This window comes from Filicampus tigris, chromosome 8 (genome assembly GCF_054856515.1).
Source record: "Filicampus tigris isolate MCC_2025a chromosome 8, RoL_Ftig_1.0, whole genome shotgun sequence".
NCBI classification, from domain to species: domain Eukaryota; kingdom Metazoa; phylum Chordata; class Actinopteri; order Syngnathiformes; family Syngnathidae; genus Filicampus; species Filicampus tigris.
This window is the reverse complement of record NC_141224.1, coordinates 21,053,081-21,125,169: the sequence shown is the minus strand read 5'-3', so window position 1 is coordinate 21,125,169 and position 72,089 is coordinate 21,053,081. Positions and strand designations below refer to the sequence as shown.

Sequence of the window (72,089 nt, the reverse complement as noted above, 5' to 3'; positions counted from 1 at the left end):
CTTCATGAGAATAAAAAAAATGTTTTATAGGACAGGTCACCTTTAACCAACCTGTCCAAATTTGTTACATTGATTGGACTTTCAGGGCCTCACTCCAACAGATTGTGCACACTGTTGCAAACAGTTGTAAAAGTGTGTACAGAGTAAAAATGTGCTGTATTTACACTTTTCCATTTATCGCTAATCACCATCATCAACTGCTCTATAGTTGGCGCATTTGTCAAAACCTTTTACGCAAATTGCCAAACTTAGCGACTTCCCTTCAAAAGTTATTTTTTTCATTTTTTTTTCATTGCAAGAACACCCATTACACAAATCAGCTTTAGGTGAATTGATTATGCTCATTTCACCCTAAGTGTGAAACCATCACATGACAGGAGCATATACATGGAGAGAATGTTCTCCTTTTTGCTGTTGTGTGGCAGGCACTCATCTGACACAATGTCACTTTCAGTCACAGTGCTCCATTACAAAAAAAATAAACACTACAACTCTGATGCAAGAGTGAACTTAACACGTTCGCTTTGGTTGTTTAACAATTAAACATGAACATAACATTCTTAATAAAAGAAAAAAAAGAACAGGTACACTTAACTGTAACACTTTGCACTCCCAGAACTGGTTGCGGCAGAGCAGTTCTTATTGAGTGGGCGTAGCTTACTTTGATTCACTCTATTCAGAGTTGGTAAACACAAAATAAATCAACTCTGTCAAATAACTCCAACACAGACTTCCATTTAAAAACACTTTGGGGATTGAAATCAGCTCTGAAACATTTAATACCGCTATAGTTATGCTTTACACCGAAATAATGGTGCTGCCAAAATCTCAGAGATTTGAACGAGGAAGACGTGGGTGGGACTTTTCAGAGCTAAATTGACACAGCGTCTCTTAACTACAGATAATTTCCGTCTGTTGTTATAATCGCTCTGAGAGACAAAATCATCTTTGACACTGCATATGTAATACTGTGGAATTTACTGTGTACAATAACAAAAATCGAAACACACCAGAAAATCAAAAATCACAAAAACAAATAGCTAAAACAAACAAAAAAGGTTATTACAGCAAATCCAAAAACACAAACCAAAAAAAAAACAGACAAAAGAAAATTAAACACAAACAAACAAAAACTTTTATAAAAATGTGTTTACACATTACAAAATATGAAGCACAGCAATATTTTCCTACTGTAAGTGGTTGGTAGATGGCTGGAGGGCAGGGGGACTCATGGCTGATTGGTTGTGAGAGACAACTTGGACACACGCAATGGTACGTCATGTTTTTTGGTTTTTTTTTTAAATAAACATTTTACGCAGTGTTCGTCTTTGAGCAGGACGTTATTTAGTTAGTGAGATGTGCCATTTGATGGAGCTGCAAGGAATAAGACAAATGTTCAGTTATCGGGCCATGTGGCAAGTTCTTCAACAGAAACACCAGTTATGTGTAAAACGTGATGTTGTAATGAGGCTGTTGAAGCAACTAAATCCAAAAGGGAGGCACTGAGAACACGCAGGAGGTTTGTTAGACGCACATCTCACCTCAAATAGCAAAGAATTGGGCCAATAGTGACACACTTGGGACCTTGCGCGAGTCACCCCTCTCCCACTATATATATAAGTTGACCACTTACATTCGAATCAGCAGTTATACGGCACAATTGGGATGTGTAGTGGTTTAGCTAGCTATGCCTGGACCCCAAAAATGCATCTTCCTTCTGGATAGTCTATTGGTGTGAAACCTTTAGAGTGCCTTATTGTCGGCTGTGAGTGCGTGTGCATCATGCAGGCAAAGGAAGAATAGTGAGGAGGGTGGATTTTTTTTGTTTTGTTTTTTAAGTCTGATTTAATAGGCACTGTGTAGACCGGGGCTTCAGGCTAATTGGTCGCTTTATTTTGGCCATGAGTGCACGCATGTAATACAGAAGAGGCAGAAGAGTGAGGGGGTAAAAAAGTCTGACATGACAGCCACGGAATGTGGACAGGGGTTTGTGATGATGTGGCTACTTTAGTGCACCTTATTAGATGGGTTTCCATTACCCTCAGAAATGCACAAAATACAAAATGCACAATAGGAAACTGGTAATGGCAGCACAGAATTTTCGAAAAAAATCTCAAACATTGCAAAACATTTTTTGCGTACTCATGAGGCCCCACCCATTTACATCTCAACGGTTTCACACCATGTCACGAGTCTCGTTTTAGAACTGTCATGGAAACCCAGCTAGTGTCGTGGCATGGAAAAGCACCACGGCGACTCGGTGGGATATGTTCCAGCCACTAGTGGCTTGAAGTGGATTTATTTTTAACACTCAAAGATGTAGTTGTGTAGGTTTAAGAAAAATGCAAGATGAAGTAGCATTCTTTATTCCAGGTTGTAGCTGTGGTATTTGATTGACAGTTGTCAGATGAGCATGGTGTGTTTTCAGCACGTTCAACCACAGAATTTGAGAGGGGAGAGAGTGCTTTGACCTCATGATTTTGAAGCCTCATTTATTTGCTTTTTTTTAATATCATTTTCACTTGGCAGAGTTTTTTGCAACACTTTTCTCTGTGAGGTTTAAAATGTTGAAGGTATTTATTTTCACTTTACAAGGACTTTAAGGTTTACATTAATGGTATCCTGTTCTTCCAGTTATATGGGTATCTGTTTGACGGCACAAATGAGAGTCAAAAGCACAAAGAAGATTTTACCGTATAATCTAGTAATCTGTTGTGCAGTTAGGATTTTACTCTGAATACCTCTGGATCCCAAATGTTGTACAGAATCTATTTGAAGTTGCATGTTTACTACGTATCATAGTGCACAATGCACAAGTATGCGTTGAACTAAATCGACTCTTGGGAGGAAACATCATTAACAAATATGTTTATTGACCGGAGTGCATTGAAGACTCAATGGACGGAATACAAAAGGGGTAGTTAAAGGGGCAGGACACACAAAAACCCACTGGGAGTATACAGCCCCTGCTGATCAATGACCTCATCAAGAGTCAGACTCGCTTTCAAAGGCGGCAAGACCAAAGCGCAATGGGGCCTTTGCGGCCCCACAGATAACAAACCAACACCAGACACCCAATAAAGAGACTTCCACTTCATTTAAAAGCAATTAATATTCTTGGCTGGCTGGCATGATCGCTTTGGTGTGGCAGGTCTGTACACGCCCCCTGCACTGTAATGGAGCTGACTGGTTAACTTTTGAGTCTGTGGCCAGTGTTGGCTGCCTGGGTGAGAGCGCCGATGCGCAGTGGGACGCAGTGTTTAGATCATAGTGAATGGGCCTGTCTCACAGCCCAGTGCACCCCAAAAGAACCTCCTCTTCTCCATCTTTCTCAATACATGTCTTGTTCTCTCTGTCTATCTGTCCGCTTATTCTTCTCCACATTTTCTCCCAGCGTCTATCTTGGGTTTTGTTTCCTTTTTCCTCCTGCCTTTCTTTCTTTCTTTTTTTAGCTTCTCATCTTCAGTCAATATCAATCAGCCTTCAATAAGAGCAAGGGTTTAAATAGTCAGCCTTTGTAGTGTTTGGTAATGATTGTCCCCTCAGAATTAAAAAAATATATATGTTGTGTCTGAAAGCACATTCACTCTCTCCAACATCCAGAACGCTACTAAGTGGGGTAAATAGATCTTGTAATCATTTACAGTATATACTGTGGTAATAAAAAGACCTCACACCCATGTAATTTTCCAGTTCATGATTTTTTTCTTCCCCATTTTTTACATGAACCAAGAAATTCAATTAAAAAATGAACTGAAAATATTTTAAAGTTTAAACAATAATAATTCACTTGCTTATCACTGGGGATGTGGCTGTATACCAAACTGACAAATCATACACTATAAATCAAACTCATAAATAGTAACAAGACAAACCTGCCATCTTTTAAAGCCCAGGTGTCAAACTCAAGATCCGGGGGCCAGATCCGGCCTGCCACATCGTTTTATGTGGCCCGCAAAAGCAAAGAAATAGCAAATCACTGCTGTTTTAAAGTGATGCTGATTAATCATAAATAGAGTTAAGTTGTTCCAGTAGAATATGCTGGCATCCGTCGGGAGAAGGTCACAAAATCATTTCCAAGGCATTGATACAGCATGCATGCAGTGAAGACAATCATCAGTATGGCACAATTGTGCCATTACTGACAACTGCAACCTTAATTTCCAATATTGATCCCAGACTTGATTACAATTGAAAGTTTGTGGGGTAATCTGAAGACGACTTGGCACAGAATACGTCATGCCTCACTTGGGAGCGCTTTTACAAGCAAGAGTGGGCAAATATTGTCAAGTCAAGAAGTGCCACACTGAAAGACACCAACTTAAACAGTCTGAGGGCTGCAATAAAAGTATTAGTGTAGTATTATTGTGTGGAGATTTATATATCCATTGTATTGCGTGAACCCACATAAGTACATAAATACAAATTATTCTTCTCTGTTCTTCAAGTCATAGATTCATCCATCCATCCATTATCTATACCGCTCATCCTCACAAGGGTCGCGGAGAGTGCTGGAGCCTATCCCAGCTGCCTTCGGGCAGTAGGCGGGGGACACCCTGAATTGGTTGCCAGCCAATCGCAGGGCACACAGAGACAAACATCCGCGCCCACACTCACACCTAGTGGCAATTTAGAGAGTCCAATCAACTTACCATGCATGTCTTTGGAATGTGGGAGGAAACCGGAGTACCCGGAGAAAACCCACGCAGGCACGGGGAGAACATGCAAACTCCACACAGGGAGGCCGGAGCCGGGATCGAACCCACGACCTCTGAACTGTGAGGCGGACGTGCTAACCAGTCGGCCACCGTACCGCCCCAAGTCATAGATTGATAAATATTATTTCTTTTGTTTTTATGGCTCATAAATTCTGCTTTTTGTGAAAACTGTAACCAGGCCCTATGAAACAAGAGACAATGTTAAAAATATGACGTGGTGTAATAAAAATATTTACTCCTAAATGTGTTGATTTTTATATATGACTCTTAGATTGGAGAGACTACCCGCTGGCCTTGGAAGTCTTCTGAAAATGTCCTGAAAAAGCTGGACGAAGTGGCTTGGGAGAGAGAAGTCAATGATTCTCTGCTTTGGACTGCTGTCTGTGTGACCTGACTTGGGTGGATGGATGGATGGATGGATGGATGGATGTTTGATGGATGGATGGATGGATGGATGGATGGATGGATGATGGATGGATGGATGGATGGATCCATCTAATGCAAAAATATCTCACGTAAAATACCTTGTTAAACATTGACAAAATAATGAATACTCTTGCCCTTACAATAAAACTCTCACAATTCTTCAAGCTTCTTTAACTTTCAATCAAGGTGCATTATGTGACGGTAAATGGTCTATTTACCTTTGGAGCGCAAGTGGAATGAAGCATGTCATCTATACAACTGTTTATACTTTTAAGAGAGAAGTACTAGATGTACTAAATTGATCAAGTGTGTATTATATTTGTATTCATATATCTTAATGCTTCCATTTAAACAAGATAAACTGTGTACAATAGTGAGCAAGTGTTTGTCCTTGGGGATAGCTGAGAGAGGATGGCCATCAGAGACCTTGTTCAGCAAGCTGAATGATAATGACAAGTGCATTAGTAGTCATTCGCCTTGTTGTTTAATAGGCTGAAGGTAACTGGGAAATCAATGGGGCACAGCATACACAACTTTTGCAACTGCTCCAGCTCAATGATAAAAATCTCGTCCAAGAGTAGAACTTGTTGATCTTAAGTATTATCATAATTTTCCCAGCAAGATAACATATGCAAGAGAATGAATCAAAATGTCTCAGAAAAGATATTCTTCAGCAATGTCAACAAGGTGGAAAATTGACCAGCTAAATGTTTCTCTCATTTAGGGTTCAATAATAGCTTGTCGCTGCCTGTGGGCCTCAATTAAATCCAACTTCTCGAATGGCAATTAGTCAATGACAGCAACTAGAGCTGACACTTTCACAGTCCTGTACCATAAAGACCACAACATCTTCCATCTAAATGATGAAGAAATACTGTAGGATTCTTATGTGACTTGTACATTTGGAAAGCAGCTCTTTTATATTGTGCACCCACATGTGCCGGCTGCATTAGTTACAGGCATACTCCAAAGACACCTACATATTGCTGCTGCATCAAACTACTATTAGTGTGGTTGTAGTTTTGAGTGGTTTAGAAATGGATCACATTGACAGGTATTACAAATGTTTAGTCACTCTACAGCTAAATGAGGTAAACAAATCATTATTGTTATTAGTCATATATTTATCACAAAAACTTTCAGATTCATGTCTATTCTTAAATTAATAGTGTTAAGTTAATAGTAAATTAACCCAGTGTCACGTGAAATTTTTGACACGGTTATTGTCTCTATTGGATTATATTGCATTGTTTCCCTATTTGTTGTCGGCAGTGACTGCAGAACATGAACCAAAGTACAGTACAGTACAGTACAGTACAATAAAACAGACAATGAAAATTACTTTTAATATAGATGCTTTATAACTACAGAACCATTATCATTATAACGTTGACTGATTATATATTTTTCAATTTTTTTAAAGTTTAATTTACATTTTTTTGTGTTCCACTCTTAAAGAGGTAGTCAAACCAAACATTTTTTTGAAAGAATATGTTCTATGCAGGCCCACTAGTTGAAACAAGGCATTCTGATTAATTTTGCATTTTTGGAATATGAGTTAATCAGCAAAATTCATCTGTTTTAAGCCATCTCAGCGGGCGGCCATTTTGTCACTTCTGTTGACTGAATAGGGCCTGCACAGAAAATATTCTGGAAAAAAATATGTTTGGGTTGACTTCCTCTTTAAGTATTAAAATCCATGCTGTTTGTCATCTCGTTGGTGTCGAACTCTAAATAAACTGTTGTCTTTTCATTGTGGATAAGGTTCCGTGTTGAACATATGAGCCTCTTCTCATTGACAGTATGGATGGTTCAAATGGCTACTGTTTATTTTCTAGATGCGCCTTTGCCTCTAATAGCCGCAATGTTAAAATAGCCCATTTCACCATCTATCTGTCTGCTAATGTTTCGATCTGAATTGTAGATATTTGTAAGCTGTACATGAATGGACTCGTGAACACTCAGAGCTGACTGCTTTGTGTGAGGGACCTGAACAATAGGTATTATGTTTTCACAAACCTGGGCAAATGAAAATTCATTCCTCATTATTCATGACATCAAACAGACAGGGCTGGGCCCAGAGCGGGCTCATTTGCAGCTGAATGTGTGGAGGCTGCGGAGACAGTGGCCTGTTTAGCATGTGTATGTGTTGCAGAGGTGGTGGAGGGATGGAGGAGGAGTGGGTACCAGTGGGCCACAGCTGGTGTGTCACAGTCCCAACCTTCTACCTGCTGCTATCACAACTGACACACTGAGGCCAAATCAGGGACTAATCCCGCTGAAGTTGTGGTCCACCCATCAACTGCTTCTGCTCGCTTATCAATCTGAGCCCAACTTGTCATCTTGTTTTCTCCTGCCGCTGCCTGACTCCTGCTCTTGTGCCAACTAATCCTCTGTGGAAAAAAAGAACATTCAGGGCACTGCAAAAACAACATGAATTCTCTGATCTTTGAAGTAGAAGAGTGAGGGTTCCAAAGGCAGTAAATGTTAGACGATGCATTGATTCGCATGCACAGCTGTCTATTTTCCTAGCTACGTTTGTCCTTCTCTTTGCCTCCCTCCAGTTAGTTGTGCATGCATGTCAACTTTCATCACTTTGTCCTCATGGTGCCTTCTGTGCTTTTTCACGTATGCAAGTATTTCATTCCCTCTGTGCAACTTTGGGAAACCAGCAGTGTGTTTACTCTACCTGGTTTACCTGCTCCAGGAGAACAGGCTGCCAGCAGTGGCAACATCAGTCCTCGTTACTCTGTCAGGCGGCTTTTATGTTTGGCGGATGTCATGTCATTGGTTCCAAATCTCTCAAGAATTGTCTGACCAGTTGTGCGTGATGACTCTACCTGTGTTTATGTCCAGAAATACCTGCAGCAGAGTAGTCACTCAGCATCAGTGGCCTGGTAAAGAGATAGGCATCTCCTGACTCTCTGTCAGAGATGCTTCATCACACAGTGGCATGGCCAGATGTGTGCAACCTTGAAATGCACTCTTGTGTGCTTGTTTGTTTTTATATATATATATATATATATATATATATATATATATATATATATATATATATATATATATATATATATATATATATATATATATATATTAGTGCTGTCAAGCGATTAATTTTTTTAAACTAAATCATCGCAATATTTTCCATAATTTATTAATCACATTTTTTCAATTGCAATTTTCGATGAAGATAACAGATATCATCACTTGTGTAAAATCTTGAAATTAATGTGGAAAAAAAAAACTGTATTTCGATTCAAAGAATGTTCCAATAGCTTTCTTTGATCTTTGAATATGATTATTATCCTGTAAAATACAACTGTTGAACAATACGCCAAAGACGTACAACTAATATGGTGGAATTTGGCTTTGGAAAATGCTTCAATTACTTTGGATTTCTCCAATGAGCCGTCAAGCAACTTTTTATAGTAAAACTACATAAAAGTCTGTCTTTGTCTGTCTTCGTGCCAGTCACTTTCCTCTAAGTTTGTCTGCAAAGTGAGCAGAGGTCAGCTACCACAGGAAGTAAATCAAACTAAGTTTTTTTTACGCTTTATAACATTTCAATTAATCTCCAAGGTTAGCACTTTAACTTTAACCGCCCTAAATTAACTTTTACAGCCCAAACAAATATGTATATATATATATATATATATATATATATATATATATATATATATATATATATATATATATATATATATATATATATATATATATATATATATATATATACATGTAGGCTCATATCCTGTAAAGCTGTAAGCACTTAAATTTTGCAACACGAATTTCTTTGAATTTCATTTCAACTTCCTGAAATGCAAATTTGCTTCCTGTTTGAGACCTCGATTGAAATTCAAGAATTTAATTTGAATTTAGGAATAATTCTCAATTCAATTCAGAATTTCATACAGCCCTGATGCCTAACCTTATCCATGGGTTCAAGGAATAACCCGGAAGACAAAGATACCACCAATTCAGGGTGTGCCCCGCCTACTGCCCAAAGACTGCTGGGATAGGCTCCAGCACTCCCCGCGACCCTTGTGAGGAAGAGCGGTATAGATAATGGATGGATGGACAAAGATACCTCGCTTGAACCTAAATGGTACAATTACCATCATCATATTTCACTTACCAGCCAATGCACAATACTCTAACATCATTGATGTGCTGGAAAATTATCCCAGCTGACTTTCTGTAAAAGGCAAAATAATCCCTGAACTGGTCGCAAATCAATTAAGGAAACAACGTATAGGGACAGGTCCCTGATAGTGTAGTGGTACACACGCCTGAGTTGTGTGCGGGCAGCGTGGGATCAATTCCCGCTCAGTGACAGTGTCTATGTGTGCCCTGCGACTGGCTGGCGACCAGTTCGGGGTGTAGTCTGCCTTCGCCCATTGATGGCTGGGATAGGCTCCAGCAACTCCCCGCGACCCTATATAGGATAAGCGGTTTGGAAGATGACATGACATGATGACGTATAGGGACAAGTAACTGTTCGTAGTCACATTCACAACGTCACCGAGTATAAGAACTGAACCCATGTTGTCTGAAGGCAAGTAAAGCCAGTCAACCACGACAATATCAGTAACTTAATCAAAACATGTATTCAGTAAAGAGAAAATACTCTGACTAACTGCAGATCGTTGACTGAGGAAAGAGCTTCAGAAGGTTTTAGAGCATGGTCCCTCCTTTGCATTAATTCTTTCTGCAAATATATTTTTACCTTGTTCTCAGAGTTCTCCACGTTAGATTGGACTGGACCCGAATACAATAGATTAACATTAACATGAACTTTCTTTGATCTCTCTTTTATTTTTAGGTCCCCTTTTACCAGTGTGTTCAATTAATTTGCATCCATCATTAGTGGAATCATTCCAAATGTTTGGTATTTGGCGTAAATTTTTATCCAATGCTGGACTTTAATTGCAGGGCAAGACTGACATGTTCCCAAGCTACAATTCGTTCTCTTCAATAATGTGTCCTTGAGCAAAGTGACTCTTTTTAGCTGTTTGTCTGCCTTAACCTTCCTTTGGACAAGTGGTCACAAAAGATAGTAAACTTGTTGCACTACAAGATATGCAGTTTCCTGTAGTGATTTTCATGAAGTCTCTGGTTGAACAATCTGGTATTGCAGTTAAGGTTGAGTGTTTGTTTGTATTGTGGAGGGAGAACAGATTAGTACAGTGGACACACACATACTCGAAGTTGCGAACCTGCGGAATATATATATATATATATATATATATATATATACATCTACCCATTATCTATACCGCTTATCCTCACAAGGGTCGCGGGTGTGCTATAGCCTATCCCAGCTGTCTTCGGGCAGTAGGCGGGGGACACCCTGAATTGGTTGCCAGCCAATCGCAGGGCACATAGAGACAAACAAACATCCGCACTCACAATCACACCTAGGGGCAATTTTGAGTGTCCAATCAACCTACCATGCATGTTTTTGGAATGTGGGAGGAAACTGGAGAAAACCCACGCAGGCACGTGGAGAACATGCAAACGCCACACAGGGAGGCCGGGGCCGGGATCAAACCCACTACCTCTGAACTGTGAGGCGGACGTGCTAACCAGTCAACAATATATATATATTGTATGGACTTTATGTACACAATCCTTCATTATAGTAAATAGTAAAGTGTAGGTGTTGCTTTTTATCAACATGAAAAGCCTACCCAGGTCAATCAGATAATTGAAATTGTAAAAACTTTGAAACTGGTTAATATGATGGTAGAACAGCACTTCATTTCCCAGAAGACCTTGCTTTATCAAAACCTTTAATATGGCTGCCCAAACATTTTTGACATTTTGTTTGGAGCACACTGGTGAAATACACTCTCTCATTCTCACGGATATGTGAAGAGAATGAGTTACTCTGAATTGGATTGAATTCAATTTCACTTCCTGTACTTCAAATTCAATTCAACATCTTGTGGGGTAAATTCAAATTCATCCATTGAATTGAATTCAATTCAGAATTTTGCACAGCCCTGTTTGCCATGGAATATCTAAAGTCCATGCACTCACAGTGATGAGTTCACCTACACTGATTTTATACCAACTTTGACCTGAAATTAATTTTCATTCTAGAAGTCGTTCTTTTTTTGCTCCAACAACATGACGAAGATGTATAAAAATGCCGTTTTACTTTGATTTCACTGCTTCATTTGACATATTTGTGCGGTCTTGTCTCAATTAAGGAGGTTAAGCTTGGGGTCAACAAATCGCCTCCAACCTGGTTGCGATCTCATTTGCTCTCACCTCTTCACTAGATGATATTTTTATTAAGGGTTAGTTTAAGTGACGCTATGAGAAAGAAAACAACGGCATTATTTAGCTTTTCTGATATGGGTATATAGTGCAAGCTGGTTATGCTACCTGCTATGCAAGTATCGTGGGGGGTTTAAATCATGCTCAAGCTCAGGCGGTCAATGATGCCAGTGTCACAGTGCCTTCATCATGACATCATCGTCATAACTCTGCATCCTTGTCAGACTTATATCACATCACTTTATATCACATTATGCACGCCTGCATTGTTGAGATAAGGCAGGAGAAACTGCTTCTGTACCCCAATAAGATGGTTTTTGGTGTGTGAATTTGTTATGATTTGTTGAAGTCAGACAACAACAGTCACAAAGGGCCATCACTGGAGTGGACTCGAAAGATGCAGCTGTCTGTTTTGTAATAGCGCTATTGGCAACAGCAATGATTGGTCAAACAGAATATTATTATTCATGCTAAACTGACATTACATTAAGGTAAGGTAAGATTTTCATCTGTCGCTTGTGTTTTTATAAGCGTTTTTATAGCGTGTCTGATGACTGACCAATATTTATATCATTCCAAAATTCTGGTCAAATGCCCAAAGGTATGGATTAAAATAATTACACCATCTTATGTTCTTAATCAGTCCAATCAGAACATGGGCTTTATATATATATATATATATATATATACATATATATATATATATATATATATATATATATATATATAGTTTTTTGTTTTTTTTTAAGTTTCCCTCTCATCTGTTGCTTTTGCTTGTCTCGTGCTATTACCATGGCAATGCTACTAGAACGAAGACTACCTGTCGATTGCCTTGGAAATGAAGGTCACACCTTTGTGTCGTTTAAGAATGCTGTGCACCTGCATTGGCAAGTGCATGCACAGCACAATTGCAAGATGCTGTCTTTATTTGTGGGGAGGTCAAAGAAGGCAGATGGCCAACCAGTGGAAATGAAAGCAGCAGTAAACAAAATCGTGGCTTATTTTCCTTTTTTTTTTTTTTTAACTTGTTGTGTTATGCAAAATCAGCAATTTAAAGCATCAAAGAAATACATAAAAATATCAATCGCTTAATGCAACTAATCAACAGAATGATAGTAACAACTTCTATATGAGTAGTAGTAGTACTAGTTGTAGTAGCAGTATCACTACATTATTATTATTATTATTGTTATTATTATTATTATTATTATTATTATTATTATTATTATTATTATTATTATTGTTGTTGTTGTTGTTACGTTTAAACAGTCTAAATATAATCTAATTCTAATTTACAGGGAATTACGGTTGATATGCAGTTCAGAAAGGAATTGTTTTGATGCATAAATGGTGTAATCAATTATGTAATTATTTAAATGTACAAGGTCTAAATTGCTCATATGAAGTCGTATCATTGAAAAACACATACACTTTTTCGGATTTATTTAAAAAAGACAAACACATTTAGATCATGGGTAAAATATTGTCATCATCGACAATATTGACGTATAAACACGCTTGGACAACACCGCAATGTGAAATATCATATTTTACACATCTTTACATATAGATCAGTACATTTTTTTTCTCTCAGAAATAATTCCATAAATAAACACAGCTGTTTGCTTCTTTAAGAACAGTGTTCCTCGGCAAGAAAGTGCAAATTTAAGTAGTTTCTTTATTTAAAGAGGCGCAAGGAAATGGTTGTAAATGAAGTAAAGGAAATAGATTTAATTGTCATAATAATAACCAGGCAGCGGCTTGGTTGCAATTAAATGTTTTCCTTAAAGTGCAGTTGAGAGCGCTAGGGAAGTGTTTACTGGGAACAGCCGGCCTAGACGTTCATTTTACCGGTCACTGGTACACCAAGTAAACATAAATTGGCATTTCCCAGTTTTGCGCCAGTATGTTGGAATGAGTATTTTTACTGTATAAAAGCACCCCCCCCCCCCCGTCCAAAAAATGAAATAAAGTAACAAATAAATAAACAGACCTGCTTTCATCACTGTAGAAAAAGTTGTAAGTACAACAAGACAGGCTAAATCGTGACACTTAGCCTACTTACATTTAGAACATTTTGTAAAATTTAGAAAGCAGACAGAGTGCGTCAAACAATGAAACGACCTTGTCATTTTGCATTTGAACACATTTTCAATTCGATCTAGTTTCATCCAGCGTCTATAACATCACGTGATTATTGTACAGTCTTATGGGATATATTATCACGAAAGAAAACCTTCGGAAAAGAGCAATAAAAATGTCGATAAAATGTCATTAAACTGGCTGGCATGGTCCGAAGGGAGGGGTTATAAATAAAATCGTGAGAGGGGAAACGGGATTCAAAGCCAAGTTTAATAATGTTGATGTTTTTTTGTTTTGCCTATGTCTCAGTCGTTATTCTTGCTGGATTCGGGCTCACTTTGGTCATCGGTGAAGCAGACGTCCACGTCGCTGTCATTGTCGCTCTTCAACTCGGCGTCGTCGAACAGGCCCGCCTTGTCGTCCAGCTTCTTCACGCTTTGGCCGGGATGTCTGGACTTGACGTGCCTCTCCAAATCCCTCCTCCGGACCAGAACCTTGCCGCAGAAGTCGCACCTGTAGGGCGTGTTTCCCTCCGCGTGGAGCCGAATATGCTTGTTAAGGTTGCTTGGGTCCCCAAAGGGCCTGAAGCACACTTTGCACTTGAGCGGCTTGTAGCCGGTGTGAGTCCTCATGTGGATTTTTAGCCCGTATTTCCTGGAGTACAGTTTACCGCAGTACAGACATAAGTGACCTTTTTTCGGTTTGCCGGAGCTGGCGTTGCTGTTGCTGCCCGCGGGCAAGGGGTCCAGTCTGGTGCGATTCTTCTCGTTAGCGATTTCGGACAACTGTTGCGTGTGCATAGCTATCTCCCGGTCAATGTTGGTGATCGCACCCATGTCTTGGCTGAGGGAGGGCGCACCAAAGTAGGGCATGGACTCCGGGTACTTGAGGAGATTACTGAAATGGAATTTAAGAGGGTAATACGGCGAACTGTACAAAAGCTCCCCGTTGTAAACGGTGAAGGGCATCAGGGGGATGTTACAGTCTCCACCGTAAGTCTTGACGCCGTCGAAGTTGGGCAGAGAGAACCTTTCGAAGTGGAGTCCCGGGTGCATGTGCGGGTAACGGGACGGGGACAGCCCGGCGTGGACTCGACTCTCGACGTGTTTGAAAGCCGACGTTTCCTCAATATGAGGGAGAAGTGGGAAGCCTCTGATGGCGTTGGCGCACGGTACCATACTGGTAGAGTCAACCAACCCTGCAGGGGCGCACTTGGCCGCGGGATTCCCGCTCCCGTTTAGCGTCTCGCCCACCACGTTTCGCATCGGTTTCATGTTCCCGATGGCTTTGCCGAATCCCAAAGCGCCCAGCTTGGAGCTGGCGTCCTCTCTATGCGCGTCACCGACCGGGAGCTTAGCGACGCCTGTTGGCTTGAATGCGGAGCGGACACCCGGGTGGAAGCCCATGGAAGTCAGCATCGAGGATGCTGAGCCGAGGCCCAGCATATGTCCTTGGTTCCGGGATGAAGTGACGCTCATGTCCAGGGCTCTGTCCTGCTCTTCGGAGCTGCTTTTCTTCACCAGACCGGCCTTGCCCAGAAAAGGTGAGGTCAGTGACCTCCTGCTGGAGTCGGAGATGGACGAGATGTTCTGTGAGCTCCTGGGGGAGGAAGACGTGTTGGGGATGTCGCCGGACTTTGGAGACCTGCTGAAGGTCTCCGTGCCTCTGGCTTGCTCGCTGTTTACGAACCCGCGCCCGTTGCTCAGGGCGCAGTGGAAGTGGACGTGGGATTTGAGTGTGTTGGGATATTTGAAGATTCTCCAGCAGTACCAACAGATGTAACGCTCTTCACCTGCACAAAAGACATAAATAAATAAACGCATAAAAATAAAATAAATAAACAGCTAAAAGTAAAGATGCGATGTAGCAAATCGTTAAAAAAAAAAAACGCCTGCTAATGTTCATGTCATTAATTTCAACACTCACATGCCACTTGAACATTTAAGAACCAGTGCTGAATGCGCAATATTTGCACATTGTATCCAAATAAATGTGTTTTGAACAAATAGCAATTGTTAATGTATTATGAAATATGAACCTATAAATAATACACTTTATATACACTGTATTTACAAATGTAACTCAACGTCTAAATTACCACAACAACAATAATGATAATAATAATAATAATAATAATAATAATAATAATAATAATATCAAAGACATTCATTTGCTCTTAATGATTATTATTGTGTTTGCTGCAGAACTGATTGCAGAAGTTATTCGAAAATGTTGGTCATCTTATTTAGCTGCACTTAATGTTCAAAATATTACAAACATCTCTGAATGCACTGCAATGAAGTTCAACAATATTGAAATGTACACTTATTAAAAAACATAATGACGATTTAATAAGTCTGACAGTGCCATCTTGAATGGCTCGATATGATCTGTGTAAATTCACTCCCAAATTAATCTCCACCTAGTGCCAGAAAAAAAGCATTTATTGTGGGACTAAAAAAAATAGTCGTTAGCAAAAATTTAAGGACATTTTCCCTTGAAAAGAACTTCAAACAAATCGGGCCTCTTGTCCATGATCCGGTTGCGGGAGATGCAAAGGGTGACAGCCAGGGCGAGTCATCTTTTTAATGACTCCCAGGCGAGTATTCAGAAGTTGATATAGATGTAATGATTTTGTAATCCTCACCCGGGCCATTGTTAATGGCCCCCATCAAAAGAGCAAACGCCCAGCCCAATCTGGCGATGCATTGAAGGTTCTACTTTTCCTCTCTGGGCTCTTTCCCGTGGAAGTGACAGCAGCTGTGGCTTGAAATCGCAAGTCTGTAGAAACAATGAGGCCGGCCCATCTGTTGACGCCTAATAATGGGAGCCAGCGTATGTCCACGAGCGAATACACGCGCTGTGCTGGGCCCGAGAATCGGGGCAATATACTCCCCACATAAAAGTTAGCATTCATTAGCTCACAATACCTTAACGCACCCACCTAATTTACCGTGAAGCACTTGTTTTTTGAATTTATTTGCTTTTGAATAAATGAATATTAAAGACACCGTGACATTCGTTAACCCCCAACTGAATCAGCAGCCTTTTCCTTTTTTTGGTGCTGCAGAGATTCGCCAATTTGTGTTTGTAATCATGTTTCTTAATTCCAAAATTTCAAACATGGCAATTAGAGTGACCTTAAACAGTGTTGATCAGATGTTTTATTATTTGGCGATAAAAGGACTAAAAATAATAACCCCTTGTCTATTGAAGGGATTTATTTTCAAACTATGTGTTCTTGATAATCTTTTGATTCATTTTTAAAGGGATTAACTCCAAATGAGCTGGTGTTTTGTTGAGATTACAAGGATTTAGAATAATCCTTTAATACCAAAACCACCATCACAAAAGGAGAGAGAAGGGCAGGATGTATTTTCGTAGACATTAAATTAGAAACAATTAATTCGAATCGTTAAAATAGCCTAGAGTTCTGGTTTATTTTATAATGGATTTCATTTTCCAGGAGCAATACGGTTCTGTTTTGCTTTTTTTAAAGGTTATCTTATTTTTTTAATAAATCTAAAATTGTGCACACAGATTCCAAATGTCTAGTAAATACCATGCAAGCATGCAAAACGAAATAACTTTCTTTAGATAAACATTAATATCAATATTTTAAAAAGGCTTCCTGAGGAAAATTGAGAAAAATATTTAGTTGATTATCATCCCATCGATCGGCTAACTTTAACTCATTCACGCCCAAAGACATATGTCTTTTCACAGTCTAGCTATTCAAAGCCCTATATATATATATATATATATATATATATATATATATATATATATATATATATATATATATATATTTTTTTTTTTTTTTTTTTTTTTTTTTCAAACGCTAGGGTAAAAGAGGGTCTGAAAATGTCTGGTACTGAATGAGTTAACAATGCACTGATGGGCCCTCTAATGTCGATGACTTTACTAACTGACCTTTAATTTGTTTGACATTTTAACAGATTTAGCCTAAAGTGTGATGATAATTTGCTTCTCTCGGTTACGAGTTATCCCCTTTTTTTTGTATTACACATTCCAAACTTGAGAGGAGATTCAGCAGGAGTTTTTCTTACCTTTCTCGTCGTGCGTGGGGGTGGCCGTCGTGGGCATGTCGTACCACTGGGCCAAAGCGTTAGAATACCAAACACTGAGCTCTTCTCCTGCAGGAATTTCTCTAATCACGCGGTAAAATATCTTAGGAAAAAATAAAACAGGAATGGACAAAGTTGAACGAAAAGCCCAAATTAACGACAGTGATTAATGATCAAGAAAACACACGTGGAGTGAATATTTACCTGTCCGCCAGGTAGGTCAGACACAGCCTCTAGATTTTGTTCTTGATTGTTTCTGGCGGCTCGGATGTATCCGATCCAGTCCGACACGGGACAGCCGGACTCATCCACACACTCTTCCCGCACCAAGCGGATCTGATAAGAACAGAAAAAATATATAAATATATAAATTACAGACGTTCATTCTGTTTATTCCGGGCTCATTTTTGTCTGCTTTTATATTCATACCTTATTTATATTCCTGTCAATATCATAATTTATAAGTGTGTGATATATGGCACCTAGAGGTGCTGCGCTCACGCATGACCAAAACATGCTTAATGCGTCTTTATCCGCTCTGCTGATAATTTCCTAAAGTGAATGACATACAGGCCTAATTGAGTTGATATGGGAAACGAATTTGAGGAGTGTCAGAGCGTTTTTAAACTATTCAAGGACATTAAAGATTCAAGCGTGACATTTGACACGGAGATTGCACCTGATGAACGCCCTAAGCCCGAGGCCACGCATTTAGATGCATCAATCACCACCACTGACAGCCTCAACAATAACTGGGTGAGCCTCTAGATGCATTTAGAGTGGCAAATTGGGAACTATTGTTTCTCTGTAAATAAGACTGTGACAATTACCTGCTTTAAAAGTGATCTTTAAATAAATAAATAAAATGATCGAGAATGCTTTGTAACTGAACCCCTCTCCACCCAAAACACGAATGCATGTGTTTAGCTTATAATAATTAATGTATTTAATTTTTCATCACCCCAAGCCTCAGCGACATCTTGCAGTGACCAGATCCATTAAAATTAAACAACTCATCGAGATAACAGGCCCGCCAGGCTTGGATAAATGTGAGGCTGCTGAGGGTATCAAAGCCGCACTCAGCAGGCCGGCTCGCCCATTACAACGGTTAAGTAGACGCCCAGACTGACAAGTTGGCCACTTATTGGGCTCAATTATTTCCAGCCTGACAGACCAAAACGATTAATAAGAGAGATTGATCTTGACAGTGTTGCATTAAAAAAAATCCAGTTCTTCAAATTTAGAAGAAATCATGTAAGTGCAGATATGTGTGATAAATTAAAAAAATGATGCGGCAAATGATTTTAAAACATTGTTGTGTTTTATTTCTGATGGAATGCCGATATATATATATATATATATATATATATATATATATATATATATATATATATATATATATATATATATATATATACATACATATAGTTGAAAGAATGCCTATTTGCATGAGAGAGTCAAAGCAGCACGTGAAACCTTTTTAAAGTTCAAATAGGCTACATCATGCAAAATAATAATAAACCAAAGAAGTTCCTAAGTTACCTTTTTCTTAGGCCCAACTTCTTTGCGGTCCGACAGGTACTTTCCCAATTTAAAGACGCCAGGAACCGGACCTATCCGGAGCCCGGCCGGGATTCCACAGTCTGAAACCACACTGACGGTGGTGGACGCCCGGGTGGCTTGCATTGCGTGGGGTGAGATCAGAACCATGAAGGCTGATGGAAGCCGAGTGAGAGTGCAGGGAAGAGAATGCAAGGAGGAAGAGGAGAGGAAGGAGGACCGGCCAATATCCGCCCTCAAAGTGACGCGGTGGCGTTCTGCAGACCGCTTTTCTAGTGATGGGTGCAAGCAAGGTAACCCCCTCCACCTCCCCCCATCCACCCCTTTGACCACCCCCTCCCCGGCCCGGGATGCGAGTGTGGCTCAAATGGGAGGAGAGTGGTCCTGAGTTTGCGGGACAGTGCGCGCGACCGCTCGCGTGCGCGCGTAAGTGTGAGAGATCTGGGCAAATCCAGCAGCTGTGAGGACAGTGCGACGCACCGGCCTGCATGCTCACATGGAGACTTTCCCTCACCCCGCCGTATAATGAATTGCTCCAAACTGGTCAAGAGACACAAAGGGCCAGGCGACCTTCCCATCCCCAAAATCCAATTTGTCAAGGGCAGAGAAAAGAGGGTGTATAATCAAAGGTCCAGAGCAACCATTAATCCTCAGCATGTGGCTTTGTCCTGCAGACAGTTCCGATATTTTAACTGACAAATCCACTGTATAATTTCACCATAAATCCTCATCCCTTTCCATTCTTTCCATTCAAGCCAGGTTTTAGGAATCAATGGCTACTTTAAATCTACTCTGCCGGCATTCTTTAGGCTTTTTATATACTTCAAAGAGGAATATTCTCCCCCTCCTTTGTGTCCTTATTTAGACAAAAGAATCAGGGAAGTTTAGAGGACTTGTTAACTTCTATTGACTCTCGGCGTGTGCCGGCTTGAGATCAGACAGGTACTGAAAAGCAAGAACCAGCAGCAGGAGGAGGAGTGAAAAAACCCGTCAAACTAATGCCTCTTTCTCATTCTCACGCACACAAATGATCATTGTGTTTTCTATTTGTGTCACAATCTATTTTGTAATAGAATGTATCATTTTTGTAATTAGCTATTTACTTGCCAGATTTTGCAGATTCAGAAAAGTAATAATCCGGTGAAATACTTATTTTAATGGTAAGTATCTGTAAGACATTGCAAATAAAATCAAATGCAAAGCACATGTAGCATTAGTTATTGTGTTTCGCGCAAACATGAAATTGTCATGGATGGAGAAATTAATTTTGTAGGGGAAAAATACATAATCATGCTGTGTGGAACATAGGCCGCCTTTGTTTCCCAGAAAAATAATATTTATTCCACATATTCGTGTCCCTCCGTGGCAATTAAAACAAAGGAGGGGCGTGGAAAAAAAGGAGGTGCCAACATGTGGTTCTGCAGTGTTTTTGTTTTTTTTAACTGACATATCGGTCCTTTGATAATGCAGTGATGAGTCCAAACAGATGAAGAGAAGAAGGAACTGTGGGCGAGCCATTCAGGCGGTGAACATGTTGACATTTGACCTGTCCACTTTCACATAACAAGCAAATCTGGCGCAAGGCCATGTGAGGATTTAGTGCAAAATTAAGCGTAATATAAAACCTAACATTAATTCGTAATGTTTATTACCTGAAATGACATGCGTTGGATTTTTGCCACTTTGTCGTTGTTAGTGAATGAAACAAACAATGCACATCGATCTCGGTGCGTGGGTGAAAGTGGAGGCCTCCACAGTGTTGCGCCTTCCTCCTTTGCGCGCCTCCACTCAAAGACACGCGAACAATTTCATCAATAGACGCAATGTTCGCGCCTGGCTGTGTAGGGAGGTTATTTATTAACGCATCGCCTTTTTTCTCCCACTGGTTCCCATCCGCGTCGTGTGCTGTTGTAAAGCGCCTCACCTCTCCACACTAAAATCAAGTCGTGCATTGTTCAAGGAAGGAGTTTTCGGACTAAGTCACTCCGGTGTGCACACAGAAGCCAACAAGAGAACTCAAAGGCTGACTGTGTCAAGCGTGAAAGCAGGCTTGGAAGCAAATGGGATGGAAAATTAAATGAATTTAAGTGGTTTGACCAGGGCTATTGTGTCTTCCTTTTTTTTCGCTAGAAAAAGAAACATTAATGGTTCGATCTTTATTCTATGACAATATTGTGGAGTCAATCACGAGTGGCAACTCTGTAAAGCTATTTAATTACGACCTGGGAAGAACTGGATTATTTGAGGGGGAGAGGAAGGTTTTATGGGCGCCTAAGATGGCTCTTGCCAGTCCTTTTTGGATGTTTTACTATAAGCGGCGGGGCTCTGATTTAACTGGTTGGCCATTGATGAACCATGAATATAGAGGAACAACCTGTCTGCAAAGCAAGGCGTAAATACAGAGAGCAATGCCCCACCAGGGATCTCCATTCATGCTCGCTGACTATACTCGAGCGGTGCCAAGGGTTCACCACCACCTCTCCTCGACTGGTTTCAATGGCCCACTATTTAAGACCCCTGTGAGCTCGCAAGAAAACACATTTTTTATGTCGACCCATAAAACTTTGTTCGGCCCTATTCAACAGAGCCCAATCATTGTCCCACTTTGCAGTGTGTCCTATTTCTGAAAGATTCCCACGTTTTACAAGTGGCTTTGTAAAAAAAAAAAAAAAAAAAAAAAATGAAAGAAATTAATTATTTCTCTTCATGGAAGTGGACATCTCCGCATACATCAGTCACACCTCTTTCAGTAGACAACAGCTCACTATACGCTGCATTGACTGCATCATTTTTCTGATTTGACCCTGCACGGAGACTAAGATAAAAACAACAACAACAACAACGAAAAGTAGGGTTGTCTTTTCTTATACCGATTGTGTTTCCTTGCTAAGAGTACAAGGGAAAGATGCAAGCTGCCAATGAGCGGCCAGCTCCTTAATGCGGGTGGGACATTAGAGACCCCAAGTTTGTATGGGACTCCCACCAGGTGACATGATTGGGATTTGAGCCTAGACTAATATTCCAAATCGTATTAGAGAGGGTGCAAATAATCTACACAAAGCTCTTCCTGTGTGATTAATTCAGAAGTTTTGGCAATTCAAAGTCTCTCGAAAGTTTCCGCGCCGGGACTTTTTCAGTCCCATTTCCCGGGTTCAAACTCACTTTGTTTCGCTTGAGGAGATGCGGACAAAGGCGTGTGAAGTCTTGTGAATTGATGTGTTTCGGTGTACCTTATAAATTCATACCTTTTCTCACTCGAGCGCCTCAGAAAGAAAGTGTCACTCAGGCCGATTCTCTCTGGTGTCCAACGCATTTAGCGGCACATCCATTTAAGCCGTTCATTCCTCGGCAAATGTATGCAGGCAGGGCCGCGCATGAATAGATCAGCGTGTCAGCCGACTCTAATTGGGATTTAGCCACCAAAGCATATGCACAAAGTGACTGAAGATCACCAGTTTCTAAGAGAGTCACAACTTTTGCCCTCCTTGATGAATGCACGCAGTTACTTCCCTCTTCTCAGGGTAAAAACGGCATTTTTGCAGCAGGATGAAGGTTAGTGACCCAGTTGAATGTGCGTCGTGTTTCTGCAAAGCAAAAGTCTGCGCAAAACAACTAATGGCAAAGAGCATGTTTCGAACATGCAACCCACTGGCCTATAGACTTGAAAAGGACCCGATGTTTTATCTGACTAATTTCATAGTTGCTTTTAAAATGTCCTCATGGCCACCACGGGTCGACCGTTGCTTAGCGAGGAAATGGCCCGAGCTAGAAATGGTGACATCAACCTGCCCCCCCCCCAACTCAATAAATTCCAGGATTAAAAAATTTCGACAGCATTTTTCAATTTAAATAATAGTAGTATAGTATAGTTCGTAATATCATTCATTGTTTCAAAAATTACACAATAGATTGTAACCTAAATGTAACAATGATAACGTTACCCAGAAAAAACATATACGCTCTGGCCAATTTAATTATTACATTTTAATTATATATATATATATATTTTTAATATACTGTGTTTTCAATGCCGAATTTTAAACTGTAATTTGCGTATACTTAAATGATTCAAGACTGATTTCGTTTACGTTTTGGTATAGACGTCTTTAAAAAAATATTTATTTATCTATTTACCTCTCGAGATCTGTTGCAGCGTCGGCATTGAAGACGGGGCACCATGGAGAGCTCCGCTCTCAGCGCTGAAGCATACGCGCGCACGCACGCTCACGCGCACATTGACACTGTTAATTATAGTACTCATGAATTCCATCGTTTCCATCATTTCACGGTACGTATTGTTGCCGATCTCCTTGAGTCAAGCCTATAAGCATACGTGCATATATGCACCCTTCAGATTGGATGCACATTAGAAAATCGGTCGAACAAAATGTGATCTAATGACATGAACATCGTACCGCGTCTCATTATGAGTGCGATTGACATTTCTGTGGTCGAACTAATTGCCCCCTCCAAGCATGAGTCTATGTGTAAACAATGCTGATGCACATTTGTTTGAAACGTAATACAATATCAATGTTTATTAAACATTGCACCAGGTGGTTCAGCAATTGGCATAAATGTTTTTATTTACATTAGTGCAAGTGGAAGGGTATACCTTTACTTTAAATGTGTATTTGTTTCTTCAGTGGGTATATGGTATCTACCTATTTAGTTTTGTTTTTATTGAATGTGTCAAATGTGGTTTGCCCCATGTGGAATAATCTCACTTTAAATGTATTTTAGACCCATTAAAACCAAAAGCAATACTTAAAACAACTCCTTGTGACAGGCAGAAACAATTCACACCGACATTCTGATTTTTCCATCTAAATTTACCAAATTAGCATTATCAAAATTGGGGAGGATAATCACAGTGTTGCCTTTCTTCAGCTTCTATGGGATTGGTGTGTTTCATTTCTCTGCTACAAGCCCCTGAAGTAAGACACTGAGCTTGTTTGGCATCTGCTGGCCAAATCCGATCGCTCTCAATCAGCAGCAGGAAGAAAAGGTGTGGAAGTGGATGGAATGAGGACAGCAAACGGCTGTATGCTGTCATTCGGTTGTAAGGACCAAATTTGACCGATGGATTCAAGGGCCCTGCAGAAAGTGTCAGGTCAACTGCCTCAACCCTCAGGTGACTCTTTCCCAGTACTCTTTTCTTTCTACTTGCTTTGCCTGCCTGTATCCTCCCAGTTGAATGTTATATGAGCAAAATACAAATGCATTTAAGATTTAACAATGTGTGTAAAATCAATCAATCAATCTATCTATCTATCTATCTATCTATCTATCTATCTATCTATCTATCTATCTATCTATCTATCTATCTATCTATCTATCTATCTATCTATCTATCTATCTATCTATCTATCTATCTATCTATCTATCTATCTATCTATCTATCTATCTATCCATCCATCCATCCATCCATCCATCCATCCATCCATCCATCCATCCATCCATCCATCTATCTATCTATCTATCTATCTATCCATCCATCCATCCATCCATCCATCCAACCATCCATCCATCCATCCATCCATTCATCCATCCATCCATGGGCTTTCTTGGTTGCTACAGACATGCACTATCACTGCCTTATTCTCTCTGGCTCACAGACCTCATTGTCACAGTTTCCATGTCCGGTTTTAAGATAATCAAGAGTACCTGTAGTCCCTCAGTGTCAAGATGTGGTGAGCAAAGTCCATTCATAGTTGTCTGCTCAGGAACAAAGGTCAAAGGTCATTGTCCAGACATGAGGTTTGGTCTTTGCAATGTATCACAAGGTTTAAGGGTTGATCGAGAGGACCCTCACTTGGGATTTCTTGCTGTCTGGTACCAAAGGCGTATCTTTTTTTACGATGATCACCCTTCACTAATCCTTATCTCTTACCACTATGAAAAGAGAGATGTCTATAAGTATTTAAAAAGGAAGCGTGTCATGCGTGTGAAACATACTGACTTCTAAGGCAGATAGATGTACGGTAGCCCATTTAACAAATCATTATCAATGTATCTATTTTCTAACACTTATTTTGTTCAGGGTAACGGGTGAGGTGGAGCCCATACAAGTTAATTTTGGATGATAGGCAGACTACACCCTGGATGAGTTGCCAGTCAATCATAGGGCGTTTAGAGTTTGAGTTAGTAATCTGTACCCACAGTTTAGTAATCTGTACCCACAGTTTAGCAAACCGCTTTCGTTCCGTCGTACACACAGCCGTATATCTGTCAATGTAAATTCAATCAGGAAGTATATTGTTTCTAGAGCCTAGTGCAATGCTTTGTGAATCACATTTAGAGCAGTCATGGCATGGTTTATTTTCACTTTCATCCCTTTATATCAAATGGAAATACTATTGCTTGAGTTCTACTGTGTTGTTTACGCAGTTTTAGCAGCTGCGAACGGCTACAATTAGCCATTGTGTTTATTTTCATTTTTCGTGCGTCAAATTCATTCACATCGGATTGGTAAACTGTGGGTACAGATTACTAAATTGTGGGTACAGATTAGCAAAAAAATATTTTTTCTCATACCCTGGCACCAGAGGGGCTCCGTAATTCTTACCTTTCGTATCCTGAAATTTCTTTCGTAACAAGAGGCAATATTTTCCTGTTGAGGCGTTTCGTAACTTGAACATTTCGTATGAAGAGACGTTCATAAGCAGAGGTACCACTGTATTCCCTCAGGTGACGAAATAAATGCATTGTATTTGTTGCACATACTGTAGTCATGATGTTGAAGAACTCCGTTTAGTAAGGCATGTATGTTATATGATCTGTAATATGATCTGTATTATATGTAATACAATTACCGATTATTTTACCTACAATTACATTTTTAAAGAATTGATGTGATAGATCATATTTTTTTGCATATGATTTAAATTAAAAGTGGATTTTTGAAATAATGAACAATGACAAATTACATTTTTTTATACACTGTCCCTTTTAATTTTGCTGAAGTGAAAACTGGCTTTCCCACATTTTCAACAAAATGTTATAATGTAATTTTAGAAAATTGCTACCTTGAAATTTTGAATTCAATCAACTTAAAAAAAAATGCTATTTATTTTATTTTATGTATTTATTTATTTTTTTACAGCATACTTTTTTGGTGCTGAATAATGTGGCGGGCAACTATTTTGCTATACACTTCTGAAATAACTTACTCAAATTACCCTCAATTATATGTTATTAATTATTATTGATATTCATCAATGTGAAGAAACTGATCGTGTTGATTTCTTACAATAATTATTAACATTATCATTTTAAAAGGTAGAAAACAGATAGATATTACTATGTCATACTTTGTATCTATAAATTGATCACTTCTACAACATTCCAAGGAAATCACAATGTCCCATCACTGGTGAACTATTTTTGGAACAGGCCTGCAAGCTTCTCATGTGGCCCTAAGGCAAACTTGAGATACATGGACTGAATGGTAACAGTGAAAGCCACTCATTTCACAACAAGCAAAAATTGGCCAGAAAAAAAATACTGTACTGAGCAATTCTTCAAAAAAGAGGCTTCAAGTTGTTTATTGCCACTTCAAGATGAAGTTTACTGTCGAACTTAAACACAAAACAAAGTGAATTACATGTTGTGTATTAAAAACAACCGCATTATTCAGCTCAGTGATTCTCAACCGGTGTGCTGCGGCACATTAGTGTGCCGTCAGAAATCATCAGGTGTGCAGCAGGAAATTATCCAATGTCAATTATTTAGACAAAAAAAATTGTCTAAATATTCCCTAATCAAAAAAATGTTTTGTTAATTTATTTATGCCAACAATGTACAGTAACAGGCAAAACAATAAAAATGTCTTCCTCTAGAGTCTAGATGACAGAAGGCAGTTGCTCAATAAAGGTTGAGAAACACTGATTTAGTCTTTAAAGTCTATCTTAATGCTAATACTAACAGACAATGGCACACGCCAAAAGTACGGGCCAACGAATAGCATCTATTGGCATCTATTAAATTTGGAGGTGTATGTGTGTGTGCAAGAGTTCATGCAAAATGTAGCTCAATCTTTTCTGACTTTTCATGCATGTGTGTTTTGTGCGAATGCCAAAAAAGGTGAAATACATTATAAAGCTGTTTCATCTATAGGCGTGAACAGAGTTGAAAACAGCTCAACTTTTTGACACCTGAAAATGCTGAGGCAACTTTCAATTTGCCTGCCAGAAAGAAGCCTGTTACCAGGTGAGAAATCCTGAGAAAGTTGATGTTTGAATGGGTCTTCTGCCATTCTGATGGGTGAAAACCCAATGGAAACAAAGAGAGGTTAAATAAACATAATTGGAATTTATCGAGCAAACCCTTGTAAGATCAGCATTTCCTGTCTTTTACTTTACTTTTGGATTTTTTTTAAGTTTTAATTTGTCCTTTGGTGTGAATGTGAGTGTGAATGGTTTTCCTCTATGCACCCCGTGATTGAGTGGCAACCAGTCCAAGGTGTATCACACATCTTGCTCAAAATCATCTGGGATGGGCTCCCTCCGAACCACAACTCCAGTGAGGATAAGCGGTATATGCCTATAGAAAATGCATGTATGGTAGGATACTGCTTTGTTTGAACTTTCAACCATGTAATATCTTCTTGCATATGAAATGAATCGCCAAAATGCGTGTGACTTTAAGCTTGATTACTTTATAAAACCAGTTTACTATGTTTTACTATGTTTTTATTTCACAATACAGCGCTATATTTCTATATTAAAAGCATGGAACAGAGAAATGTTATTTTGGGGGGCTGGAACAGATTCAAGGCATTTCAATTTTTTTCAGTGGGGACAATTGATTCGATATATGAGTAACCTAAGTTATGTCCTTGGCCAGGGAATGAATTAAACTTGAAGATCAAATCAGCACAGAGATAAACATTTCCGCAGCATTTCCAGTTTGGTGGAATCTTGAGTTTTTGCATCAGTGCAGGCTCCATAACGGCTTTATAGAGGATCTCCTTATCACTGTCGCTGCTGCAAAAATAGAATAGATGCTGCAGGACTATTAGTGGCCAGGTTTTCTCTAGCTTGGTAGTACATCTGCAAGTTGAATAAGTCATCCTTCCATCCATCAACACTAAGGTTTTACCAGGTTCACACTACTTCTGACTGAGGTTGACACAACGGCACTGGGCGTGAGACAGACATGAAGACCAAGCCCCAGACATTCAGAGCAGGGAGTATAGAAGCAGAACTGATGTGATCTGCTCTGATGGGATGAGGGACTTTAATTGAATGCCAAGCAGAAGCTGGAGGGTGACCTGATGAGGGCGGTGGAGGGACAAAGAGCCCTGGCGAGATTTGACACAAATTAGTACTTATTAGTCTGGTCTGTTTTTGGCACATTAAAATCAAGAGTATGCAGAAAAGCAGGAAAAAGAAAATGGAATTAACTACTACTGAGGGGAAATAAGGAGGCAGAAGATGGGGGTGGGCGAGTGCAGTCTGAATTTTACAGTTGACATGGCACAGTGATATGAGGGGAGAAAATAGTGGTCAGGCCAGCTAAGGGGATTATCTATTGTTACCAAAAGCATTACTTGATCAAACATTATACAGCACACAGTCTTCATAGCCAACCTTTGCATAAAACAGTTAGTGGTGTCAGCGTTAGGGTCAGAATATCAAATATCAGAACAGTCCCCCCTCCCCAAAATGGATATATTTGAAGTGGACCGATGGCAGTAGCAACAGCTATGACATTACTACACTTGTTTGGGGTCAGGAGATCCTTTCTGCCTCAAAGCTTGAGGCTTTCACTCTTCATTAGCTCATTAAACTTTGTCCTAGAAATTTTGTGGCTCTTCTCTGTAATTTTTTTGGGGGTGAAGTCCAGCTTGAACATTGCGTTCTGAGTGGTTTGCATCTCTTGGTGTAACTTGGTGTACATTTATTTCCAAATTGTCTGCAAACAATACATCGTGACCTTCACTCTTGCTCCTTTGGGCTCATTTCTGAAGACAAATTGATTTGGGGGGCCTTCTTTACAGCTCTCAAGATTGGCATCAACTGCTGCTATTTTTTTTCAACCCATTTGCTGTATGTTAGTACATATGCAATGTGATTTTTTTGTTTTGTTCTACAGGACATTCATTAAACTGTACCAGTAGTTGTACGGCGAAGGACAATACTTGTGTATATAGCTAAGTAGCTCATTGTTGCTATCTATTATACTGTGAAGGGGCTACTAAATGCATTAATCAAAGGCAAAACCAAGGTCTAAAATCTGGTCGCTGGTCCTTCCCTCTGGAATGACCTCCCATTGGTTGTTAGGCAAGCCCCCTCTCTGTCCATTTTTAAAACCCGGTTGAAGACACATTTCTTTTCTGTGGCTTTTGATCAGACCTGAAATTTTCATCTCCAGTGTCAATTGTATATAGTGTTTTATGTCAATTTATCGGCTTTATTTGATATTTTTATTTATATTTGATGTATTATTTATATCTATATTTCTTAATACATGTATCACAGACTTTTATTATTTATGTTCTATTTATTGTATTTGTATTGTTTGTAAAGTGCTTTGTTACAGTTCTAGCTGTTATGAAATGCGCTATATAAATAAAATTGTATTGTATTGACTTTCTGCTTGCTCTAACAGTTTATCATGCAGAAAAGCCAAACATAACAAAAACAAGGCCGTTGGTAAAACATTGACAGGTTCTACAGGAATCTGCTAATATTCCATGAAGGGTTGGTTATTGGTAGTGACCATTAAACCTGAATCAGAAATACACTCATCTCAGTTTTCACAGTGTGTAATCTGAGCCAACTGCAATATTTTTTTTTTCAGTAAACAAACTATCTAATACATAGTGTAGTGGGACAGAAAAGAGAAAAATAAATAAATTAAAACTTTAATAATCAAGAGGTTTGCAAATATTGTAAGGACTCCTGCATTTTACAGCATAACATTTACATCAAATTGACATTTATTATCGTTCACAATATTCAATATAACACTTTATTTTAATATTTCATTGTACACCATTGTTTAAACACCTTGCATTAATTAAAGCCCAAGGTAACAATAAAACATTGGCATCTTCTGCATATCATGTATAAATATTTAATAATCAACAGTCTTAAATGTCACAGGTAGTAAATGGACTGTCAATAATCATAGATCAAAGATAAATTTACAAATATCTCAAGAATTATTGCAGTATGAATTAGCAAGGCTATTGTTAGGCAAACAAGCTGAAGTGTGCTTAGCCGATAAATCGGATGTTTTGGGATTCACATTTCACAGTTGAAAAAAGTGACAGAAGGATAAAACAGTCAAAAGGAAAAAAATTTTTAACAAGCATTCTTATTTAATACAGTATGCAAATGACAGATAACTGTCAGCACTTAGAACAAAATGAGAAAAGCTTGAGTTTCTGTTCAACCTTCAGTTTTGATGTTCATTTTTTGCCCAGTCTTGCCATCCACCCGCGTAATTCTGAACACTGAAATAGGGAAAAGTCATGGGTTATACATGCATGCGTGTTTTTTTTTGCTTTAGTAGTCACATCGTTGGCATTTGTGAACAGCTGGTTGACAATGGGAATTGTGAGCATAGAAAGTAGACATCAAACTCCCCACAAATGCACCCTGCCATGGTTTGTTTCTAATTTAACATAACACGTGTTTGCTGTATGTGACTATTGCAACGGTTTAAATCAAAAGGTCAAATTTTATACAGTGCATTTGGGAACCAGAATGTCTTACCTTAGTCTTAATTGTAAACGTTGGGTGGGATTTTGATTTTAACTACCTGAGTCAGTAGTATTTAAGTCAAGCAAGCATGATGGACAGAATAAACACTATTTCCTCATATACAAAAATACAATGTTTTAACAGAGATCATAATGCAAGATAAGATCAATAACATTTAATTGTTATAGTAACAATCAATTTCAGGTTCCAATGAATCTTAGCTAATCAGTTTCCATTAAAATACAGATTTGACAGAATTCTAAGAAGTCTTACTCTTTGTATCCCAGTTGGGAGGCCATGTCAAGTGCATTCTTGCTCCTGATGCCTGCCAGACAGGTGAACACAATGTTGTCAACCTTCTGGGGCATCTCACCGCCATACTTCTCATTGAACTCTTCTGGATCGAGCTGCAGAGCTGTGTTCACCTGGCCCACTGCAAAGATGTCAATACACAGATGATATTCTCAATGGTCCCCAACTGGTGGATTGAGACACCCCCAAAGTGGTTGTGACTGTATTATGGGTGGGTCATAAAAGGGTAGAAAAAATTGCAGAGGCTCATTTTCTGATGCCCCAATATATTGTAGGCCACTTTGAGGTTAAGAACAGCACACAATAAACTGGATTAATGGAGGGCACAAGAAGGCATAATCAATTACTGCCAGACTTACTGTTTTTACATTGACTGTTTTATATTTTTGTCCGAGAAGTGTTTTTTTTATTCTAGTAATGACTGTAATTATTATGAGTTTACTATTACACCACTGTGCCATTCTTGGTTCCCAGGTAAGAGAGCGCTTCAGTGCTTCACCCACTAGCCACGTTTAGTACGTAACAAACACAGTGCAGCTCAGCCTCTGTCTAGCAATACGCATTTGGTGCTACGTAAAACTTGCTAACACAAATGAAAAGATTGGTAACAAAAGAAATGGTCCGTGCCAGGACCAGCTCGCCCATTAGACAAGATAGGCAAATGCTAAGGGCGCTGTGGAATCAAGGAGGTGGCAAATATCAGGTAAAAAAATCACCTTCAATGAAATTATAAGCAAACAAATTACCAAAAAGGAAAGCAGAGTAAACTGAAATTGATAAACATAATACAACATAATAAACAATGAAATAAGCAAGGTGTATTAATTTGAAACCAGCATTCCTTCCCAGGAAGAGCTGTGGTTTAGGCACTGTGCGTCCAGGATCCTGGATGTCCAGGTTAGTTGCTGTACAGTTCTAAATTTATGATGGTCAATGGTCATAGTTATACCTTAAATGGTACTGTATATAAAAATAAATGATTCCATCACTGAGTAACAAACTTTGAAATCATCACATTTTTAGTATAACTATTTCATATCAAATGGCAATAAGAACCTTTTTTTCATTTCTCATTTTCTGTGGAGAAAAGTGAAACATGAGTCTGTTATAAGGCTGTTATAGAAAAAAAAGTGTATTATGTTCCTGTTACTATTTACCCCAGAGAGCTTTGTAAACATGAATCATCAGCAAAATGACAATTGTCCCGAGCACACGGAAGTAAAAGAAGAGTAGTGAAGAAAAAATAGGAGAGAAAATGTAAGAAACAGAGGTCAAGTTGTTGCTCCTTTAGGTTTGTCCAATTAGGTGTTGCAACAGCAAGTCACTCCCATGATTTGTTTAACAGTACAGATAGTTATTAAACAAAGAACATTTATATTTTAAATTATGTGACATTATAAATTAAAGACAATGTTAAAAATTCAACTTCTTTTGTAAGCGTATGTACAGTAAATCGCAGAGGTGGGCATTTTATCCGTCAGCGGCCTGTGTACCCGTCCGTCATTCATCAATCCATCATTTGTTCAAGCCAAACTAACCTCTAATTGTCAGTTGGTCAGTTTGTCCGTCCGTCCGTCCGTCAGGGGATTCGTCAGAAGTCCATCAGTTGGTCCATTTCACACACACTTATTTGAACTGGTCTATTGAACTGGTGGTTGCCCGCAGTTGTTTTAACTCCTAAAATGCCGAAAGCTTTTCATTAACAGTTTAAAATATATCTTACCACGAACAAACCGCTGGTTAATTGCGCTGTCATTGTATGGTGGCTAGCAGCTGTTATCATTAGCTGGTAGAAAAAATGCCTCTTGGCTTACTTTTTTTTTTTAAACTTCTTTTTCAATATTGTGGACCTAGATTACTTTGTAATGTGCTGTCCATGTTTTAAGAAAGGTGCCTTAAGGGTTAGGTTTGTATTGCACTTCAGGTCTTTTTCATTATGAAAAAAAATAATACAAAAATAAAACGATGTCTTAATTTAATTTGCAACAACACGTTTGCCTAATAATTGTAAGAAAACATTCAGCTCAAAATGTCAGGCAGGATACCTTGAAATGTATACACTGTACCAGTTACAAAATTGTGTTAAATTGTGTTCTTAAATCCGAAATGGCCATATTTGACATTAAGAGTTGTTTTTTTTATGGGCAAAAGTGTTTTATAAAATAAATGAAGACAAAGGTCTATTTAGCTTTTTCTTTTTTCTTTTTTCTTTTGCTCATATACAAAAAACCAACTGATCCGTGACTCAAATTCCGTGACCGATCTGAACCGTGACTTGTGATCCGTTGGACCACTAGTGAGTACCAAAGACAATCTCTTGGTACTCATGCGAGTAACGCATGAAAAAATTATGTGCACCCCTGAATATAAATAATTTCACCAAGATTTAACAGAAAACAACACCCATAAAGGTTTATATGCAAATAAGCACACTTACATAAAATATTGAGCCTCAAACAAACGTTGTAGATTTGCATTGTCACAGCAAAGTGAAGTCTTCTGGTTTCGCCTCTTTAGCCAATCACAGACAGCCATCACATTCCCCACAGAGATGCTAGTGAAAACATGCGCACTCACTTTCATACATGTGTAGTCAATGCAGTGCTCTCTAACCCCTGTGAACACAAGACAGGCGGTGCGTGTTTCTGTCAGTCATCAGCAAAACGGGCGTCCGTCTATGACGAACGAGTGGTCCGTTGGTACTTGACCTGATTAGTAATGATTACACTGACGGATGAAAAAACACTTCTGTCAGTACTTCAGTCTGTCTTTTTTGGGGGTTATTTCTCGTCTATTGTTAATCATCAGCAAAAAAGGGCGCCTGCCATGGTCCGTCAGTCTGACGGAATGCCCACCTTGCCCGTCGATGGAGGGGGGTGTCATATCAAATTTCGCCTAGGGCCGGCCATGGTCCACTCCTGTGTAACAAACACTTACAAGGGACGTTAATTGAGCCGGGGATGGAGCCGTATTCTCGGAGCTCCCATGGCTCTCTGACATCTATAACAATAGACTTGCCGCCGGCCAAGAGCTTCTTCAACTGCTCGTATGTCACATCCGTGCTCGGTGGCACCGAACCGAATCTGCGGCAACCGAGCCACAACTCTGGAGCTGAAGGACAACCAAACAATTTGCCACATATTGGAAATGTGTGAGCCAAAATTGCAGTTTTTTTTGTTATATACATACTGGTACATGTACCAAAACTGGGTGAACTGTTAACAACGCAAAACAGAAAACTCACTTGCGTAAAGACGTTGTGTGTTGACAACTTGTCCTGGCAGGGGGATTCGGCTGCTTGGGACAAAAGCAATATTAAGGACGTTACTGTCCCACAATAGTCGTGGGGCAACTCTGGAAAATTTCACACACATTCGGAGAGCCATGTGCAAATAGATGCGTCAGTAATTAGACGAATTCCTCTTACAAAACTTCTAAGTATAACGCAAGCGCCATCAAATGCAGGCAAACTGAGTATGCGCACTTGTGCAGAGTACGGGTCGCGCAAAGGACATACTTCTCGTAGAGGAATTAGAAGAGGGCGTTACGCTATTAATAATTTAAACGCATCTTTGAAATATTACAACTCAACTAGGTAACTTGGTGCGCACTACAGTAGTATATGATGCGATTTATTGAATAAATTTGCATCACAGAAGAGTAGCAAAGTAAATTATTTTAGAATGTTATATATAATATAGTGCATTCACTGTGAATTCCTACAAATGTGGAAATAACTGATTAGTTGGCGTTTGAATGAAACGCATAGAAAATTAGGAGCTCCTTATATTCCCTTTCCGCTCATTCTACAACCATTTAAGCATAATGGTTAGAACGTCATCTGAATGTGACAGTGAATACCCAGTTTCCCGATGAACATGAATGCAGCTCCACAGATTGCCATATTGCTTCCGAGTGCGTCACATGTTTATTTGGATTGCTAGTTGATGCTACAAACTCCTGCAGCATTTAGTCAAGGTTAACAGTGGATCAGTCTTAGTTGCATGTTGTTCAATGTGTTCGGCTTTACTGAGCAATACTCTAGTTTCCAAGCGTATAGGCAATAAACAGTTGTGTTAGTGGCGGAAGCCTGTGGCTAGCCTGTTTGCTAGCCAGGGAGAATTAGCATCACTGGTTTTTGCAAACACTGACAATCATTGGGACGAAATAAAATAAAGAGGTGAGTCCCTTATGATTTCCCTCTTCTTCGGACAAGCAGGACACTAATGTTGCTTGTTCTATATGTTCATCCAAACTGCAAAGTAGGATCACTCAATAGTGACTTTTTTTTCAATCACTTGGTGAATGCCACAGATTGAATTCAAGTTCCAGCCTAACAGAAAGTAATATTTAATTGGAGAATACCTTGAATTTTATGCCGATATCAGATGTGATCATGGATTAACTAAGAATATTCTTTAGTTAGTTTGATTTGTAAATATTCAATTTTATTCAAATACTCGCAGTCATCGTTTACTCTATGTTAAATCATTTGAATTATATTAAATGAAGAATACACCTAATGACTGAAGAGGTCAATTGCTGTAATGGTCGTTGTATACCAGTCACAAGTTCTTTATTCTATTCATTTCCCAACATTAGCTTTCTTCAATTTCTACAAAACATTTAGGGTTATTTTTTTCTGAATGTTATAATGTTAAATGTTAAACTAAATTCTTCCATCCATCCATTATCAGAACCGCTTATCCTTTTCAACTCATGGTTCTTAATAAATTAACGTAAAATATGTTCAATAATTTAACATGATAAAATTAGCTACAAGGCTGTATGGCTTGGTTTGTCTGTCTTTTGCCAAAGAGTAATACCAGAAGCAGGTGACTTCTGCAAAATATGTGTGTCATGTAAGCATATACTGTACTGTCAGTCAGTCAAGTTTGTAACATATGAATAAAGCACTGCTTTTGCAATGTATAAAGGGAGACCATGTCTTTGGCGATGTTGAGCGCATTTGGTTCTGCAATGTCCTACTGAGGGCTCCTTTTTTGTCATATATAACCTTTATGTTCAATTGTTTATGCTAGAATTAAAATTGAAGTCACTAATGGATTGTTTTTTACAAAAAAGCACTAAAGGTTTGGAAAAGTTGCTAAATATAGCAACATAATCACAAACGTGTTTACACTGACTATGCTTTTGCAAACCAACTCCACGCTGCTTGAAGCCATGATGCTAGTGTAAGCCATGCACGTCAGTGGGGATGTGCTTTGAACTATGAAAGTTGTTTGAAAAAAATTAATAAAATCATTCTGACTTGAAATAATCTACAAAATCAATCACCCAGCCCTAATGGAAAAGGGGAAGAATAATTTAGAACACTGTGCTTGTTTTGTGTCATAACGTCAGTTTTAACCTGCAGAGCTCCAAATGCGTCTTAAGGAGCCCCTGTCCTTGACAGCCGCCAACATGACCAAGCGGACAAATAAACCACGAAAACCTCGTGATGATGAATCATCAGATGAAGTCTGTGGTAAGTCACTGATGTGTGTGTGTGTGTGTGTGTGTGTATATGTATATATATATGTATGTATGTATGTATGTATATATATATGTATTTATATGTGTATATGTGTGTATATATATATATGTGTGTATATATATATATATATGTATTTATATGTGTATATGTGTGTATATATATATATGTGTGTATATATATATATGTGTATATGTATATATATGTGTATATGTATATATATGTGTATATATATATATGTGTATATATATATATGTATATGTATGTAGTAAAAAACAAAACACTCGTTTAAGTATTTATTTTAGTATAGACATGATGTGTTTTTGTTTGAGGAGTTGTTGTTTCTAGTCATGTGCAGTGAAATTATTGCTACCTTTGGTGAGTGTGAGTTTGTTACCCTTAGGTACAATGTTAGTGTAATTATGATACTCAGGTCTAGGGTTGGGCATTGTTTGAATTTGGTCCGTTCCTGTTCTTTGAATCGTTCGGAACCGGAATTAATAACACATTTTTTGTTATTAGTATAATATTTTGAAATAATAACACCTTTTTTTTTTAAGTTCTTTTGTCAGTTAGAATTTTGCTGCTTTTGTTGATTTTAGATTTTTGTCAAGGTACCGTGTCGTTACCGGTATCTAGGTATTTTATGCAGCTATAGTATCAAAGTCAAAATGTTGGTAATGTGACAACACTAGGCCTTACCATGTTGGTTGCGTCTTCCGCCATGGATTGCATGAACACTTGTTGCTGTTGCTGGCTTGACTAGTCTTGGCCACGGTGCACATGCGAGAAAGGTACTTTATATTACATTCCTTTGTAACGTTAGACATTAAATATCATTTTGGAATGAAATTATGCCCTTTTTTTAACACCTACTTGTCCCTGTACACATCTGCAAAATGTAATTTTTTTCATGAATCGTCTATCATACCGTAGGAAGATCATTTTATATGGACAAAAGTGTGTCTTATTTACATTACATTTACATTTTATGATGTGTATGTACAAGGCTGGGATGATACACTTTTGTCCCAATCCGATACGTATTGCGATTCTTTAATATTATAAATGTCAGGTTTTAGGCAACCTAAAACATGTAACAAAACACCACACAAGGAAGGAAGACAAGAGAGTTTAAGATTTTTCTCATGAGGAGAACTAACAGAGATGTGCTCAGGGACAAATCTTCGAACGCTATGAACACACTCTGTCGTTGCCTCTCTTTTTATTTACAAAAGGGTGGTTTCCGGTTCCATTGACATTTGCTCTAACAGTTGGGAAAAGTAAATCACAGAGTGGAATGCTTTCAAAATAACAAACACAGAATGTTAAAACAGACCACTGCAATAAAGTAATTACCAGACTGGAAAGCTTTCTTGAGATAAAGGCACAATTTGAGATAAATGCAACTTGAGGTATGCTCTGCTTTCTTCACAGACAAGTTCAACTTAAATGACACAAACAAGTTTATACTGTTGAATAAATGCTTTGCAACACCACAAGAGTAAATATGGGATAACTTATGTACAATTATTCTAACAATAAAGACATATTTAAAAAAATTGAGGTGTGTACCAAAGTTTTAACTTAGGTGCCATTTGACATTTATTCAAGTGTCATGATTGAAAAGTGAATGAACTGTGAACTGTGAGTGAACTGTTCCTGCTACACAGGCGTGCAAAAAATAAAACTCCATTCACAAAGCTCAACTAAAATACAAAAGTATTTTATAGAATGTGCATAACATAACACAACTGCGGAATCGAAAGTATCCTAACTTCTTCAACGTATCGATACTTAGTATTGGCATAAAAAGTATCACGATACATCGCGATATGATATTTTTTCCCAGCTAATTATTATTGGGTTTCTGGAGTACCTGACCAGCCAATTGTTTTACACATTTTGCACTGAGCACCCATACTTTATTGCAGTACGTAGTATTTTTAGTTCTATGGTTGTCATCAGGTCGGCACGGTGGCCGACTGGTTAGCACGTCCGCCTCACAGTTCAGAGGTCGTGGGTTCGATCCCGGCTCCGGCCTCCCTGTGTGGAGTTTGCATGTTCTCCCCGTGCCTGCGTGGGTTTTCTCCGGGCACTCCGGTTTCCTCCCACATTCCAAAAACATGCATGGTAAGTTCATTGGACTGTCTAAATTGCCCCTAGGTGTGATTGTGAGTGCGGATGTTTGTCTCTGTGTGCCCTGCGATTGGCTGGCAACCAGTTGAGGGTGTCCCCCGTCTACTGCCCAAAGACAGCTGGGATAGGCTCCGGCACGCCCCGCGACCCTTGTGAGGATAAGCGGTACATATAATGGATGGATGGATGGTTGTCATCACACAGAGTAGCCTTCTGTGTTGGCTTCATAAAAAGTCAAAGAAATCTGATCCTATTAAAGAATATACTAGATATTTCAGATAATTATATGCTTTTTTGTCTGTTTTGCAAAGTTTATTTTAATGTTCAATGTTTCTTAAACAGGGTTGACTTGCCAGCATGTGACGAAGGCAGTGGACTTAAGCTCGGTGAAGAAATCTGTGTTGTCCAGCTTGTGGTTGGTGTGTTCTGAGTGCCTGAAGGAAAGAACCGTGATCAAGAGTGAGCCAGCAGCATTTCAAGACATCTTAGTTTGCCTCAAGTGTGGTTTCCAAGTAAGACTTCCATCAGACACACACTAGAGACCTCAGTAATAAAGTCAATCTGTACACTCTGGCAATTTTCACACCTGCAGGGATGATGCGCAATTTGGATTTTTTTTGTTCAAGCCGGTCTTTTTATGTAGTCATTCACATTACAAAATCAAATGAGACTTGTAATGTGATTGGAAAGCATCCGTGAAGTGACACACGTGCGCACAAAAACACGTCACGTGGCGCAATGTTTACGGAAGTAAATGTGTTAATTCATTCGTTCTTGATTAATTTGTGGCAATTTCAAGGATTTTGTGCTTGAACTGACTGGTCCCTCCATATATTGATCTTCTTTTCGTCACTGGCTATTTTCGGCTCCTTGATCCTCCATTGCTTTCTGCGCCCATCTATTTTGTTGAATAATTGTGACATTGACTGTCTTTTGATGACATACATGTATGTACACGTACGAAAGGGGCTTCTTTTCAGATTAACAGGAAAATATCAGACGCATGTTACATACGGAAAAAAAAATCTGAATTGATCTGCAGGGTGAACATAACCTCAAAGACATAATTACGGTGCATCGGATTCTCTGTTCCGATGGTCTTGACGTATGGCGTTTAGTTGTTATGAATAGTGCTCAGTGAACTCAGTTACTGACGTACTTACTGTTTTTCATTTGATTATTTTATATATATAGCCTACAGGTTTATGAACGAGGACTTTCCTACTGCATCAGCGTGGGTAAACCTAACCTATGGGTAATTTTGCCGCCAGCTTTCCTACTTACTGTAACTTGTTAGCAACCTGTATTGTTATGGTAAAGAATGAAAACTTTGATAGCTTTATTTATTTTCTACTCACAATTTATGCTCACTGCTTTTTAAATGCACTATGTATGGGACATGGTTATGACAACGCAGAGCTGGGCATTTTACTAAAAATTGAGCGTCCGTTATCCATCATCTGTCTTAAGCGCACCCTTCCGTCATCAGTCATTCGCCTTTTTTTTCCGTGGGGGGGGGAAAAGTATTACCCGTCTCTGGCCGGTCCAGAAAGGAGAGATTGGAAGGGAAGGGCTTTTGTCAGGGAAGTGACCAAGAAGCAAATGTTCACTCTGTTAGCAATTCACCATTCTTCATCCACCAGACTTGTCAGGAAGGGCGGGGGAAGGTGAATACAGCAGTTTTCAGACATCCTGGTTGAAAACCTGGAAAAACTCGAGCGAGCCTCAGCACACAGCCAAGTCAGGATGAGTGTCCTTGAGTCCATCAGCCATTCTCAAATCTGAAAATTGTTGTGCATCCTACTTGGAGCTTGAGAGTTGCTGCAAAGAAAGAATGAAAGCAGAGCTTCAGATGACCACATGATTGTGTTTTTTCTCGAATGTATTTTTTAGATAACATGCAATGTATAATTTTTGCAGGGCTGTAACCATTCAGGGGTTGAACATGCTGTCAAGCACCACCGAGCTTTCAATCCCGAGTCTCATTGCATCACCATAAGCTTGAGCACCTGGAAAGCCTGGTGAGAAACCTTCTAAATTCAGGCAAAATGCGCACAAAGGATCAAAATGAGATTTGTTTCTACCAGCATGACAAAATGTACCATATTTCCTTGTTGCAGTTTCTTTGAATATTACTGTTTATTTATTTTATTTTAGTTTGTGGCACCTAGGTCAAGTTTTACTGTCCGTAGTTGATGATTTTAAGAAAACTAAATTGAGAGTTGTTGAGTTTTGCATTAACTCAGCAAGAGTTTTTCTGTCTGACTACTCCCTTGTTAACAGGTGTTTTGAATGTAATGAGGAGCTCTCCACTCACTGTAACAAAAAGGCCTTGGCACAGACTCTGGATTTTTTACAGAAGCACTCTGTCAAGGCGACATCAGGTAGGGCGTTTGTCTCACAAATCCTGCACCTAATTACACCCAATCTTGTTGCAATTTCATCAATGCACTAGTCTCAGTTGAATTCATTCATAGACACCACATGGCATGGCAATCATGGCAGCAATCCCCGAAATTAAGGACAAGGACCTTTTAACAACGACAAATTCTATTCATAATCAAGTACAGTGATTATGTATCAATGAACAGAATTTTTCTAATATTATGAATATGACATTGTCACCAGATAGTATCAATATGCCTGACAGATTTCCATGGTTGATGAATAACAATAATTAATCATCCTGATACCACATTATTGTGTCAATGTTTGGCATCATTGTTAGGCACAGACTTAATTCAGGGTAACTAAAAAGGGTTCAAATAGGTTTAAATTTGACAGATTCAGGCAGCCTCTTATGACTACACTGCAGTATACCTGCTCCCCCTTGTGGTTAAGATTGTCGGTATTCCTCAATCTAACCTGCGTGCTAGTCAAAAGCAACCTAGGCTATGGCAGCATTATCAGTCGTGCACAGCAGTTGTTTTTATGTTGCTATAAACTTTTAGTAATAGTATTGTAAGTTCGGAATAGTGTATTTTCTGTTGATCTACTGAGGGACTTGGCATCATTCTCGCTTACAAAATCTAGTACCTATAGAAAAATGAATCTTCTCCAGGGGTCACCAACTCCATTCCTCGAGGGCACCTGTCCTGCAGGTTTTCAATCTCTTCCTGCTATAACACACTTGTTAAAATGATCAGCTCATCAGCAAGCTCTTGAGAAGCCTGATAACGATCCTGATCATTTTAACAGGTGTGTTACAGCAGGGAGAGAATGAAAACCTGCAGGACAGGTGCCCTCGAGGACCGGAGTTGGTGACACCTGTTCTAGACAGTAATGATGATGACTATGTGCAACACCCATGACCAGCTTTGATAGTTTTACTACATTTTACCATTTGTGTATCACTTTACATGTCAGGCTGGCTGTGCCTTTCCATGTTTTGGACAATTGCTAGTCACGGACAGCGCTTATTCTCGCAAGTGTGTAAAGACCCAAATAAATCACCCATCCTCCTTCAATTCTTATTGTCCTATAGCAAGAGTATCGCATCGGAATTGTAAAATGGTTTACCATATTTTTCGGACTATAAATCACACTTTTTTTCATAGTTCGGCTGGTCTTGCAACTTATACTCAAGTATATATTAAAATTAGAGGTCGGGTTGGCACCCAAAATCGGGTTGGCACCCAAAATCCCCGTTCCTTAATCGTGTTGACTTTCTTTTGGCGGTTCTTCTACTTTCTATTGGCGGTTGACGAATACGGTGCATTAGCGCCAGTGGCCACCTTCTTTCGGTAATGCACCACAAGTATTTGCCAATCACCAAAAGAAAGTTGAAGTAGTAGGAGCAGTAAACGATAACTGTTTTTTCCCACCGTGACAGATAACTTCCTGCTTCTTCACACTGATAAGTTTTTTTTTTTTTTTGCATACTACAAATATAGCTGTTGTTATAGCTGAAAAGAAAAAAAACATTTAAATCCTGCTTCCTACTAATGTTGCGGGATCCTAGGATGATGTTAAAAAATGGGGGGGGGGGGGTCAGTAACAACATACAATTGCATGTTTTAGTACTTTCTGAACTCTTTTCACTTCAGACGGTTAGGTGATGAGCAATATCAAAAGCTCTGATGCATATCAGAATAAGAGCCTTAAAAAAGGTTGGGTTTTCTTTTTTCTATTTGAGTACCACAACCCTATGGTTATACATTTTATGCCCAAACTAAAGGGACAATGTGTAGAATGTTTTGATTTTTTCAATGATCATTAATTAAAAAAAAAAAACAACTATTCATTTCAACGATATGCAAAAAAATATGCTCTATCACATCAACGTAATTATTATTATATAATTGTAGGTGAAGTCATCTCAAATTATATTACATAGGGCGCGCTTCCCCTACAGGAGGCTGCCATGTTTCGCTGCCATCTTTGTGCTATGGATACTCGAAGGAGACAAACTTGGCGACCGTAGTTCCTAAGCATCATGACTACTGCATGTGTAAAGAATCTTACCTCATGACTTGAGGGAATACTAAAAGTCGTTTGTGATGACCTTTTGCTTGCACCTCTGCTGAAGAGACCGTTGGTAGGCTTGCAGCGTGTGGTCTCTCGGAGGCACCGTAGTGCGTGTGCTTCAAAATGCGCACGCTTCCATCTTTGGTCGTTGCATTCTATTAGTTGACCACTAGATGGCACTGAAATCTTCACATTGTCCTTTAATGGAGGGGATATTAATTGACAGTTTGACAAAAGCAATTACTTTGCATGTGCTGTATTATTAATAAGTATATTTTTGTCATTAGGCAGTTTCTATTTTGTACATTCACTATTTGGTGTTGATCTGACGAGAGACCACGAAATACTAATCTGTGTGTTGGCTTGTGGTCTCTCTAGTTTTAACAGAACCTCCCTGAACCGTGTCCATTTACCAGTGTCCATAGACTAGCCAGCCATGCACATTGAGGCTGGTCTTGAGTCAGTCTCTCAGCCACAGCTGAAGAGTTACAGGATTGATGCTGTAACAGTCACCCACTCTCTCTGTACATGTCACATGACTGCACACATTAGCGGAATTAGGCGCTTGAGTGATGCTTCCCGGCTGGGTTCCCTGAAGAACGTGAGCAGCTGTGAGGGGTTTGGACTCCGCTCTGTTCTCCATTGTCTTTCCCACTCTATCGCTTGTCCCTTGTCCTGTTTTCTATCCTGCCACCTTTGTGCCTGTGTGCAGCACTAGTGGGAGTCACAGTCCTGATCAAGTTAGAGAAACTGGATCACTCCCCACAGCTGGAGTGCACTGACTCTTGTGTACTTATGAAGAGATAATGTTGAAAAAAACCTTCATTTCAAGCTAACACTATTATTTAATTCATGTGAACCATAACACACATTCGCTTAGCATTTCAAACTGAGTTTTCGCTCGAACAATGTGTGTGTGTGTGTATATATATATATATATATATCTATCTCTCCATCCATTATCGATACCGCATATCCTCACAAGGGTCGCGGGGCGTGCTGGAGCCTATCCCAGCTGTCTTCGGGCAGTAGGCGGGGGGGCACAGATCTGGCCAAGGTTACAAAAGAATTTCTGCAGCACTCACAATTCCTAAGAGCACAGTGGCCTCCATAATCCTCAAATGGGAGAAGTTTGGGAAGACCACAACTCTTCCTCAACCTGGCCGCCCAGCCAAACTGAGCAATTGTGGGAGAAGAGCCTTGGTGAGAGAGGTAAAGAAGAGCCCAAAGATCACTGTGGCTGAGCTCCAGAGATGCCGTAGGGAGATGGAAGAAAGTTCCACAAAGTCAGTGCAGCCCTCCACCAGTGGGGGCTTTATGACAGATTGGCCCGACGGAAGCCTCTCCTCAGTGCAAGACACATGAAAGCCCGCATAGAGTTTGCCGAAAAACACATGAATGACTCCCAGACTATGAGAAATAAGATTCTCTGGTGAGATGAGACCAAAATTGAACTTTTCAATGTTAATTCTCAGCGGTATGTGTGGAGAACCCCAGGCAATGCTCATCACCTGCCCAATACAATCCCTAAAGTGAAACATGGTGCTGGGAGCATCATGTTGTGGGGTTGTTTTTCAGCTGCGGGGACAGGATGACCGGTTGCAATTGAAGGAAAGGTGAATGCGGCCAAGTATAGAGATATCCTGGAGAAAAACCTCTTCCAGAGTACTCAGGGGCTCAAACTGGGCCGAAGGTTCACCTTTCAACAGGACAATGTCCCGAAACACACAGCTAAAATAACAAAGGAGTGGCTTCAGAACAACTCTGTGACCGTTCTTGACTGGCCCAGCCAGAGCCCTGACCTAAACCCGATTGAGCATCTCTGGAAAGACCTGAAAATGGCTGTCCACCAACATTGACCATCCAACTTTACAGAACTGGAAAGTATTTGCAAGGAAGAATGGCAGATGATCCCCAAATCCAGGTGTGAAATCTCGTGGCTGTACTAGCTCAAAAGGGTGCTTCTACTCAATACTGAGCACAGGGTCTGAATACTTATGACAATTTTATATTTAGGTTTTTCTATTTCAATACATTTGCAAAAAATTCTACATTTATGTTTTTTAATGTCAAGATGGGGTGCCGAGAGTACATTAATGAGAAATTAACTTTTTTGATTTTGGCAAATGGCTGCAATGACAGAAAGTGAAACATTTCAAGGGTCTGAATACTTTCCATCCCCACTGGATCTATAGGAGGCTTGTGGACTAGTCTTTTAGTGGATCTGTGCTAACCCAACTCAATGTTTTGGACTGTTAACTGAGGTGGATGAGCCTACCTACTTTTTTGACTCTATAAATTACCTGTCACCTTTCCTACCACCTAATTGTCCCACACCCGTTGCCCAAATGGCTATAGAAATAGGTGTCCATTATTGTACAAAATAGACTGTTGTTGTCTGTTGAGGAGCTTGTAAAATTGCATTTCAGTCTGAAGGCCAGATTTTTTTTTTTTTTTAAGAGAGATGTTGTTGTGCTTCTTCCGTGCTCCCAAAATCACAAAAGAGCCCGAGCATGGATGTTTTTCAGAATCCACAATAATTTGTTCCAACAGCTCATTGAAGACTAAAAGTCAATTAACTATGCTCTCTCACCATCAAGGTCTTTGGCTCAAGTACCAGAGTCCCACTAAATGGACGGTTTACCTTAGGGAGCTCGACTTTGTACTACAATGCAGCTGGCGTGTCTTTGTGAAATAAATGAAAGGGTCTCAATACCCACAAAAAAAACATAGCCTCTCTAATCCCATAATTCCTTGTTTTATGGTATTTACAGCACTGAATAATTACTCTCCTCTCAACTGTTTAAATGTTATTTCATGTTTTTTATGAATTATACTTTGTCAGTCTTAATATGGAACACACCTGTTCTTATTTTAAAAAATGCTAGCTGCCAAATAATGTATTATAAATATGTCCATAGACTGTCATAGAGGTGATGGTCACTTGTACCCTTCAGGACCGTAAAACGTACAACCTGTCATGGAATTTTTATTTTTACAGCCCAGTAGGAAAAATTGATCGCTAACATGTATGTGTTGAACAGTGTATTTGATTTTTGACAGAAACATGACTGGTTAACTGTGATTCCTTTAACTATCACAACTTCATCTTTATCTTATGCAAATGAGTTATGGGGTGAAATATGTGGCCTCAGAAATGGAATTGAAATCATTTATACTGTATTTCAATTTCAATTGCTGAACTTTAATAATTACTTTCAAAAACAGTTTATATCACATAGTTTGGTTTTATATCATTTCATTTGAATGATTGCATGGAACCTGAATCTGTATTATACATTACTGAATTGTAAACCTGAAACTGAATTTAAGATTATGAAATTGAATTCAGTTTCTCTAAAATTATATTTGACCGTCACTGAAAATCTAACTACCGGTATATATTTTCACATTCACTTGTCACATTTCAGATTCATTTATCAAAATTATGTTTCAATTTATTGTGGCAGACATCCTGCTAGTCGAGGAAGAACAGTCAATCAAGTGCTTATCCGCAGGTCTCCACCACCAGGGAACAAGCATTTTGCCGGCCAATGACTCGTTTAGACAAGTTAAGTAAGGACAACAGCTTGGTGCTTATCTTCTACCTTTTGGTGGTAGAAGCTTTTGGTCGAAGCTATCCATCAGACAGTCAGTGCTAACATATCACTCCTTGGCACATAAGCACATTGCTGTTTTTGTACCAGACATTCTATGGGTCAAGCACGTCTTCCTCCGTTTGATTGTGAGTGGCAACAGAAAGGGCCACTGTGTCACATGCTGAAAAAATGGCACTGATTTGCCAAAGAGAGGTAATCAAGGGTGAGCCTGTCTTAATTCCCACCACTGCACACGAAAGTAGGCCAGTGTGTGCACTTGTTTGTTTTTTTGTTTTATTACTGCCATACAGTCTCCCAAGTGAGCCATCAAATTCTAATCTCAATTAGATTCCATAGTAATTCTTTTTGATTGATTCAGTGTAAGCAAAATTGCATTGCTTAGCATTCACTTGACCAAGGTGCACTTAATGTATTGGCATGTGTGTGTGTGTGTGTTTGTAAGTCAAATGTCACTGAGCTCGCCTGGCCTCAGATGGCAAGGAAGCTAGCTTTTTATGCCCTGCAGTCACAACAAATTAGTGAATTAATAAGACATTTGGTGTTGCTCGTCCTTCCTCATGACTGCTTGCTCTGCATGAAGGGAGCTGGCTTTGCTCTGCTGCACTATAAGCAAGCATGAAGCACAAACCTGCCTGGCCAAACGATTAGATTGTCATATTAGGATTCATATGAATAGCCTCTCAACTTTATTTTTCATTAGCTTTCAGTTTGATGAATAGTTCACAGTAATTGAGAAATATACTGTTATATGGCCACTTGATCAGTGCACTTTGAGGCAGTGAAAATGGAAGAAAAGATTGTTGCTCTCCCATTGCAGCTAATAAAGCATTTACTCCGCTGTTAAGACTCTTTACAAGATGTTTCTTTGGATATCTCTTGTGTTAGAACGGGCAAGGGAGTGCAGGAGGTGTTGGTGTGCATGCGTGCATGTGGATGAGTCTGAGTACCGTGGTGCTTTTCACCACCCTGGGGAAAGGCTCCACTCTTAACTGTTCCTGTTGCCCATACTCGTTGGCTGTGCAAGAAGGGCCAGGTGGTGGTGCTTAGTGCAGCACAGTCAAGCGTGGACATAGCGCATGCTGACATTTGCCATCGTTGATTGCTGCAGGGAGAGGAAAAATCTGCTTTTCCATATGCTTGTGCTCATTGCAACCCTTCCCTCCACCCACTATACCCCTCAACTGTCCTCCACTGCCCCCCCCGACCCGCAGCCCCCCCACCCAGTCTCAACCAGATGGCTCCGTGAACATTGTTTACCTTGGGTGACGGTCCCAGATGCAGAGTGTGTCCATAGGCATCCCCATTCCGCCCAGTTAGTTTCCTCATCCCTCGCCTCCCTCTCAGCTAGTGCCAGTCGCAGCTCTTTGACTAAAGCTGCATTAGGGCTGTTGACTCTGTATCCTTCATCCTCACACATACATCGTAGATAGATAAATAAGCAGATGTGCAAATAAGCACATCTGCTTATTAAGTATGATGTTGTTGACTTCGATTTTGTTGTTTTTTTAGAGTCTGGGTTTTAATTTTGAAAGTATGTCTTATGTTATTTTGTCATTGTGTGCCTTGTCCTCTATGTTCCACATTAATTTACCTTCAACTTTGGAAGTCAATCCAAACATATTTTTTTAAGAATATGTTCCATGCAGGCCCACTAGTTGAAACAAGGCGTTCTAATAAATATTGCATTTGTGGAATAAGAGTTAATCCACCCGTTTTTAGCCATGGGGGCGGCCATTTTGTCGCATCTGTCAACTGAAAATGACATCTTAACTGCTCAGGGCTCAGGTAACGAGCAATCGTGGCTGACCTGTTTTCCGAAGCCATGATTGGTTGTTATCTGAGTCCTGAGACACTGTGATGTCATGTCCTGAGATGCCTAAAAACGGATGGATTTTGCTGCTGAACTCATTTTCCACAATCGCAATACTAAACAGAATGCCTTGTCTCAACTAGTGGGCCTGTACAGAACATATTCTGGAAAAAAACACGTTTCGGTTGACGACCACTTTAAGATACAACAGGTTCTGATTGTTATTCTGGAAGAGGTGCTCTGTCTTTTCCCTTTTTTCAATTCTCACATGCATTTAAACTTTTCACATATTTTCCGTGACAAATGCAGTTTGTAAAGCCACTTAATTTTTCTTACCAACGCTACCGATACTTCCCTATTTCCACATTGTGTGTTCTGACATATGGGAGTTCCCTTATGGCTTCATGGAATAGCTGGAAACCCCAGATGTTGCCAGCATAGGGGGGGCAGATATAATTAGCACTTCTGAATGGAGGGCTGCAACAGACTGCCTTCTCAACAAGCTGAACCTCCATCAACCAAAAACTATGGCTGAAAGTCTTTCTTGTCAGCAGTTAACATTTTCCATTTAATTTCAGGCCACATTATTGTTTGAGTAGCAAAAATGTGAGATAACCATGAGAAGTCCAGCACCGTCTGATATCCTCTTCACAAAATCATTTTAAAATTCCCTTGTTTTTTGAGCTGCCATGGTGGATACAGTTTAGTTTTGAGCATACAATGTGAATTGCCGAAAGAGTTTCACATAAACTTGAATTATGGCCTTGCCCTTAAACAGAAAAGATTTGCTGACTCCCAGACAATAGCAAGTTTACCACCATTCTGTTTAGTCCTAAGCAGTGGTGAAGTGGTCCATGGTTAAAATATAATATGGTCGTAGACAAGGTCATTTATGAAAGTAACGTAATTTCCAGAGAATAAGTTATACACATTTTTTTTTCTTTAAAAAAAAAAAAAGAATTCAAAATTGAGGGTGGGTATTGTACTCTAATTCTTCAATTTTCTTTTGGCGATTGGCCTCTGCTTTTGGTGCATTTGGTGATGCATCAAAAGTTTTCGCCAAACGCCAAAAGAAAGTCAATACTGTTGGGGTGTCAGTCCGAGCTCTGATTTTAATATATACAATTCAAGTCGTATCTAAGTATAAATCGTAGGACCAGCCAAAGTATGAAAGAAAGAAAAAGTGTGACTAATATGGTAGTTCAAATGACCTAGAAGAGGTGGCAAAATCAAACGATTAATTGACAATCAATCAATCAAATTCATCAACTATATTTGATAATTGATCAATTCTTTCGAGACTTTTTTTTTTCCTAATTGCCCAAATTCTCTGATTTCATCCTCTCAAAAGTAAATATGCTTAGATTTCTGTAGTCCTTCATAAAAGCAGACTGATTATCTTTGTGTTTATTCAAAATAAGATATTTACAAACATCTGCTTTACTTTGGAAAACAATAATCAATATTTTCGTCCGTTTTCTAACATGTTACGGACCAACCCTGTAACTGAGTGAGAATCAATTTATAGCAAAATTACTGTCGGGGTGCTTCTATAATAACCAAGTGCCTGTTTTACAAATAAATTTGTGTTGTTTATGACCTGCCTGATTTGAGAAAGAGAGAGCTTCGCAAGTGAGTGTGTGTGTGTTGTGTGAGTGTGTGAGAGATTGTGAGAAAACTTTGTGGAAGTTTGAATATTAAACTAGTCAGTAGAGTATCAGTTTCTGGAATCGTGTCATTTTGTATGTGTTCTCATGTTCTAGTAACATCCCCCAAGATCCCAAAATTGAGGGAGGAACCCTCTGATTGTAAAGACCCCTCAAGAGGCAAAAGCTCAATCATCAACAGTGCCTTGGTTCCTGTTAAAGGCATCAATAACCTTGGCAACACGTGCTTCTTTAATGCTGTTATGCAGGTTGGTACATTTCTAAACTGGTTACGCAAAAACATCAATGCCCTCCATAATTTGACGTCTACAATTTACAATTTTTGTATGCATTTCAACTGCGATGTTTGAGAATGATTTACTTTTGAGAGGTCAGCATCAAATCTAAGAAAGCAACACAAAGATAAAATATTTACTGGCAGAGTGGTACTACGTAGTAGTAGTATCGCGTCCGACTTTTTTCAGGATCAACAAACCGATAATATATCGCTATATATATAAAAATCGCTATATATAAAGAATCAAAGTAACATTTTTATGTAACAAACATACATGCAATACAGTAGCAAGACATTGAGAGCACCTATCTTTAACATTTACATTAGTCTAAAGCAAGGGGCAATTAATTTTGCAAAGGGGCATATGAGAACCTGAAAGGGGCAAAATATAAACTTTGTCTATATTAGTTTTGTTGTATTTAGACAAAACATCTTGTCTTGTGTCAATAAATTGCTATGTGTGTAAAAGTAGATGTAGATGGTATGTATTGTTATAATTGAAAAAAATACAAATTTTAAACGACATCATAAGCGGCCATTAAAATTACAGCTTTACACTTGAAAATTACATAAATAACATTAATTTTGTGGAGCAACTATCAACGCATAAAAGCCGTTCCTAGTTAGGACTCCAAAATACATCGATAAGTGGGAGGTATAATATTATTTGACAGTGATAATGTATAATAATGCAGTGATGACTTAAAAGGCAAGTCAACCCCCCCAAAATTATTTGCAATAATATGTTCTATACAAGCCCACTAGTCTAAAGATGGCATTCTGATTAATATTGAGTTTGTGGAATGTGAGTTAAGCAGCAAACTCTACCCGTTTTTAGCCATCTCTGGAGGCGGCCATCACAACTGCTCACAATGACCAATCACGGCCCCAGAGATGGCTAAAAACAAGTGGATTAACACAAACGCAATATTTATCAAAATGCCCTGCTTCAACTAGTGGGCCTGCATAGAACGTATTCTTGGAAAAAAAAAAAAAAAAAGTTCGAGTTGACTTCCACTTTAACTCATTTTCCACAAACGCAATATTAATCAGAGTGCTGTGTTTGGACTAGTGGGGCTGTATGGAACATGTTCTTGTAAAGAAAATTTTGGGGTTGACTTCTACTTTAATATACCCCCAATACGTCCAGTATTATGTAACTGTAGATTTAAGTACATTATCATCAGCCCAAAACCTTGTCCCTCTAAATTCCATCATGAAGGATATAAGAATGCTGCAAACCACATTTGTCATTTTTGCTATTCTTTTTTTTTTTTAAATAGTTGCTCGAGTGGTTGGAAAAGTTGCCAAATATAGCGAAAACTAAGTTGGTAACACTTTAGACACAAGTCTTAGCTGTTGCTCATTACCTCACCTGTACTAGCGTCCACATGTGTGGACATAAAATAAAAGCAACAACTGTTAAATAAAAGCATTGCATATTTTACGTTTTGCTTTGACTTCATGGTCACTGTGAAGGCCGGTCAGAGACTGGGCGGACCAGATGTGGCCCCCGGGCTCTACTTTGCCCAGGTCTGGTCTCAAGTCATCGGGCACTGTCCAATGTTTACATACTGTATATATGACCTATCTAGACATCATACATGCTTTTGTGTGATCCTAGACATGGCCAACCCAGTGGTTGCCATAATAATTTTCATCACTGAGGTAATTTAGTTAGACGATCATGTGAGGAAAACGGTGGTACAGTGGTACCTCTACTTACGAAATTAATTGGTTCTGGAAGAAATTTCTTAAAGCGAAGTCAACCCAAACATATTTTTTTCAAGAATATGTTCCCAGCAGGCCCACTAGTTGAAACACGGCATTCTGATTAATTTTACGTTTGTGGAATATGAGTTAAGCAGCAAAATGCACTCGTTTTTAGCCATGACTGGAGGCGGCCATTTTGTCTTCTGTCGACTGAAAATGACATCACAACTGCTCACAACAACCAATCACGGCTGACCTGTTTTCTGAATCTGAGCCATGATTGGTCGTTGTGAGGAGTTGTGATGTAATTTTCAGTTGACAGAAGACAAAATGGCCGCCCCCAGAGATGGCTGAAAACGAGTGGATTAACACTTATTCCACAAACGCAATATTTATCAGAATGCCCTGTTTCAACTAGTGGGCTTGCATAGAACATAGTTTTGGGAAAAAAATGTTTGCGTTGACTTCTCTTTTAAGTAGAACATTTTTGTAAGTAGAGACGCGTTTTCCATGTAAATGTCCTAATCCGTTCCAAGCCCCCCAATATTCAGACATAAATGTTTTATGAAGCATAAAAATGCATCAAAACATGTAACAAATACATGTTACAATTAGATTATTGCACAATAAATGAGAGTTGTGCATAATGTAAAAAAACAAAGAATAGAGTAAAGAATAAAAATGATGGTCATTTACCTTTTAATTGCTGTCCTCATCGCTTTTTGCCCTCTTTGGTTCATGTTCTCTCTCAGAAGTAGTTTTTGCCTGGCTTTTTGTAAGAACTGATTTAATAACGTGGCGACTGGCGATACATTACGGTCATATTTTTTGGCGAGATCAACCAAACTCATCGCCTTTTCATAGTTTTCTATTATCTCTTGCTTTGTTTGTATGGACAAAAACAACGATTTTCTCCTTTTTTTCATTTCCTCGTTTCTAATTCACGTAAAACTATCGGAACACCCCATGGCCCGAGGGGCGCATGACGAGGACGCTGCATAGACATATTTATCACATATCTATCTATCTACATGTCTATCTGCACACATAGACACATACGGTAGAGATCCCTCTTAGCCAATGGGGTGCCAGGAAGATGCTAGGCTAGCCAGGAGCTATGAGTATGTTTGCGTTCAGGAAACTCCGGAGCTGCGAGTGGCAGCCCATACTGTATTTTTACCTTTCGTATCTTGAAATTTCTTTCGTAACAAAATTTCGTATGAAGAGACGTTCGTAAGTAGAGGTACCACTGTATTTATTAGTGATATTGAAACACTGCTTGATGAATGTTTGTTTGGTTCTGCGTTGTCATGACCTGATTTCTTCTTACATTCTCACAATACGTATAAACACTCACAAACTCTTCAAACTCTTTACAATGGCTTTGCATGTAAACAGGCCAGCTTTTGAGGTCACTTTGAAATATATTCAATGCAGTGAGAAATGCAATGCAAACTTGGACATGTTTACCTGCCCACACATGAGTGGCTTTCGGTTGGTGCAGAGCATGATCACAATACAATTCAACCATAAAGCCTCCCCAGTCTCTCTCTGGTTGTGTCATGGTCACTGCAAACTGACATGCCTCTTTAACAATAAACCTGTTTTTTCCGCCATTTTGTTAATCACCCCTAGGACCTTCCTCTTTGATTGAAATTCGAGTGAGTGCGAATGCTATTCCCTCTCTCGCTCACTCTTTTTCTTTTGTATTCTCTCCTTGAAAACTGCAATCTTTTTGGTGAAAACATGTAATTGTTAGAGGATGAGCTGTGTCTGCATTCACAATGCCAGCTCCATTGTGCCTTTTCCATAGCAACTGTCTTCATTGCCAAGATGTGACCAAACAAATCTCTTGAAAGCAAAGGAAAAGATACTTCTCTCTTATGGGACACTGACTACTCCTAACCAAGACTCTTCCTTCATTTTAAAGCAACACATGAGAAAATGACCATCAATCCTTCTAAATTGGAATAACCTTCCACAAATATATGTTAAATGACCACATGGATTTACAACAAGCTAAGAATGGTTGAACAAATGTACAGTATTGGGTATAATCATGCGATTTAAATGTAAATGATAAGGAATGTGAAAAATCTGTCTTTTTGCAGAATCTGTCCCAAACGCATATGCTCATTGACCTCATCCAGGAAGTGAAGGAGAAAGGGTATAAACTAAGGATCTGCCCCCCAGTTGAGAGCAATCTGGTACACTTAACATTTCCTCTGCTTGACTTCTGGATTTCTTTTTCGAATACAAATTGTCAAGTCATCGGGTGAATGTTTATTACTGGCCTTGCAACGGTTTATAATTGTTTTACACAACATCGTTCTGCTGCGGGGAGCAGACATTGAGATTTATGTGTGTGTGTTTGTGCATGAATTGAAAAGTTCATAAAAATGGTCATTCATAACTCGAGGTTCCACTGTATTTGACACAGTAGGTGTATTAGGTAATATACTTTGCAACTCATCATGATTGGTGCATGCGGTGTAGTCATTATAGGGTACTGAGTAGGAGTGTAACAAAAAACGATTTGAGTCAGAAAATTGGTTCCGATCCAAAAGGTGCACGCGAATTGAATCGTTCTACTTTCAAATACCGGTATATCAAGATACATATTAAATAGTCTTTTATTGGAGCGATATCTATGAAGGACATATACAGTACTGACAAGTTCATTCATATGTATTTCGAAAAAACAGAATCTCATAACATCACACCCCTTCGAACTGAACAGTACCATATTGAATGGAATCAAAATCCCGCTGAACCGAACCGAATTGAATCATTCCACTTTCAGATTGAAGCGTCTTTCAATGGTATATTGAAATTGAATCGTCTTTTATTGGATAGATGCACACCCATTTTACTGGGTTTAGTGTAGACCAAGTATCACAACTGGGGAAAATTCTGAATGCACTGTATGTTAGACCAATAGAACCTTAGGAGTTACTTGAAGAAATTGAATTTCATAGAATGAATAATGTGTTTTTTTTTCCTTTTGCAGGCCCCATTAGTAGCAATGCTGCCTAGTCCCGAGCCCCTCACTGCAGCCATGCTTCTATTCCTCCAGTGCATGAAGGAACCAGGAAAAGGTCCAGTTAATCCCAAGATCCTCTTTAATCAGCTCTGCCAGAAGTAAGGCATTCATGTTCTTCTTCTGCTTCTTCTCCTTCTCCTCTTTCTCCTTCTTAATCTCCTTCATCTTTTTCTCCTTGTTCTTCTCCTTATTCTTTTATTGTTATTATTATTGCTACTATACTCAATCTACTACTTTCCTAAGTTCTCTTTCTAAAACTTAAACATCACTATATAAATGGCCAACCATGTGGATACATCACAAATGATAAATTCTTTAAAACGGTTTCTGGGCATTGTTAAAAGTCTTCAGTCGGAAAAATTTCAAAAGGTTTTGATTTAGATTTAAATTGCTTCCATTTTTGTTTGGTTTTTGTGGGTGCCACTTGTTTGGATTTAAAGCTCAAATCCTGCTCACCATTACCATTATCACCTGGACAGCCTCCACATACGTTACGTGATTCTGGAAGATAGTGCTACTCTGATTCTGACTGTGTGAGACGAGAAAATAAGATACACAATGCAATAGTAAAACAAATGTCAGCTGTTGAACTAAAGTTTTTAATGCAAGGGGCATGTGTGTTGACCGAAGTACCCGGAGAGAACATGCAAACACCGCACAGGAGGGCTCAGCCAAGATCTGAACGGAGAACCATTCAACTACCAGTAACTTTTTTCAGTGATGACATCTGGGGAATACGAACATTACGTAGCAAGGTCAAAGTGAAGAACATAAAAAAACAAATGTGGACATGTTTTGAAGAGGAAGATCAACCCTGTTGAGGGTAATGACTTACGGTTCCAAGTTAGCCGTATATATACTGGTTGCCGGTTTATGTTGCAATCACGAGCCGTTATCAACTGTTATATTTGTGAAGCGGAGAGTAAACTGTTGACTCAACTTGTCTTCGACTCCTGTCTCATCAACTACGACATCTCCACAATATACACTATACATTGTTGTAAACCCCCGCTGCACTTAGTTCCAGATTGGGGTTTGCCCTCAATCTAACATTGATGCAAGTTAGAGCTGTAACCAACAAAACCAAAAAGATATCTTTTGGTAGAAACCAAGCAGTTGTGAAGCTGAGAGAAGAAAATTAAACCAAGCCATTACAAAAATATTGGACATAACCAATACAACTATTTAGAATGCCCTGAAGAAGAGAGAAACTTGTGTGCCAAGTAACAAATGTCACAAGAATCGACCAAGATAACAGCAGCAGCTAATGACCCCAAACAACTGTAATGGACAGTAGTAAAGCTTACAAAAGATGACAACCACTCAATAGCAAGAACAATATGAAGACATGGCTGGAATATGCTGCAAAGTGCAACGATGATCCTAAAAATAATGCTCTGACAAAATTGTATGGACTGGTGGGACAAAGATTACCGTAACCTTCAACAAAAGAATAGAATGGCTGAAAGGCCGACAGTAAACTCAAAAGTCTGAACTGATTGTGATCTTGCAGCAAGATGACCCGAAACACACTCCACGTCATTCTCCAGTCTTAAACTCTGTAGAACATCATGCCTTGTATCTGCTGAAGCGGAGACTGCATAGTGAATCCTCCCAAAACACAAGAAAACAGAACAATGCTGCAGTAAAAGCTTGGAAAAACATCACAAAGGAAGACTTTTTATTTGTGGATGCGAGATTATTGCAAATTCATATTTACGGTACTGGTGCATATGTATGTTTGACACTGGCGCCTGTGTTTATGTATAAATGTCTTGTTTTTGGTATCCACATCAATAAAAACAGAAAATATGACTGTAAAGGTGATTTAAAAAGTTATTTTAAGCAAACGAATTGCAACAAAATGTTTTAGAGATTTAGATATGTATTGGTAATGTTGTCTGAGCCGGGTTCCTGTTTGAGCATGGTACATTGCAATAGTTTGGTATTGCACTATTGTGCAGGTGGGTGACCAGGATATTTGATGCTGGGTGACTAGGTACATCTCTGGTGCGGCTTTGACATTTATTCTGGTACCTAGCTTTCATCAAGCAGGCACGTGTGCATTCGTTTTCATGTCCGTGCATATGCATGCACGTGTGTGTGTGTGATTGTGAATGTGCACGTTGCAACCTCACCTGGTACCATTTTAGCCCACAGCATTCATGCACCCTGTGTGCATTCAGACAGTAAGCATTGCAACCACCTGTATGCAATCAAATGTAACTAATCTACATTGGGCTCATCTATTCCACTCCCATGCGTTTGAAATGAAAGGTATTGTGTTAAGCCTTGGTACTAATTTCTTGCATGCCACATTTTTGCCCTCAATTGACAATATATTTAAATTATTGCTCAATATTCTGTTCATGTTCTCAAGCCACAAAACCTAACTAAGCAATTATCATCATCATCATCAATATGTTTTTTTCTCTTGCATTAATTTATGCACTTTTTTCTTTGGTGCTCTTTAGATCTTGGCATTATGACGCCACCCACATCAAGACCGTAAAGATTACAACATACTCGATTTAAATAAGTCAGGGTCAACCTGCATGTTTCTAATTGATGGGACATAATTAGGAACACCTAGCTGCAATTTAATAGACATAAAAGTGGGATAAATGTAAGGCGGTGCTTTCTACTAAACAGCCAAACTCCCCCAACCCCCATTCCCTCTTTAAAATCAATTTAATGTATTCTTCTGCAGTATACTGTCAAAAGGTTTCACTTATTGCTATAAATATACCAGAGGTGGAAGTAAGTCTCAAGTCGCAACCTTCAAGTCTCAAGCAAGTCCCAAGTCACTGGGGAGAAAAAGTCAAGGAAGTCTACTCAAGTCTCAATTCAAATTTCAAGCAAAACCAAGTCAAGTCATTACTCGGTTCAAGCAAGTTTCAAGTCAAGTCATATAACCTTGCTCAGTCACATCATGTTGGAGTGATCATACTACAAAAGTGGATTATCTCCCAAAAGCAAATGAACATTTACATCTAAAAGTTAAACAAAGAACAACTAAACGTCTACATTTGAATTATTTAGTAGAAAGTATGCTATTTTTTCATACTAACGTTTATATGAGCTGCACAATGTTAATGTGGTGATAGATACTGAAACATGCTAAACATGTATAATCATCAGATTTAAAAACTACATGCGCTGTTTCTGGTGCCAATCTGTTACCCAAATCTAATTAATGTGTGAAAAAGGGTGACTGAAAGGCGCTAACTTTATGCACTTTGTTGATTGTCACTATTTGAAATTGATGTGCATTAGTTTAAGGGCGTGCTGCCAAATCAAATATGGCGAACACGCTCACGACTAGAAAAGGACTCTACGGATGGACCGTTTGCCAGAAAACGACTCTGTGGGGTGTGGGCTCTATGTATCGATGTCTATGCTTGAATAACAATTGCTGTTTTAACGGCATAGTTTCAAGATTACAGTGTCCATGGTGTCTAATCTATTGTTTTGTTGGCTTCTCAATTAAATGCAACTGACACGAAGTATGAGACCAACTTAGTGAGTTAAACTGTTGAGCTATCTTAGGTTCACAGAGCTAGTTTACAAGCCTCAGACAGATGAAAGGCAACATTGTTAGAAAGAAACAGGTGTAGATGAATGTCATCTTCACCTGTTTCTTTCTTGGGTTGATTACAATTTTAGGAGGGCCAATGTCTGCTTAATTCTGTTTGGAGAAAAAGAAAGACTTTGCTTTTTTCCGAGTTTTTTTGTAAATGTCAACATAACATCTTTGTAAAATATTGTTTAGAATCCTTTATGAGAAGCCTTACATCACTGATGGAAACAGCCAAGAGCCACAATGAATTCTATCTGTTGCTGTGACACGTACGCGCAAACACACATGTAGTGCAAACAACATCAGGCAGGGTGGACATGTTTGTCTGCGCAGCAGGCAAGACATCTTTCAGTGTTGATAAGAAAGATATTCACAGTTGCTTGCAATAAATATTGGGTTGTGTGCTTTTGCTAAGTTTAGAAGATGGTCAGAATTGTCTCCTTGGAGGGTCTTTTCAATTGAGCTCGCGCTTCTGGAAATATAGTCGTGTTTATAATTGTAAATAAAATAAAAAAAGGGAAAACCTGCAAATGCACATAATATGAAGCACAATTACAGTTTGGCCAATTCTAATCTTTTCAAATGTAACTTTTGAGTTTTTGGAATGTGGGAGGGGCCCAGAGTAGAGATTCCGAGCCACAGTCTCTGGACTGTGAGGCAAATGCACTAACCACATGCAACAATCTGCCGCCAAGCTAAAACCTATTCATTCAAAACTGATGTTCATTTAAGAAAATATTTTTTCAATGTTCAGAGGAGCTACATATTTACCCGTGTAATAATTCTCAAACATCATGCACTTTACCTCCATTAGCAAGTTACTTTATCAATCCTGTTAGTGAAATTAACATAATTACTGTATTGTGTCCTTGGTTGACTGGCTAGTTGGATTATGTCCTTGATATCTGAAATTAATCTTGGTAATCATAAATTAAAAAAGAAAAAAAACAAAACATTCATTGAAATTTACAGCAGTCCCATTGGACACTTTGGCCAATGTTACCCAAGCAGTAGTTTGGCATACACATAAATGTCTGGAAGCTTATGGCCACCACTTTGAGCATCTCTTGTAATAGTAGAGCCCAAAGGTAACTTGTATTAAACTTGTGAAGTCAGACTAAATTTGGCATTCAAATATTTATTTATTCAAGTTTTCCTTTTACTGATGTGTGTATAAATTATTTTGTCTGACTGTAATAATGCAAGAACAAAAAGTTAAGTGATTGAGTGTTTTTATATTTTCCTGTGAGTAAGTGCAGGAATAGTTCATTATTTTATTTGTTTACGGGTGCATGTTGCTCATACGTGTGTGTTCAGGGTATGAGCTTGTGTGGCCTTGTGTCTGGTACTAACTCATCCGGCTATTAATTGTGTTAGCACCGCAGCTGTTTGCATTGGCCAGATTGAGAGCAACGCTACAGGGCCCTTCTGCTTCCCTCCACTGGGACAAGCTTCCAGACCGTCTCTCTCCCACTAATTCAAACCAATTTTATTACTTTTCTTTTTTAATTTTTCCAATTTTCTTCTTTTCCCATTTTTGCCTGTGTGACTCTGATATTCTTTATTTTCTCTGGTCTGACTATACTCTCAGAAGGATAGATAAAACACGAAGTGGACATTTCATTGCATGCTGTTTGTTTTTAGGTCTTGCAAATAAATAACACATGTGCCCTCCACAATTTTCACCCCTCCACCCACCTTTCTCTTTTGAGTCCACGGATAGGGACCAATATTGTGTCAGTATTAAAGGATAGGGGCAGTTGAGTTAGGACAACACTAGACCTTCTGCCAGTGACCTGTGCGAAACACAGGTTGTTGGCCAGCAAATAAAGTATCATACCACAAGGATTTCGTGTTATAGGGCATTAGGGACTAGTTTACCATACAAATTTAACACACTAGCCTAACAGTTGGACTGTTGGTCTCTTAAACGAGAAGTGTTGCTTCTCACTTTGTGTCATGCGTATGAGACCAGCCTGTCCTGTGATTGTGTGGCTATTTCGGCCCAACAGGTTGACGTGGCTGTGTCCTTTGCTGCCCATATGCCCCTGACATCTGTCCTCACATCTGTTCAATGTGGACAGCCAGGGGACGGATGTAAAAAGAGCCTTTGCTCTCCACGCATGGGTGTTAATGCTTAGGTTGGATAACTATCCAACAAGAAAAAAATACATCAAGATGCCTCCTACATGATTTACACTTAGGGTACTTCTATATTAGGAATAACTACTGTATTTTACAGGAAAATCTTAATGGTTGCATTTAAGGTTTACATATAAAAGTCCTGAGCTGGTCTGTTAAAGCCAATATCTAAAATTAAGAATTGCCGGCCTTTTGATCCGCTCTAGATAGTAATGGTGACCCAATTGAATGTCTCTTCAAATGTTACTTGTGAATTTTTTTCATGTTATATATATATATATATATATATATATATATATATATATATATATATATATATATATATATATATATATATATATATATATATATATACTCACAAAATGAATTGCAGCAGCTTCTTTTGATTGAGATGTTATATTTATTTTATTTTATTTATTTGTTTTTTACTAGGGCTTCACGCTTTAAGGGGTATCAACAACAAGACAGCCAGGAGCTCCTTCACTATTTGCTGGACTCCATACGAGTAGAGGAAACTAAAGTGAGTAATATCCTTTATAATACCTTTATTTGACGATCAAATAACAGCATAATAACCTCATTTTATTTATTTATTTATTTATTTTTTACTCCTGTCTGTAGCTTTGGCAGCTCATGAACAAAATTGTGTTAAAACTATGTTTGTAAATTTTACAATCTTGCAAATCAGAGGTTTGATCTGCTGTTTTATATCGTATGTACTTCTGTAATCGCGTGCATACGCATGCCTGCCAGTCTGCGACACGTTGCCACCCCCAACTCTTCACAGAGCAATTAGCAGACCCAAAGCCGCTTTTTGGAAGGCTGAGATGTTCCCAGTTGCCCCACCAGTGGCTACGTGAACCTAGCAGGGGAAGTTAGCGGGTGTGTTTAGTGGTCAGCCCCAGGCTCCACTGTCTCGGCTCCCATTCAAACTTGTGAACATTTGCAGTTGTGCCACTTGAGGGACTTGCAAGTGGCATAACCAACATCATTGTGTGGTCTTGGGAAACCCACAGCTGCTGAATGAACTCCGGGGCTGCCCCATTGTGCTTGAGGGTCACCCATCACCCCCTCCCTGCACACACACTCATCAGCCATTTTCCAATTTAATCAAGGACGCATAGAGGATGAGGTTCAGCCTTTATTCATGTAATCAAATGCATTTAGTCAACCAGGCGTGTTCACAAATACACTGGCATAATAACTACTCTTCTGCATTTTAAATTCAAACGATCACACGTTTTTGGAGTAAAAAATGTTGCCGGAAAAGAGATCATCAAAAATCAACAAACTGTTCTTCCACAAATTACTAATCATTTGTTTTTGGTAATTTGTGCAAAGAATAACATTTGGAGTATTTTACTCATTCATTGCAATTCAGTGTTAATGCATACTGTTTTGTGTGTAGCTGAGCATGAGAAGGATATGGGTGTGACCGTCCTTTCAGAGGCCCTAAGTGTTTGTGTTCATTGGCTATTAGTATCAGGGAGCTAAATATGCTAATCTGGCCCCAGTCAATTATCAGCAATTAACTGAGATGGTAGTTATTACTCTCTCAGGGCATAGACTGTCCTTCTTCACCCCATCTTCATTTTTGCTTCCACTCTTACACCCTTTTACCAGCAACCCTTCCCACCCCCTCTTCTTACCCACGTGGGAGCATGCATGCTGTTACTTTGGAGAGGAAGGGTGGGGGTTACTGGTAATTAATTAGGAGGGCTCCAGCCTCGTCTCACTGTGCTGACCGAGTGGGACGAGAGACTGGCTGGACTAGGATTAACAAGGCTTTTTGACCTAAATAGCCAGTCCAGTGCGTGGGTCCTGGGACAATGGGGGGCGACTGGTCTCAAATACAGACACAGACCATGGCCAATTATGTATTGATTGGTGCTTTACTGTGGCTGTGCTTCTTCGCAGCTCTCTCACCAACAACTCACTGACCATGTCACCTTTAATCAGAGGAACCCTCCCTCTCTAGAGTTTTCACACACACGCACACACACACGCACACACACCCGCACACACACACACACACACACACACACACACACACACACCCTTACACGTACACTCAGAAATGAAAAGAACCCCATCTGAACAGTTTCAGACAAGGACAATAATTATTTTACTAATGATGCTTATAATAAATACAACTGTCAAGCAGAGCTTTTGCAGGGAAGTTGATCTTTTTTGTAATGGATGTAATTAAATTAAAAGGAATCTACCATTAACTAGATTGCAACTTATTTATTCTAAATTCTCCAAGGAATCCCATGTGAAATCACAGTTGTTTGATTTTATTTGTTTTCCAGAGGGTGAAGGCAGCGATCCTCAGGGCTTTCAACAATCCCACTGAGAAGACCGCAAATGAAGAAACCAGACGCCAAGTCAAAGGTTCATGATACTGAACGTTCAGATGGAGAACCATACTGCCATCTACTGTCCGAATTAAGGAAATACTATTACTAAACTGAAACACGATGGCTCCACTGTAAAAAGAGAGATTTACAAATCAAAACATGCAAGCTGCAGTAGAGATCAAGTGAATCACAGCTTTATTGTTTCGAGTTTGAAATTGGGGCCCGAGTTTGTAGCCTTAAAAAACATACAGCTCAAATAGTGGAGTGTAAAGAGATGAACTGCTTTGTCTCATTGAATGTAGATTTCATGTGGCATTTTCACCTAATAGTCAATTACAATCATATTCATATAGTTTTTAAATAAATGAAGACTGTCTCATCCCACCAGCATATGGAAAGGAAGGTGTAAAGATGAACTTCGTTGACCGCATCTTTGTTGGAGAGCTGACCAACACGATTATGTGTGAGGAGTGTGAACATGTAAGTGTGCGTGGGTAAACATGATGTATGACCCAATCAGGCCACATTAGTAGCATTGGAAGTGAGTCTTTACTCAGATGTAGCTTATTGTAACACTTATTTCGACACTGATTTGTCTTTCAGATCTCGACAGTTAAGGAAGCTTTCATAGACATCTCTTTACCCATCATAGAGGAACGTGTAAGATGCGGAATATTTTCTAGCAATGTCACTTTTAATAATAATGGATTCTTGATTGTGCTTGGAAATGAAGATTTTTGTTAAAACTTTGTGCCGATGATGCTTTACACTGTTGCCACAGATATCAAAACCATCTAATAGTGTCAGGCCAGCGAAGGGAAGTCGGGAGCAGGAAACCAAGACGGCGGTCCTTTCGACTACAAATTTAGCCAACAGAAACACAAGGAAGCTGAGTGGACAGGTGGCTCACTGCTACTATTACTGTCTTTACACCTCAACGTTCAAATACGAAAGATGACTGAGAAATTGGATGTTGGTAGATTCTTACATCCTGTAACTTTGCTTGAATTTTGGAATTGTTTCCCTCCAAAATATAGCTTAATACTACACCCGTGCAAATGTTAGTCCCTGTAAAGTGAGAATGGAATGTCTTATAAATTTGACACACAGGGAATAATGTTAACAGGGCTGCCAATTTTAAATGAATTCAAGAAAAATGCCCAAGTATATAAAATGAGGTTTCGTTTAGCCACGCCCCAAAAATCCAGAAAATTGAAATGGGGGGGAAAAAAGTTTAATGCTGTATCTCAGCAATTAAATGACTAAATTGTTCTCAGTCTTTGCACGTTTTCTGCATTATCTTCAAACATATTTAATGTATTCAGAAACAAATCCGTGAAATTGTTTTACATGGTGTTAAAAGTTGTTCTGTTCCCACTCAGAATCTTTCTTTTATGACTTGGGTGAAATAGATGAAGCTACAGGCTAAGATAGATTAGTTTTGCTTCCTTGTCCTGTCTTAATATGAACGAAACGTATCATCTCAGTCTAGTCTGTGCGGAAAACACCATCCAGAATTATGATTTGTAATGTACTGTATGTGGTTGCTTTAATTAGGAATGCAGACATTTAGAAATGCACCATTGTCGTCAATGCAAACAGCTAGCATTTTTGTTTTTCCTCCAGAAACATTATGGCAGGAGGTTTTCCAGTTCTATGGATGGAAAGGTGGCAGGCGGCAGTGTGGAGCAACCCGAAGAAGAGGGAATTGCAGGTGGATCAGCCTGCTGTGTCTCTGCTCACAAGTCGGCCACTTGTGGAAGCCTTTCAGATGGCAGCGAGAGAGGCTCTGGTCCTCAGGACAGCAGTAACGATGCCGACAGCGAGGCTTCGGAGAGCGAGTGGGCTCCGCACACTTCCTGCTCCAGTCATGTCCAATCTCACCCGACACCCACTGTCAATTCATCCGCTGTATCCGTTTCTACCTCATCATCGTCCTCTTCCAAGCAAGGTGACACTGTAGAGCCGCTTGCAAGCAGTTTGTCAAAAGTCAGCCTTGGCCTTAGTTCAGGGGAAAACTCGCCATCTTTGCGATGCTCTCCGCAAGAACCAGAGGAAACAAAGTCACGAGGGAATCTCCACCATCATTACCACCAGGGGGCATTCCAAGCACTCTCCCACAGTTACAATCCCGGTTCCAAGGAGTGCTCCATCCAGTCCTGCCTCCACCAGTTTACCTCTGTGGAACTGCTGATGGGCAACAACAAGTTGCTTTGTGAGAGCTGCACTGAACGTAGACAAAAGCAAACACGCAAGAGCAGCTCAACTGGTGGGCAAAAATCTTTGCACGTTACTGTTTACCTGCACAGGATTCTAAAATGGTTTCTTTTCAAACAGGTCTACAAAAGCATGTGTTGGCTCATAGGGGAAATCAACCCAAACCTTTTTTTTTGGCAAGAATATGTTCCCAGCAGGCCATTCTGATTAATATTGCGTTTGTAGAATATGATTTAAACAGCAAAATCCACTCCTTTTTAGCCATCTCAGGGGGCGGCCATTTTGTCAATTCTGTCGACTGAAAATGATTACACAACTGCTCAGGTGACAACCAATCACGGCTCACCTGTTTTCTGAAGCTGAGCCATGATTGGTCGTTACCAGAGCCCTGAGCAGTTGTGATGCCATTTTCAGTCAACAGAATTGACAAACTGGCCTCCCCCAGAGATGACTCAAAACGGGTGAATTAACTCTTATTCCACAAACAAAATATTTATCTATTAAATATTTAAAAAATATTTTTGGGTTGACTTCTCTTTAAATTCTCAAATTGTTTTGTCTTTGCATTGCTGTTATAGATAAAAAGGTGGAGAAGATCTACACCAGCGCAAGGAAACAAATGCTCATCTCCTCACTTCCCCCTGTCATCACATTGCATCTGAAACGTTTCCACCAGGTTTGTCATCTTTTTCGTTATAGTTAGCATTTTTATCACAAACCTTATACATAAAGTTGTGAACAATGTTTTAAAATTGTGGTCTGAGAGTCAAATATCTGTTTGCTGCCATTTTGTCTTTACAGGCTGGAATGAATCTACGAAAGGTGAACCGTCATGTGGACTTCCCTTTGATCTTAGATCTGGCGCCATTTTGTTCAGCATCATGCAAGGTAGAAATGTATTTCATCATTAGGTACAACTGCATCATCTGTGTCCAGTAGTTTTACTCTTTTTAAGTTTTTAATTAACATTTTGGGTGCTCTGTGGAGTGTTTTTATTCTTGTTTTCCTTACTGCTAATTGTATTTCCTCAACTTCAGCTGAACCTGGTGCATGGCGACCGTGTCCTTTACAGCCTGTATGGGATTGTAGAGCATAGTGGCTCAATGCGTGGTGGTCACTACACTGCGTATGTAAAAGTCCGTGCTCCCCAGAAGAAAACAGAACATCACTGGAACCTGTCAGGTCAGGGTTCAGCCGTCTCTTTTTCAAAACTCTTCAGAGTGGTTACAACTCCCCTTTTCGACTTCTGATATGTCCTCTTTAAAGGTCAGGGTGCAAACATTGACAACTTTTCTGTAGCCCTCTAGAACCCCCTTTACAATGCATAACTGTCATTAAAATGTGATTAGGTCATTGGTAGACAGCAGTTTAATCACTAAATACAATTCAGAATGTGTCGTCTGCCGTTTGAATCTCGCGCCCCCTCATCTTTTTCCGGAGATGTGACGTCACAGTAGCCGAAGGATTCAGTGACTACTAATCATGAACGGTCTCATAACGTCCCCTTCTGTTGGCTCGTGCGTTTCAAAATCCTTTCATTCCAAAACATCGCTCGCCATTGAATGTGCTGTGTTTGTAGTGCATGGAAATTGTACAGTCTACGGTGTAGCGAGCGGTTTAGCTATATCTACGTCACTTCCGGTGGCTAGAGCCACGATTCATCGAGCTTCCATGAAGTTCGGAAACACTCGGAATGAGTAAGTAAAACTTATTTTCTAATTGATCTGTGGTTGACAACTTGCAGGAAGTGATTTTTATGTATTATAAAACCTATTACCAATGAGAATATGAATTTTAACAGACTCTGAAAAATGTTTGCACCCTGACCTTTAAAGCAAATTGCATGAAGATCTGTTAAAAGAAAGAACGTTGTCAAACTGAGGCAGTTGCTTGCTATTGATGTTCTAATGAACAGTATAATGTCATTGGAGACAGAGATACATTACTTTTTTTTTTTCTTTTTTTTTTTATGATACAGCATTTGTCTTCATCACATCTGCATTAAATATCATTACTTATCACCTGTATTTACGAATGGGTTTGATTCGGTTGTCATTCGAGTTCCAAATGAGAATGAGTTGGGGTTTTTGTGGGGGTTTTTTTGTTTTTTTTTTTTGGTTTTTTTAAATCAACGACAACATTCTCAGTTACAGGATGATACAATTTACTTTCCAAAGAACTATTTAAAGATTCTGCGAACTAGATGAAATAAATTTAACGTGGGGAGCAATGCAAAAAATAATTGAAGATGTAACATTTGACCCCTCACATAGCTCTACATTTAACACTGAAATTAGCCAAAGGTAGAAACACTGCAGTGTGTATTTTAAAAGAGGACACCTCAAAGCAATTTTTTTAATCAAACTTTGAAGTTTGTTTTCCAAATTATATAATGTAATATCAATAAAATAAATTATGTGCTCTCTTGCTATAGAAAATACTCACATAAATTTGAACCACTGATAGTAGAATATGATTCATCATTTTCTAACAAATTAATTAGAACATAAAAAGCAATTTCAAATCACTATATAGTTGTCTAACTATGAATGATCATCTGAAACTGTTCCTGTTTTTCACTGAGAAATGGAGAAAACGCTTTCTTTTCAAATGGAGGTTACTCATTTATGTAAAGCAGTGTTTTTCAAACTTTTTAGAGTCAAGGCACATTTATTTCATTGAAAAAAATCCCGCGGCACACCAGCAGCTGAAATTGTGAAAAAAAAAAGCTTATTTAACAAGATGTTATATTGTTTATATAAGCATTTTTTAACATTGAAGAATGACGTTATATCATAACGTTTTGAATAGGAATTAAATAAACACAAAGAAAAAAGTACTTTATAATGTTTCATATTGATACTCAGTGTGAAACATGGGCCTGTTTGGATAAACATGCGTCACTAATTAGCTTGTCTCTAAACAAAGACAATTGGCTACCTGCTGCTGCCACCTGCAGGTATGGAAGAGTACTACAATGTAGTAAAGACATGATTACGTCGACAGGCGCTAGACCGCACAGGCGCTAGACTGCACAGGCACACAATTAGGTAATGTCCCACGGGACACCTGACAATATCTGGCGGCACACTGGTGTGACGCGGCACTCAGTTTGAAAAACACTGATGTAGAGTACTACAAAATGTTCCTCATAAAGACTAGAGCTGGGCGTTCCGCCAATGTGACGGACTAGTCCGCTTATCCGCCTATGATGGACACCCATTAAACGATAAACGATATACGGGAAACTTAAAAAAAGTAGTTGGACTAAGTGTAGTCGGAAGCCCATTTTTTCCCCGTCTATGTAATCGCCTATCATCTATTTTCACATTTAAAATGATAGTTGGACCGGCCTATAGGCGATGTGGTCCGGCCGGACAAGATGGCGGATAGACGGACGGCGGAAGGGTACCGCGGCTGCAGGCGGAAAGCGATAAACGTGCCGCGAATTTTTAGTAAAATGCCCAGCTCTGGGAACAACCTAACAATTACATTTAAGTAACTGCTTATACTGTATTTGAATCCATTCTGGTGACGATGTGGTTAAGGGTGATGTGAGTGACAGCGGTACAAATAAAAACACACTAAGAAAATTCCTTTGTAACACTAAACTCTACTGCAAACAAGTTTCCTATGATTTCACAACCAAACATTTTGACAGTATCCCAGCCTATGGCCTCCATCAAATTAAACTTTATAACCCGTTGTATTTGCGTATGTGTGTTTCAGGTGCAAAGGACTATAGCAGCAGTTCTCAGGGCCAGTGGTTCTACGTCAGTGATACCACGGTCCAAATGGTTCCAGAGTCCAGAGTTCTTCTCTCTCAAGCATATCTGCTCTTCTATGAGGAAATGATATGATCTGACAAATTTCAAGCAGGACATACAGTAAATCTGGCTAGTGTAATGTGTTCATCTCTTAAGGATTGGAAAAGGAAGAAAAAATTAAACTCTAGATTTTTCTTCACTAACAGAATGTACAATTCTTTTCTTTCCTAAATTGATACGTTTGAATCTTAAAATTATGATTTTAAATTAAATTACGAGAATAATAATAAATTATGATATCTTGATTAACATTTGAACATAAGGTTACGTACCGCTCTTGGTTTTAACTTGCCTGTGTAAAACTTCACACCCATCTGGCACATAAATATTAGAACAAGCTTTTATGTTAAGGTGCTACATACCTCCAGTATATGACCCACCACATGATTAACTTATTTTCCAGACCACGTTAGAAACTTGGTGGATGTTCACATTATAATATTGTTTGACTTGCTACACATAGCAAATTAAAGAATTGGCATTACAGTTGTAGAAAAACTCACACAATCCATTTCTGCCCTTTTACGTGAGAATTACGGATGTCACTATATCCAAATTTCACAATCTGGTAATATCACGGTATGAACCACACAATGCTATAATTACCGCAATATGGTGGAGAGGTTGGCGATATATAAAAATCTCATGATACTGTATAAAAGCTCACAATATTGTAAGAAATTTAAGAAAAGCTTATATAAAAAAAAAAATCACAATATTCTGTTTTTGTACATAATAACAGCATTCACAAAGGAATAGGCTTTGCCAGTCATGCGCTCCGATTGACTCAGCAGCGAATAGTATCATGGTCTATGTAGTTCACAATGCTGTATTCGGCTGAAACGGGCCGACTGAGATATCGAAAAATATTTTCTGGTATGACTGATTTATGGGACCTTACATAGTTTTGTTCATGTGAGCAATAATCTGTTTAATTTCTGTATAATTTGGTTGTGTGGGTGTGTGTATACAAAACATGCATCAAATTAAACTGCATGAATAAACTAACTACCAGAGGGTCCTGGAACTGCATAAATGGAAAATAACTTGGGCTTTTAAACAGAGTTGCTGCTATTAATATTGTGACATGACGACGATATCGTGGCAAATTTAATATTACGATATCACGATATTCCCGATATTGTGACATCCCTAGTGAGAATATATCACTACATCACATTTGCCAAAGATAAAGTTATGACCTAAAATTAAAACCAAACAAAGTATATTTCTGTCTTCAAAATGTTTGATTTATTAACTTTTTATAAATATTTGTCTATTTAAGGCAATCATTATCATTTCAATTTGATTTCCTCCGTTGCACGGTTTTTTACCTCTACTGTAGTAGCAAACGGCCAGACACTTAAAATGTCTACACGGTTATTATTGGTAAGGTTTTACTAAATCATAGGAATGAAACATTAAGGCTTCCAGCCTGAGTAAAATAACATATTTGTGTAGTATGTATGAGGTCAGTGCTGTAATTAATATATTGATTATTCTTGCATCATTGAATGAGACTTTATTTTGTATACGGTGTTTTGGGGGGGTTGTTGTTTAAACCAAAAGGGAGTTGGTTGGCATGTGCATCAAAATTGAGGTTTAGAGTTTTCCAATGAAAATTCGACTACACAAATTCAGTGCCTATGCTTATTGTTATGAAACGTGCATGGTGAAAAGGAACACATGCATAATTAAATGCTCTGATGGGTATGTGACATTCATATGTACATTGTAGTTTGTAATAGTATAATACACTTGTATCCTCTATGTGTGTGTGTGTATATATATATATATATATATATATATATATATATATATATATATATATATATATATATATTAACATGAAAAATATTCACAAGTAACTTTACTTTTTTCCTTTAATGAAATATCATGGTGCTTAAGGCATGCAGGGTTTTTCCTTGAGACTTGTTTGTAGGACATTTCATCTTGAAATGACGAACATTTGGTATACAATGACATACAGTACCACAAAGTACGGTAATTAAATCCAATGTATGTACTAATGTAAATCTTGTTCAAAATGTATCTGTGTTTTAGCCACAACAGCCTGAGTAAAACTCATAGCATGATGAAAATGATGTTTGGTGTTGGCACTTGGAGTTGTGGTCATCCTGTTTTTTTTCTCTGAAATTGTGGCGACAAACGATCTGACTGTCGGTCTGTGTCCCATGGTGCCACTTTTGAGCCATCTTGCCTGCTGATGTGGCCTGACAGGTGCAAAAGCAGGACTGCTCCAGAACATGTCGAGAGCTGGTGATGAGGAGGTGGGTGTGGAATGAGGAAAAGGGCAACGTCCACAAACATTGCCATGTGCATCCTCTTGTTACTACAAGCTGTGACACACAAGTCACGCCGCGGCAACGTAGGAACAGGTTGTCAAGCTGCCACCAATGAAAAAGCGAATATTTTCTGAAATGTGTTTGGCTATTTTTAAAACACGGGGGTGGCTGGCATGGCCTTTGGCTCAGGGACATGCTGCTGATGCATTAGACATGAGTTAATCTCAGTTAACAAAAATACA

General features: G+C 39.1%; 3 protein-coding genes across 3 annotated transcripts; 1 reads left to right on the top strand and 2 right to left on the bottom strand.

Annotated features, from left to right (window-relative positions):
• Window positions 1-12,857: 12,857 nt before the first annotated feature.
• On the bottom strand, window positions 12,858-19,381 carry prdm13 (PR domain containing 13). The gene is made up of 4 exons (XM_086038123.1): window positions 19,142-19,381; window positions 17,804-17,935; window positions 17,582-17,702; window positions 12,858-15,303 (listed from the first exon to the last, which is right to left on the bottom strand). Exons 1-4 carry the CDS (start codon window positions 19,307-19,309, stop codon window positions 13,817-13,819), a joined length of 1,908 nt encoding a protein of 635 aa, XP_085894249.1. The 5' UTR covers window positions 19,310-19,381; the 3' UTR covers window positions 12,858-13,816.
• A 10,631-nt stretch (window positions 19,382-30,012) lies between these two features.
• Window positions 30,013-34,701, bottom strand: tstd3 (thiosulfate sulfurtransferase like domain containing 3). Its single transcript, XM_086039369.1, has 4 exons — window positions 34,430-34,701; window positions 34,123-34,296; window positions 31,147-31,306; window positions 30,013-30,623 (listed from the first exon to the last, which is right to left on the bottom strand). Exons 1-4 carry the CDS (start codon window positions 34,569-34,571, stop codon window positions 30,566-30,568), a joined length of 534 nt encoding a protein of 177 aa, XP_085895495.1. The 5' UTR covers window positions 34,572-34,701; the 3' UTR covers window positions 30,013-30,565.
• Window positions 34,702-35,051: 350 nt separating this feature from the next.
• Window positions 35,052-71,259, top strand: usp45 (ubiquitin specific peptidase 45). The gene is made up of 18 exons (XM_086038893.1): window positions 35,052-35,365; window positions 36,563-36,673; window positions 39,161-39,330; window positions 40,739-40,839; window positions 41,102-41,202; window positions 50,479-50,630; window positions 54,484-54,579; window positions 55,383-55,513; window positions 61,570-61,657; window positions 63,450-63,531; window positions 63,886-63,977; window positions 64,101-64,157; window positions 64,279-64,398; window positions 65,124-65,766; window positions 66,293-66,390; window positions 66,516-66,602; window positions 66,752-66,896; window positions 69,444-71,259. The coding sequence occupies exons 2-18, from the start codon at window positions 36,571-36,573 to the stop codon at window positions 69,572-69,574; spliced, it is 2,397 nt and encodes a 798-aa protein (XP_085895019.1). The 5' UTR covers window positions 35,052-35,365; window positions 36,563-36,570; the 3' UTR covers window positions 69,575-71,259.
• The last annotated feature ends 830 nt before the right edge of the window (window positions 71,260-72,089 follow it).

Coding starts and splice junctions, on each gene's coding strand:
- prdm13 (XM_086038123.1), bottom strand. CDS start 19,309: ATGGTTCTGATCTCACCCCACGCAATGCAAGCCACCCGGGCGTCCACC. Junction 17,703..17,803: donor CTGACCTACCTGGCGGACAG/GTAAATATTCAC, acceptor TTTTTTCCTAAG/ATATTTTACCGCGTGATTAG. Junction 15,304..17,581: donor CCCCACGCACGACGAGAAAG/GTAAGAAAAACT, acceptor TCTTTTGTGCAG/GTGAAGAGCGTTACATCTGT.
- usp45 (XM_086038893.1), top strand. CDS start 36,571: ATGCGTCTTAAGGAGCCCCTGTCCTTGACAGCCGCCAACATGACCAAG. Junction 54,580..55,382: donor CCCCAGTTGAGAGCAATCTG/GTACACTTAACA, acceptor TTCCTTTTGCAG/GCCCCATTAGTAGCAATGCT. Junction 66,897..69,443: donor ACATCACTGGAACCTGTCAG/GTCAGGGTTCAG, acceptor TGTGTGTTTCAG/GTGCAAAGGACTATAGCAGC.
- tstd3 (XM_086039369.1), bottom strand. CDS start 34,571: ATGGCTCTCCGAATGTGTGTGAAATTTTCCAGAGTTGCCCCACGACTA. Junction 34,297..34,429: donor CACACAACGTCTTTACGCAA/GTGAGTTTTCTG, acceptor GTTGTCCTTCAG/CTCCAGAGTTGTGGCTCGGT. Junction 31,307..34,122: donor CGGCTCAATTAACGTCCCTT/GTAAGTGTTTGT, acceptor ACATCTTTGCAG/TGGGCCAGGTGAACACAGCT.